Source organism: Nelumbo lutea, chromosome 2, assembly GCF_056320005.1.
Source record: "Nelumbo lutea isolate HS-2025 chromosome 2, American lotus-T2T, whole genome shotgun sequence".
Lineage (NCBI taxonomy): Eukaryota > Viridiplantae > Streptophyta > Magnoliopsida > Proteales > Nelumbonaceae > Nelumbo > Nelumbo lutea.
Window position 1 is genome coordinate 107,171,006 of NC_142685.1, and position 72,089 is coordinate 107,243,094.

At 35.2% G+C, this 72,089-nt stretch overlaps 2 protein-coding genes and 1 long non-coding RNA gene across 5 annotated transcripts; 2 read left to right on the plus strand and 1 right to left on the minus strand.

The window, feature by feature from the left end:
• Positions 1-1,262: 1,262 nt before the first annotated feature.
• Positions 1,263-8,194, plus strand: LOC148872572 (uncharacterized). The gene is made up of 3 exons (XR_016106588.1): positions 1,263-1,754; positions 1,861-2,097; positions 7,019-8,194. It is a non-coding gene; the product is annotated as an uncharacterized LOC148872572 (long non-coding RNA).
• Positions 8,195-11,986: 3,792 nt separating this feature from the next.
• Positions 11,987-31,550, plus strand: LOC148872573 (protein gamma response 1). Of its 3 annotated transcripts, none has more exons than XM_088967625.1 (4): positions 11,987-12,122; positions 12,414-14,108; positions 14,394-15,111; positions 31,200-31,550. In XM_088967625.1, the coding sequence occupies exons 2-4, from the start codon at positions 12,752-12,754 to the stop codon at positions 31,288-31,290; spliced, it is 2,166 nt and encodes a 721-aa protein (XP_088823751.1). In that variant the 5' UTR covers positions 11,987-12,122; positions 12,414-12,751; the 3' UTR covers positions 31,291-31,550. The 3 variants fall into 3 exon arrangements, with proteins under 3 accessions (XP_088823751.1, XP_088823753.1, XP_088823752.1); XM_088967627.1 differs by lacking the exon at positions 31,200-31,550 and adding an exon at positions 30,475-30,574; XM_088967626.1 differs by lacking the exon at positions 31,200-31,550 and having other exon boundaries at positions 12,063-12,122; positions 12,515-14,108; positions 14,394-15,314.
• Positions 31,551-46,243: 14,693 nt separating this feature from the next.
• Positions 46,244-51,199, minus strand: LOC148872574 (transcription factor bHLH48-like). The gene is made up of 7 exons (XM_088969273.1): positions 50,233-51,199; positions 49,976-50,119; positions 49,807-49,872; positions 48,117-48,185; positions 47,824-47,895; positions 46,783-46,969; positions 46,244-46,651 (listed from the first exon to the last, which is right to left on the minus strand). The coding sequence occupies exons 1-7, from the start codon at positions 50,764-50,766 to the stop codon at positions 46,614-46,616; spliced, it is 1,110 nt and encodes a 369-aa protein (XP_088825399.1). The 5' UTR covers positions 50,767-51,199; the 3' UTR covers positions 46,244-46,613.
• Positions 51,200-72,089: the final 20,890 nt, after the last annotated feature.

A 72,089-nucleotide genomic window follows, 5' to 3' on the forward strand; every position in this document is an offset into this window, starting at 1 on the left:
ACAATATGAAACGAAAATGATTTTTGTTCTTTATGTTCTAACTTTTACGGTTGTGTTTTTTGGTGAAACATTTCTTGGTTGAATAAAGAGACTTGGATGTTGTAAATTTAGGGTTTGAATGACAGTTGGAATGATTAGGATAAAGTGTTTCATGTATGGATGCGATTTTAAGTTTATAATATTTGTTTGTTGAATTGGGTTCAATCGTTGAACATTTATGATTTGAATGTGTAGTTCTAAGAGTGGGGCTCAACTTTTTGGGATGTGTAATGGGTTTTCATGTTTGGGTGTTTGCATTTAATGGTTCTAATAGTTGATGTGTTTAAATGTATACCATCTCCAATGATTTATTGGTTAATGTTTACAAGTTACAATGATATATTGGTTTATGTGAATCAATATTGTATGTTCTAATGACTAATTGGTTCTATTGATTTATTACTTCTAATGCTTTATCATTTATAGTGATTTTCAGTTCTAATGATGTATATCATTCACAATGATTTGTTAATTCCATAGCTGTATCAGCTCTGGTGAGATCACTTATAATTATTTATTAGTTCTAATGCCTAATTGGTTATATTTTATCGGTTCAAATGTTTTATCATTTATGGGGATTTTTCAGTTCCAATGATGTATCATGAACACTGGTTTTTCAATTACACAATGTAGGTACATAGTGGTCGTTAAGACCATCAAATTACAGAGTGTCAAATCAACGCTATATGGACGCCTGCAATGAATCTATAATCCATCGCACACATGTAATGAATTCATACCTGGGATAAGTCATGATGAACTTCGGGTAGTGCAAATTTGCGATAAAGCTAAAACATGCACGGATTTGCAATGAACCCCGAATATGCATGGATTTGCGATGAACCCCGAATATACATGGAATTGTGATGAACCTGACACCATTATAGAGGTGCAGAATCACAATAGACTGGGAATAAATGCCTGTTATATGTGCATCTTTAAATTACATATATAAATTTAATGATGATGTCACGCATGCTACGTCAATATAATAGGATCGCATACGAAAAGAATTCGGATAAGATAATTTTCTAATAATGAACCTAGACAAACAAAAGAAAATATCTCATTTCCTATGAAAAAAGATCATCTTTAATAAATAAAATTTTCTTGATAACCTTAACTTTATGTCTATAAAAAGGAGAGGGCAATTGTTACTCCGGCGAAAATAATTTTGACTTGGATTTTATTAAAAAGGTGACAAGGCCCTCTCCTTCTTCTCTATTCCTCACATCCTCTCTTTCGCCTCACCTTCTCCGCATTAACCACCTGCTAACAACCATAACCTCCCCAGTGGTAAAAGTGTTAGAATCTCTGGTTATGCCTCTGTTCTTCGGGGAAGAAGAAGGCATTAAAACGACATTTCAAATTCAGTCATCGGATTTGAGATCCCCGATTTCATATAAAATATCGAGCGGCTTTGCATCGATAAGAAGAGGCGCTATTCACTGAGTTTTTCTCCTTCGACCGAACGCAGTAACGAGGATTCACGGCAGCAGAACACCGCCCCACTACTAAAACTCTCCCCAGCGCCACTACAGTTCTCTTTTGCACCCTCTCTCCGTCTTTCCCTCTCTTCTCATTCCCTGTTCGTCCTTTTTTCTTGCCACCTAAGTCACAGTTCACCAGTGTTCACCGTTCGAACAGAGCAAATTGTTGCAACTACCGAAGGTTCATCAGTAGGGAAAACTTACAATCGGAAGTTCATTTTGCCTGTACGAATCATTTGATCGTGCTTCAATGAAGCTCTTGCTTCTTGAAGACATGCAATTGTAAATCTATTTTGTCTGAGATTTCTCCTGTTTCCTTCTTCCTTACTAGTCGAACAGGACCGAACGCATCTTGCTCGATGTGAAGCAAACCAGTTCGTAATGGATCGTTTCAGGCCACAATTCGATTTTGGTTCAGAAGGCATTGGATTCGCACCATGTGTTATCATAGTTAAAGCTGGAGAGGGTGGAAATGGCGAGCACAACAGTTGATAAAGACACACAGGCCGGAGCAAAAGAGGAGGTTGTTTCGGTAGAATTACCAGCACCTCCGGGTTGGAAGAAAAAGGTCTTTCTCTCGTTTTCTCTCTACTGTTACAAGGCTTTGCAACTTCAGTTCTGCTCGAATTACTTTGTTCTTGTGCTTTAATTTGTGTTTCAATACTATATTATCTATGCGTCTTTTGACTTCTTTAACTTTTCGGTGTTTTTGTTGTAGAACTTGCGCCAAGTAGTTGTAATTTCTAGTTAGGGCATATCGCATAATTCTTTTCTTGTTTATTTTTCCCTTATAGAACTTTTGCTCCTCATTTTTTTTTGTGTTTCCGGATTTTTCTGGTTATTTTGATTAAATGTATTATGGAAATACTCGAATGGTAATTGTTTGGTCGTTAGGGTTTCTGCAATTGTCTCAACTTTCTGGGAGGAAGTTGGATCTCTGTGAAACTTTGTTGTCTTCTTTTTTCCGGCTAATTATCTCCTCTGTTTGAAATGTGAATGTGGTGAAGAATTGGGAGAATTATGGTTTCTGGAGTTAGTCTTAGAGTCAAATTTACTATGTCGAAGGGAATTAATTATAGTTTCTGAAGTGATCAATTCTTAGTTTCTTTTCTATTTTCTTGGTTATGCGCATATTCCACCCTCCTGGTACAAATTTCTTGAATTAGGATGGCTATGATTGTCATATTATATAAAATGGTTCAACTTTAGTTTCTCTAGTTGCAAGCCTTCTTTTCCTTTTGACATTTGCTACTTATTTTATGATCCTAACAACAATGGTCTTGCTTTAGCTTTTCAGTTCATCTACTTCAATTTTTTGTAGTTCTGGTGCTGAGTTATTATGTGAATTTTGCTTATTTTTTTGTGTGGTTTTAGAGTATATTACACACCTTTGGCCTTCATTTAAGGGATGCTTGTTTATGTCTTTGATTGTTATAATTGTGTTGCTTACTTATATCATATTGGCTATCCGGGGATCTACTGCATAAGTGATACAAAAATGGGGTTTATGTAATTATTTTTGTTTTGTTGGTTTTCTTTAGGGTTGTCTAAATGTGATTGTGTGGGTACATCTTTGAGATCAATTTCTATCAATCTAATTTTGTTGATAATATTGTTTCGTTGTTTCAGTTCCTTCCCCCAGGCTAATTTGTGTTAGGATGGTATGCAAAAATGTGTGTAGACATGTCACATGTATCTTCAGAAAATAAAATGTTTGATTATGCCCTTTAGCAACCGAAGTGGAAACTGTATTTTTAGTGGACTGGATTCCTGGATCTGTATACCCGTATGGGAAACATTAAAAAATAAAGTGGACAACTTTGCAAGTGACTTCCCCTCTGGAGGTATACCTGTGTTCTCCTTGAAATTGCACTGCCACTTTATTGGTAATATGGTTCAATTTTCGACACTCAACATTTGATTAGTTCATGTGAATTAGTTTCCAATAATTCACTTGGCATTGATGCATTTTGGAGTGGGAAAATTTTGGCAATAAGGTAAAAGCAACCTTTAGCCAACACAGCACTACCACCATGATGAACCCTCAAGAAAATTGATTAAAAACTTACTTTTGATGGTCTGATGGCTTGATTTGCAATTTCTTTCAAATTTGTCAATATTTTCCATAAAATTCCCCTTTTAAGTTTGTATTGAAATATCTATCAAAGAGATCTTCGGAGTTACATAATTTCAATTCAACAATATATACATGTGATATTTTCTGCTAAAATGTTCCATATGTTAATAATTTGGGATGTATCATAGAAAAATTAATAACAGAGCTGAGGATTTACATTAGAATATTACTGAATTGTGTAGAGATGAGAGCTATTTTGAGCAATACTACAATTTTATGGATATTATATTTTATTTTGATATATCCTATTATTGGTCATTATTAACGAGTACTTTGTAATGTAAGACTTCCATACTCGTCAATATTTTAGATTTTAATATGTTCTTAACATTTTATAGAGTTATATAGAAAAAGTTTAACCATCCTTAATACCTTCTCCCCAAACTGAAAAGTTCTGCACCTTGGAGAAATTTTCTACAAAACTAAACTTTTGTAAGGATTGGGATTTCTCTCGAAAGTGGACTTTTGCACCTTTCTTGGTAGGTAGTTGAGGAAGCCTAAGGTTTGGGAGGGTTGACTTTAGTTGAGCACCCAAAGGGAAGGCATTCAAAAATTTGCTTCTTGGGTTAGAAATTTGATATTTGCTTCCTAGAAAACACGCTTAAGAATGTCTTATGAAATATAAAAGGTTGATGGTTGGTGCTTGTATTGGATGTTTTAGAGAAATTTGAATATCAAAGCTATCAAATGGTAGGAACCCAAAGAAATTTCGCCTCAGTATTTTATGAAGAATACAATGGGTATTAATAGGGTAACAGGTGTGTCTTGAACAAACATCAGAGAAACAAATCTAGGTTTAATAGTGTTCAATATATTGATATAATTTAAACATGCACAAATGAAGGTCGTTTACATTAGATTTGACCCCAGAAGACTTGTCCCTTGTTTTACCAATGAGTTGACCAAGTAATTAGCTGATCTATACACCCACTTGAAGGTCGTTTGCAATTATCCAGTCATACACTTTAATTCCTTTATGATGCTCCTAATCTTCCATGGCCCTTTTTGCCATAATGTCTACATTAACTTTTGCTATCATTTTGTATTACTCTTCTTTATTGGAGGTTGATGTTTTGAAATATCAGTGTTTTGTTATTTTAAAAGGTAATAGTTGTTAGATAAGGATCTTATACTACAAGAGCAATTTTTTAATTCTTACAGGTCAACTTTGGCTGGCTTATTGCTTCTCACTAAAGTTTAGTATATTGAACTACTCCTAAGGTAGTAGTAGCTCACCAGATTCCATAGCAAAAGGCTTCCTTGAAGGTTTGTTTTAAGCATGGTTTTCAAAACCGGACCGGACCAGAAAAATCGGGAACCAGTTACCTGATCGTTTCCGTTTTTCCCCAAAACCGTCGATCTTGGTCAGCAAACTGCTGAACCGGCCGATTAACCATTCAAACCGTTTGAACGGTTTTGACCATTTTTCAGCTTTTTAATTTTTTTTTATTTTTTTGTCAGAATGGGCCAGCCGTTCGGATCGAACAGTCAGACCATTCAAACCGATAATCGGACCCCTGACCGGTTCGGTTTTAAAAACCATGGTTTTACCTGCAGGATGAGGTCAAAGTTAAAGTCAACCGTTTAACCAGTTTGTTCCACATATTGGCTCACCACAGCCTATGGAGCTTAGGATTTAAATTTAATGTTGATTAAGCCAGTAGTTCGTGAGTTAAGGTCAATGCTTTGTTGAATTTAGAATTGGATAGTTTCTTAATTCTAGTAACTTTCTAATTCGTAGAGTTAGAAGGTCAATAAAAGTCTGTTAAGCTTGAGTCCATAGATTTTGTATCTTTTATTTTAGTGCCTTACTTTTATTAGGATTAGGATTATATATATTGCACCAATATACTCATTCTGTTCAGAGTTTACTGCTTTAGTAATGAGAAGCTTCTTTTTTCCTCAATAGCATATTGCTATTGTGTGGTTGTTCTACTCTTTTCTGCTTCATTTCTTGAAGACTTGATTACAAATACATATGTATCTATTTACATGGCATAAGGTCCAAACATCCAATTGAGGTATTATGAAGTTGATAAAATTAAGCATTGTTTAGGGGATGTTGTATTTTTTAAATGTTCAATAATGGCATTAATTCAAAATTCAGATCCAGATCCACTAGTGAATTAAGTTGAGTTTAGATCTTTGATGGTCCATTACTTTTAGAAAGGCAAATCCCTGGAGTGTTGAAGAATAAATAGTAAATCTTATTGACCAGTTTCAAGTATCCATTGGCAAGAAGTAGTTACAGTGGAAATTGTTTCCGGGTTAAAGGTGAACTTAGCAAAAAGTGAAATGACAGCAGTTGGGGAAGTTTCTAACATCCAGAATTTAGCTGATCTATTGGGCTGCAAAGTAGGACTTCTGCCCACAAGCTACTTGGGGACTGCCTTTCGGTGCCAAGTGCACATCAAAATCCATTTGGAACCCATTTTTGGAGAGAATGGATAAAAAACTGGCCACATGGAAGGCTAGGTATCTTTCCAAGGAGGGGAGGTAATTCTGATAAGGAGTGTTCTAGCCAGCCTGGCTACCTATTTTTTGTCTCTTTATCCAATCCCTTTGGAGGTGGTGAAGGCATTAGAATAAAAGATGAGAGATTTTCTGTGAATCGGTTGGAAAGACTCACATTAGTATCATCTATTGAAGTAGGGGCAAATATGTAAACCCCACTCAAAAGGGGGCTTGGGGATAAGAGATCTAAAATCCTTCATCAGATTGGACTGGACCTAGCCATTTGTAATGGACTCATACTGGACTAGGTTTGGTTGGACCAACATCCGGTCCATTGACAGCCCTAGACCCATTTATAATTGGATTGGTTTTGGATATAAATAATCTGATCCAATTTGACAGGGCATAGTTGAATATATTTGCTAATATGTATAGTAGATAAAGATTTACTAACACGATAGCGTCCATTCTTTGGGTGTTTTGTTTTGGAGGACACTTTTATTTAACCTTATTAAGGATATCTTTCTTTTACCATATTTGAAATGGATCTAATATATTAGATGCGTAACCAAATTGAACTTTAACATTACCCATTTCTAATCACTAGCTCTAGTTCTCTATTTAAATGTTTGAATTCATATGCCCACTAATGACCTAGCTGAACTGTGTTTTTTAGTTGGGTCAAAGCACGCTATTTGAAAACGGTATTTTAGGTTAAACAGCTAATTTTTAAAGCACGTTTTTATTACAAGACATTATTCCATCAAGGTTTTTCCATTTGAATAGTTATTTCCAGAAAACACGCTTTCAATGCCATTTTCAAAGATATGTAAAATATGTTCTCATCTAGCTTCGAAATTTTATCGTTGCTACTAAGAAAACATGGTTTTTCTTTCAGGTAAAAAAAGGTTATGATGCTGCATGCTCCATGCGAAGGCTTTGTTCTGACAGGTGCAATCTCACATACCCTGGTCTGTTAGGATGCTGCATGCTCTATGTGAAAGCCCTGTTCTGGTAGGTGTGCTCTCACATACCTTGGTCCGCTAGGATGTCATATGCTCCATGCGAAGGCCTTGTTCTGACAGATGCGCTCTCACATGCATTGGTCCGTCAGGATGCCACATGCTCCATGCGAAGGCCCTGTTCCGATAGGTGTGATCTTACATACCCTGGTTCGTTAGGATGCCGCATGCTCCATGCGAAAGTCCTATTCTGGCAGGTGCACTCTCACATACCCTAGTTTGCCAAGATGTCGCATGTTCCATGCGAAAGCCTTGTTCTGGCAGTTGTGATTTCACATACCTTGGTCCACTAGGATGCCACATGCTCCATGCGAAGGTCTTGCTTTGGTAGGTGTGATCTCACATACCCTGGTCCGCTAGGATGTCGCATGCTTCATGAGAAGGCCTTGTTTCGACTTGTGTGCTCTCACATACCCTAGTTCGCTAGGATGCTGCACCCTGTTCCGGCAGGTGCAATCTCACATACTTGGTCCGTTAGGATGCCGCATGCTCCATGCGAAGGCCCTGTTCCGGTAAGTGCACTCTCACATACCCTGGTCCGCCTTGGATGCCGCATGTTTCATGCGAAGGCCTTATTTCGACAGGTGCACTCTTACATACCTTGGTCCGCCTAGGATGCCGCATGCTCCATGCGAAGGCCCTATTTCGACAGGTGCGCTACTACATACCCTGGTCCACCCAGGATGTCGCGTGTTCTATGCGAAGGCCCTAGCAACCCTATGAAGGCCTTGACAACCCCAAGCGCACTTAGATTCTCCGGCAACCTCGAAAAGGCCTTGGCAACCCCTACGCATGCTCATATCACCTAACAACCTCAAGCTTGCGCTTAGATTCCCTAGCAACCCCAAGAAGGCCTTAGCAACCCAGGTGCACTCACACATTCCCTGACAACCCTAAGGAGGCTTTGGCAACATTAAGTATAATCTTTCTCCAACCTATAAATGCAAATTCTTTACCTACTTGTAAATGCAACGGTATAAGTAAGAACAAAGTCAAGCCATCTCACGTATATATATGATGCTTTGTTAAGAGCAAACGTCTTATTCTTACTATTGATATCTTACTTGCGCTAAAAAAGCTTAACTAGTTTTCTCAAGCAACGACCAAAACCTTATCGGAAAGGTAACTGGGTTCTAAAGCTCATAATTAACCCTTAGGGCTAGTTCACCCATGAAGGGCCTCACCTTCTTAAGGCACGATAACCCTCGATCCTTGTGCGGGTAGCAAAAGTGCATTTCCCTACAAAGTAATTCAATCTTCCCTTTCTATGAGTATGCTAATTATCTACTTATTTACATGACATTATTTGGGATGACTCTTTCGCACCTGATGGTATCTTAGATGTTGGAATGACACTATTTGTTTTTCTCTAACGATCTATGATAAAGTTCACTAAGCCTGTGCTAATACTTGATTGCGATTGAGTCCAATGGGTGCTTGACTCTAAAATACTTGAATTTTTGATGGGAAATCCCTTCCAATATCAGTGGACACTTCCAACTTTCTTTCTTCTCAAAGACGTTTAATACTTGTGCTAACCCTCCAAACTAAGAGGCACACAATTTCCTTTTTCTATAGAAGTTCACAATTAAAGGTTGATTATACTTGCAATGGTACTCGATTGTGATTAACCTCTAGAATAAGTACGAAAAGTACTTATTTGTGACAGACTGTACAAAATGACCAATTTTAAATGATTTGATTACCATTCGACATTTGCATTGATACAAGTTGCGATAAAAATTCACAGACCACGTGACTTCCAATCCGTATTACACAACTTTGATTTAGACTATTTCTTACAAGCTAATATGCGATAAAGTTTTATTACAAAATCGAGAACTCTTGACGAATAATGGAGTTCTCTTAGAAGTTGTTGCAAATGCTCTCTCATATGGAGCTCTAATGGAAAAGCTTTCCTCTACGTTTAAGTTCGCTATGCGTCAAGAACCCGAACATAATATGCCAAAGCTGATAGCCCATTGTTACTTCGATAAAGGCACTAGCGCAAAATAAATCAAAGCACTTGCACATTGGCATAAGACAAAAATTTCATTATTCTTTTTATAAATATGATTCACAAAAGGAGTAACTATGGGTGTCCATATAGAAGTTCAATCCTTCTTCATATCAATTATATTTTCTAAAGCCTTGTTCATGTTCCGAAGTCCATCAAATCCTTTGCCTTTGCTTTGTATCTGACCACCACCTTTTGTTGGCGACCACACTCCTTCATGAGGACTTCCAACTTCTTAGTAGCTTTTGAGAAATTGGCCTTTACCACTTTTAAGGCGAATGTCACACACCTAGCAAACCACACTCAAGTGTTTCTCGATAGAAGACATTCTATCAAAATATAAGGGGGTTGAACATTAAAGTAGCCAATTATTCATTTTCACTTATCTCTTGATACAAATGACTTTCATTAAGAAACAGAGGGGGGGGGGGTTAAATTAAAGAGAAGTATTGAGTTATACTTTACAAAATGCCCCTATTATGTTTCTGTCACTTACACTTTCAAAAAACTTCGATGACCCAGAAAGCAAGTACGAATCAACATGACACCTTGTCAAAAAGACAAGGGGGCTGAATCATAATGAAAACTCTCGATTCCCATCTAAGAACATTACTAAGTCGAATACCACAATGCTTATTGACATGTTCATACTTGTCAAGGCAGGGAGCTACCAAACATACCCAAATAAATTTTTTTCCACATGCAAAGCTTGTAAAGCATCTCATCAAGAATTGGAACGATCACTAAACCCAATAAGAAAACGTTGTGCCACAATATATACAAAATGGTTATTCATTGCCCCATCGTGAAACCCCGAAGCAAATACGATGATAAAAAAATGCTTATAAGCATGGGGGGCTAATGTAGGTACATAATGGTCGTTAAGACCATCAAAGTACTGAGGGTGTCAAACCAATGTTACATGGATGCCTGCAATGAATCCATAATCCATCGCACGTTTGCGATTGCGCTGAACTCGTACCCGAGATAGGTCGTGATGAACTTCGGCTAGTGCGAATCTGTGATAAATCTAAGAATGCACGGATTTGTGATGAACCCCGAACATGCATGGATTTGCGATGGGTCCTAAACATGCGTGGAGTTGCGATGAACCTGACATCATTATAGAACTGTTCACAATAGACCGGGAATAAATGCCAGTTACACGTGCACCTTTAAATTGCGCATGTGAGTTTAATGAAAGTATGCCCGCCAAACAATGACATCACCCACGGTACGTCAGTATAATAGGGTCACAAACAGAGAGAATTCAAAAGGGATAAGATTATCTAATAATGAACTTTTAATATAATCAAACAAAAGGAAAGATCTCATTTCCTAATAAAAAATATTATCTTTCCTAATAGGAAATAATTTCTTTCTTAATAACCTTAACTTTTTTCTATAAAAGGGAGAGTGCAATTCTTCCCAGGGGAGAACAATAATTTTGACATGGGGTTTCTCACAAAGGGGGCAACTCCATCATCTCTTCCTCACGTCTTCTCTCTTTCCTTATCACCTTCTCTAGACTTACTGAGACTAGACCATCTGCGAACCGCCATAACCTCTAAGTGGTAAAAACACACAATATCAATTCCAATGGTTTACCACTTCTAATGCTTTATTAGTTGTAGTATTTTATCAGGCCTAATACTTTATTAGTTTTAAATCTTCATTATTTCTAATGATTTATTAGTTATAATGAGATATCAACCCTAATGAATTATCAATCATAGTGCTGCTGTATCAATTGTACGGATTTATCAATTATGTTGCTTTATCAGTTCTATTGTTTGATGGGTTATCTTGCTTTACCGACTCTACTGATTTATCACTTTGAATGGAGCTTCATTATTTCCAATGAATTGTTAGTTATTATGATTATATCAGTCCTAATGAGTTATCAATCCTAATGCTGTATCAGTTATAGTATTTAATCAGTCCTCTTGCTTGATCATTTCTAGTGTTTAATCAGATCTAACGCTTTAACAGCTCTACTAATTTATCATCTCTAATGACGTATCAGTTTTTCTGCTTTATCGAGTAATGGGTTTATTATTTGTCATATTTGTTGTTTATATATATGCTTATCAATGATTCGTGGGTTTATATGTATATCAGTTGGGATGCTTTTTCCCCGGTATGTTGTATTGCTGTGATTGTTGTGGGAGAGAGAGGGAGAGGGTGAAGGAGATGGATAGCGGGAGGAAATAAAGATAGTGACAAACAGGTGGTCTTTTTATGTGAAAGCTCATAATGTTTTTTTGATTGTCAATCTTTGAGACGATCTTTCAAAAAAAGACTTGTCAAATGGCATTTTTAAGCTGTCTTTTGAACTATGGACAAAATCAATTCTTTACAATCACTAGTGATCGGTTGGTTTTAGATGACCAATTTTCCAATCTGATCATGGTTTCGTTGGCCAAAGAGCCTGAAATTGAAGAGTCTGAATTTGCTCCTCACACCAATCTCACAATGCATCCCGATGTACATTGAGAATATCTTCTATACTTTGCATTGTTATTCATAGATCGCAATACACGGAGGGATGGGACTGTAAATTCGGTGTATGGTGTGCTCAGTGAGGAGCAAATCCAGATTCGTAATTGAACGGATCTGCTCTACGTTAGACGGGAAAGCAAAATAAGTTGACTACTCCTGCCTCTTTGACACGTGGACGTGGAAGTAATGCGTGCGTATGGCTTACGAAGACGTCAAACACAAATGACAATATGTAAATAAGGGTGTTTTCGTCTTTAAATTTTTGTACTATCGTGTTTTGAAGCGTTCGCAAAAGATACGTACGTCTAACTAGCATTCCACTTCTGGAAATTGGAAAATATCCGCGCCGCGCGAATCAGGCGGGAAAAATAATAAGCAGAGTTTCTCCACTGCGAACTTTCAACTTCAAGTTTGTTAGAGAGAGAGAGAGGGTCGGATCGTATGAAAAAGCCACCATACAGGTAGGTTTCATTCTCAGAACTCAGTCTCAGACATGTATTTGTTATATTTTTCCTTTAGGTTTGAGTTGCACGTCTAAGCTTCGTCTTTAATTCATAGGATCCGCTAGTTTTCACTTCTTTAAATACTTAATCCAAATAAAGGTTTCAGTATTGTTCTACTTCTTTAGACTTCAACGTCATTTGTATTAGTCTCTCTGTTCTGATACTGTAGTTTCTATTGGAATGTCGCTGTTTACATGTTTTTTTTTTTATTTTTATTTTTTATTTATAAACTGACATAGATTTCTGCAGTTTCTGGTTCCATGTTTTCTTTCCATGATTTACAGAAAATATTTATGTTGATGATGATGGAAATTGAATGTATCTGCAATGCTATATGGGTGATTATTTAGGATTTCGGTTCTTGAGGTACCAGCAGGAGTTGCTAAAGTTCAAGATTTTACGCATACATAAAACCGAGTTAGTTTTTGAGGGATTTGAGCTCGCATATAAAATGATCTAGCTGGGCCGTGCAGGGATAACGTTAGAGGAGACTTGCTATACGTTATATTAGTAAACCTGGGCAATTTTACTCTGTTTTTGGATAATGCTGATGACGCATTTCTACTGTCATCTTAGTCATTAAAGAGATGGAAGGTGGCTTGAAGACATCTCCTCAGCTAGGGTTTTCTATTGACAATGATGAAGCAATTTACGTTTCTGGTCTCAGCACCATACTGGTGGCTACAATTCAGGAAGTGAAAGACAAGATTTCTCAAATGGAGTATATTTTCTGCAGCCAGCTCTATCCAAAGTTCCAGTCGAGATGTAAAAGTTTGCAGGGAAGTTTTGATCAAGGTAGGAGGGTTGCAGAAAATGAATGGAGAGATAAGGAAGACTGTCTGTTACGCCAGATAAAAGAGCTTTCTGAAAAGAACCAGGTGCTTGAACAAAACCAGCAGTTGATTGCTTCTCTCCAACAGCAATTGATGGATAGTGAAAAGCTATTAGAGGAGCACAAAACAGAGAGTAAACTGCTTATGGCCAAATTAAGCTTAGAGAAGAATGAGGAGGTCAATGAGCTCAGAAAAAAGACAGAGGAAAATGATGATGGGAGGAAGCTGCAAGAAAAAACATCTGAGATGGTGAATAATGAACAGATCTTGAATGAATATGAAAACAATGAGAAGCAGCTTCTGGCCAAAATTGGTAATCTAGAGGAGAAAATTGAAGAGCTCCAGTACAAGCTCAGTCATAAGACTGAAGAAGCAGCTGAGGGAGAGGAACTGCTACATAAGTTACTCAAAAAGATTGAATCTGATACTGCAGTGGCAGTGAACAGAAATAAGTCGTTGAGGGAACATGAAGAAAATAAAAAGGAGCTCCTGGCCAGAACACAAATTTTAGAAGGGAAGATTGATGAACTCCAATGCATGCTCAGACAAAAGACTGAAGAAATGGCTGAAGGAACAAAATTGCAAGAAAACTTACGTGCAATGGCTGAGTCAAAATCCAACGAGATGGTAAATCTCCAGACGCAACTAATAAATCTAGAGAAGAATGTTAAGGAGTTAACAGTGAAACTTGAACAGAAGACTGCAGAAGTAAGTGAAGGCAAGAAACTGCAAGAGAAGTTATTCCATCTGATTGAGTTAAAAACGTCCGAGGAATTAAATAATAAAAAATCATTAAGTGAGAATGAAAAAGAGAAGGAATTGCTACTGATCAAGATAAAGAGTGTTGAGAAGAACATCGATGAACTTCAAAATGAGCTCAAAGAGAAGACAGAAGAAATAGTTAAGGGAAAGAAATTACAGGATTCATTGCATGATGATGTTGCTCGGTACATGTACAATGCTTCAATAGAGGAGCGGAAAAGAAAACATTGGCTAAGTTCTTACAAACGTTTGAAGTCTCAATACAATTTTCTTTGTAGAAGGCTTGATCTAACTGTGGAAGAGGAGATTGATTCATCAAAACTTCAAAACAAGCCAAGAACTTCAGAAGGCAAGAATATCTTATACTTAATTTTCTTATTCTCCAACTGTGACTGAAAAATGAACCCTTGATTCTTGAAAATACACCAGGTACTTCATTAGAAAGTTCTTAAGTTAGTGGCTTTTTCAATTAAAGTTACATTCCATTTAAGGATGCTTGCCTTAAATATAGAGCATCTCTTCAGGAAATAAGACAAATATACCAAATTTTAATGAAGTAAAGCTATGCACAAACTCATTCTCGGTGTTACTGCAGAGACCATAGTAACAATTCTTGTTTTGTCTTGTTTCACAGATCCTGAGAAGAAGGATCCAGACATTTCCAACCTTTCCAAGACAGATGAAGAGAATGATTCCAATTTCCAAGAAAAGTTGGTGGATGATGGGACAGTTAAATTAAATCAATGCTTAAACTCCCATCCCCCTTCTACTTCTGTTTCCTCTAACCCCCCGAAATATCCCATCAGCGAGCAATCCAAGCCACTAGTTGGCACAAAACGACCAGTTTCCTATTGGAGAAATACAAGGTCTCATCAGGAACCAGGTGGGCCAGATCCACATGATGATTTTCTTGACACTCCCATGGAGAAAGCTAAAGAAAACCTGAACAAGGCTATGAAGGAAAAAATCACTGATTTTCCAGTTCCAACTTCAAAAGACCCAGATCCTAATGCCTCAGATGATGAAACACAAGACATAGCTGTGAATCCAATCCCAGCTTCAAACTGCCAAGATCCTGATGACTCAAATAATGAACCACCAGTCATAAGAGTGGATCCTGCTTCAAGAAGGCGGAAAATATCAATTGCAAGGACTGAGTTAAAAAGTGTCAAGTATGTGGAGCCAGCAAGGAAGAAAGCTGAGAGGGAGAATCTTAAAGGAATTGAATGCAGGCAGTGCAAGAAGTTTTATGATGCTGTTCTTCCTGATGATAGAGGTGCCTACAATGATAATAATAATAAACACAACTTTCGCTGTGAGCATCATGATGGTGTTTCAAGGCATCGGTACAGGTATCTTCCTCCTATGACCCCTGAAGGGTTTTGGAATATTGGATTTGATTCTGACATGTAAGCTTTTTTTAAATGCCTTGTTTTAGTGAATTGATCTGAATTCATTTTTAAATCCATTGCTATAGTCAGTCAATGTTTTAGAATCGACAAACACTTTTAGAATCTTATGGCTTGACTTGGAAATATAAAGATTTGATTCAAGTGAAGAGGCAAACTGAAGTTCTATCAAATCCAAAAGGAGCTTTTTCAAGTGAAAGTCCATTAAACTTAATTTGGAGGTCATACATAGGTTTTTCAGTTTCCTATCCAACAAAACCAAGATCTTGTCAATCAAATGCGTTTTGAAAAAGTTATGACCATTTTAGTAATAGGGAAAAAGCCTATGATGTTATTAGAAAGCTTCAAATTTTCTATCTCTTTTGGAGCTGCCCTTTGTTTGTTTATTTTTAGGACCTAGTGTGCAACTTGGGCAGGTTGGTTGGGGTTTATTGCCAACTCTGGCCCAAACCTAAGACCTAGACCTTGGGTTGGTTCCAAGCCCATTCTGAGTTCAAAGCCTGAGTTTACCAACCTAAGCCCAATTTAGTAAACCCACACAACTTTGGATGAGGTCAGGTAGGCTTTGTTAGTCCTGCATGGACTGAGAGAGAGTAAATGAAAATTTATTAAATGTAAAAAGAAAGATACAACCCAGAAGGTGACAAGATGGCACCAAACATGCAAAACAAAACAGCTCTGAGTTGAACATCACAGACTGATACAAAACTGAGACAAAATACAACAATCTCTTCATCTATCTTCCTGAATACCCTCATATCCCAGAATATGATTAGCCCCCCTGAAAACCCTATAGTGTCCAACACCATCTACTCCCCACCATTCCTTCCCCATATCTCCTCCTTCAGGCCACATTGCATGATTCCAGCTATCCTGTAACAGAACTACCTTTGGACGGTAATTCCTCATCATTCTCCCTGAAACCCCTCACAATCCAGCTTACCACCCTCATCCTTCCTCCTCTCATTCAGCTCCTCCTAATACAATTTGACCTTTGCCCTCATATATCCTCTTCAAGCACCTCCTCTTTGTCCCCTTCCTCGTCCTTAGTGTTTTAAAATCACAAGGGGCAATTTGTGCCTGAGGCGCAAGGTGCAAAGGTGAGGCACAAACCTTTTTGAACCAAGGCAAAAAAAAAAAAAACAAAAAAATGTCAGAAAATTAAAAAAAGCCAAACTATTAAAAATGCAAAAGAAAAAAAAATTTAAACATACTATTAGTAAATAATATAAACTTAAATGTTAAAATAAATGTTTTAAAAACCTATTATCTAAAATTAAAATACATAAACATAACATGTAAAGCGTATTCAAATGAAAAATTAAAACTAAAATCAAGCATATAGCATTTTCAAGCATGTAAAACCCACAATCTCTTTTTTTCCTCAATTGCATTACTTAAGTAGCTAATGTGATGTAAAACATATTACATTCCTGTTTCTACAAGCCACCTTTGTACCATGCCCCTCGAGGCACGTCCAAACAAGTCCATCTTACACAACAATCCAGTTCTTGTACTCCTAACATGGGTGTCTATTAGTTTGTTTACTACTAGAACCCCATCCACCAACTGCTTTCCCTCAATAGAAGCACCTTGGAACTCCAAAATAACATAACCCACAACTGATTTGAGTCTTTTGGCTAACACTTTGGATAATGTTTTATAAACACTACCAAATGAGATTGATCGGCCTTAAATCCTTAAGTTCTTCAGCCCCCTTTTTTTCTTAGGGATAAAAGAAATAAAAGTGGAGTTTAGGCTTCTTTCTAAAGCAGTAGAAGAATGAAACTCTGAGAAAACTGCCATTATATCCTCTTTTAGGAAACCCCAACACATTTTGAAAATCTTCATAGTGAAGCCGTCTGGGCCAGGAGCTTTATCACCTTCCATTTCATTTTTGCTTCCCATACCTCTTGTTTCGTAAACACCCTCTCTAAATTCCTCATCTGTTTTTCTAACAAACTACTGAACTCCAGCCCATCCACCTTAGGTTTTCTCTTCCATTCTTCCTTGTAAAGTTTAGCTGCATTTGTCATTCTTTATTTTAAGGACTTATCTCCTTTTTGCAGTAAAAATTCCCCTATGAACACCAAGTTTTTGATTTCAAAAAGGAGATAAGTCCTTAAAATAAGGAATGCCAAATGCAGCATGTGAATGATTTGATTAACACTAGTTCAGTCCTAGGTCTGGAGTAAGAAAGAAAGAAGAAGAGAAAGAAGAGAGGAGAGAAAGAAAGTGTTCGGCTAGAGAGAAAAGAAAGTCAATCACTCTCGGTCGACCCATCTTATATTTATACTTTGCATTAGAATACAAAAGACAACTCTGTCCCCCATTAAGTATGGGACACACAACTTAAACATAGACAAAATAGATAACTGATCTATAGGTTACTCATCTTTAATTAAAAGGAAAAATGACCAAACTACCCTTATATTGCCAACTCTTACACTCCCCCCTCAAGTTGGAGAGTATATATCATATAATCCCAGCTTGTTACATATGTAATCCACTCTTCCCCGACTCAACCCTTTTGTAAACAAATTAGCCCACTAGTTTCTTGAACTCACATGTGTTGTACTTACCACTCCACTAATTACCTTTTCTCGTACAGAGTGGTAGTCAACTTCAATATGCTTTGTTTTTTCATGAAAAACTGGATTAGAAGAGATGTGGATTGTGGTTTGGTTATCACAGTACAACTTCATAGGCCTGTCAATTAAGAACCCCATCTCTTGCAAAAGGTTTTTCAGCCACACTAGTTCACATGTAGTATGAGTAATGGTCCTGTATTCAGCTTCTTGCTACTACGTTTTGTTTCTTGTTCTTCCAAGTCACCAGATTGCCACCGAGGAAGGTACAATACCCTACCCAATCAGCATTTGTGTACCCCTTTATCTAAAGAGTTCCTTCACTCTTGTATAACAGTCCACAGCTTGGAGATCCCTTCAAGTATATAATAATCCTTAGAACTGCATCCAATGTACAACTTGGGGATGTTGCATAAATTGACTCACCATACTGCAAATGATATATCTGGTTGAGTAATAGTCAAGTAGTTCAAGTTACCCACCAACCTCTTGTACCTCCCAAGATCTTCAAATTTTTCACTTACATCAGTACTCAACATTTGGTTTTATAGGTATTTCATCCAGTTTGGCACCCAATAACCTTGTCTCTTCAAGCAAATCAAGGGCACACTTTCTTTGGCACAAGTTAATACCATGTCTTGATCTTGCAACTTCTATTCCCAAAAAATATTTCAGCTTACCAAGTCTTTCGTTTGGAAGTGATCATGTAGAACTGTCTTTAACTTATCAATCCCATTGCTATCACTACCAGTTATGACAATGTCATCCACATAAACCACTAACAAAATCTTTCTAGCCTCTGATTCATAGATGAACACAAAATGGTTTACTTGGCACTGTTTCATGCTAAAGTCCCTCACTACTTCATTGAATTTGTTAAACTACGTATGTGGAGATTATTTCAACCCATGAATTGCCTTCCTAAGTTTGCAAATTTTATCATCCTCCCCCTGAACAACAAACCTTGGTGGTTGCTCCATATATACCACCTCAAGAAGATCACCATGTAAGTAAGCATTTTTAATGTCAAGTTGAAAGAGGGGCCAATCATACATTATTGCAAAAGAAATTGATGTAACCGTTTCTGGTCGCGTACCAATGTTTTGTGATGTAAAATTTTTTTGGCTAAGTACCTCGTTATTTGACCCACTGGTGACGTGCCTTGGTGATGAGCTACTTGGTGGTGAACTGCCTGGTGGTAAATTGCCTGGTGGAGAACTGCCTGGGGGCGAACTGCCTGGTGGCGAACTGCTTGGGGGCGAACTGCTTGGTGGCGAACTGCCTGGTGGCGAACTCCCTACTAGGCCTGTGACTTAGAGTGGTGGAGCTCCCTGGTGCAGCGCAACTGACTGCCCTCTGCATGAGGTGGTCTTCTTTCCTTTGTAGGCAGTGGGAGCTGAGGGACCTACGAGAACTCCATCTTTTCCTCCTCTTTGTAGGTGGCGGGGGCTGAGGGACCTATGGGAATTCCATCTTTTCCCCTCTGCATGAGGTGGTCTTCTTTCCTTTGTAGGCAGTGGGAGCTAAGGGACTTGCAAGAACTCCATCTTTTCCTCCTCTTTGTAGGTGGCGGGAGCTGAGGGACCTGCGAGAACTGAATCAGAGGACCCGGGGGTATTTTTCCGGCGGGGGCTCTCCGACGCTTAAGTTAGCACTCTGATTGTAGAGAGCTTTGAAGATAATATTGGAGAAACGAGAGAGCTAGAGAGTAGGGATTACCTCCACATTTTTTCCCTCTCCTTCCCCTTTGGAGGGTGAGGTCTTTATATACCGGAGTCCTCACGGGTTAGGTGGGTGAAAAGCCTCCAAACGGCAAGACTCGTCACATCCCGTCAGAACTGGGGTATGGTGGTGAACTCCTTGAGTTCGTCAGGTTGGTGCTTGTGTCAGGCGGCCAGGTCGGTGCCTGGGCTAGGTTGTCAGGGCGACGCCTGCATCAGTCGGCGAGTCGGTGTCTAGGCCAAGTTGTCAGGTCGGCGCCTGTGTCAGTCGGCGGGTCAATGTCTAGGCCAGGTCGTCAGGCAGGAGATCTTCTTGCGATACGCCAAACTACTCCTGTACCGAGCTTCTCTACAAGTGACGAGCTGCCTATGGAGAGCTGTCTGTGGCAAGCTGCTTATGGTGAGCAGTGGCATGCTGCTTATGGCGAGTTGCCTGTGGCGAGCTGCCTATGGCGAGTTGCCTATGGCGAGCTGCCTGTGGCTAGTTGCTTATGGCGAGCTGCCTGTCGCGAGCTGCCTGTGGCGAGCTGCCTGTGGCGAGCTGCCTGTGGCGAGCTGCCTGTGGCGAGCTGCCTGTGGCGAGCTGCCTGTGGCGAGCTGCTTATGGCAAGCTGCCTGTGGCGAGCTGCCTATGGCGAGCTGTCTATGGCGAGCTGTCTATGGCAAGCTGTCTATGGCAAGCTGTCAGTGGCAAGCTGCTTATGGCGAGTAGTGGCGAGCTGCCTATGGCGAGCTGCCTGTGGCTAGCTGCTTATGGCGAGTAGTGGCATGCTGCTTATGGCGAGTTGCCTGTGGCGAGCTGCCTGTGGCGAGCTGCTTATGGTGAGTTGCCTGGAGGCCATACTTAGTTGGCATGATGTGCCACGTGTCACAATTTCACTAGAGGGCCAAATCTGCCCTCATCAGAAATCAACACCCGAACTAAGCCAATCTTAGCCATAGGAGAGAATGTCTCCATATAGTCAACACCATACAATTGAGAGTAGCCTTTTGCTACTAACCGAGCTTTCAACCATTCAACGCTATCATTTGGAAGATATTTTATTGTGTACCCACTTACATCCAACAACATGCTTACGAAGAGGGAGAGTGGTAAGCTCCCATGTGTGATTGTGTGGCAGTGCAGACAATTCCTTTTCCATTGCTTGTTGCCACCCTGGAGAGGCAATGGTTTGCTAGAGGACCTAGACATTCTTAGGAATGGAAACAGAGGATAACAGAGATATAAACTGTCGACGAAAAGCAGAAAGGTGAGTAATAGAAACATAATGGGAAATAGGATGAGATGTACAACTACGTTTACCTTTGCACAATGCAATGGTAAAATCAAAGTTAGAAGGAGGCACAACTACTGGATCCGTCGACGAGGAATGAATTGGAGGAGCCAATGCTCTTTTGTGAGTATACACTTGTGTGATTGGTGGCCTTTCAATATTAACCTGTACTGGAGAAGATGATGACTGGGACACAACATGAACTATAGGAATGGGGTCTTCAACTGGAATTGGAAGTGGAAACACAGGAGGAGGAACATCAGAACTAGAAAATAATGGAGCAAATTCAAAGAAAATGACATTAGAACACATAAATGCATGATGATAGTTGTGGTTGTAACACTTGTACCCTCTTTGGGTTTGAAATAGTCAAGAAAGATGCATTTTGTAGCACATGCAACTAACTTATTTAGCCTAGGCCCTAGATTATGAATAGACCTGTTCATGGGCCAGGCTCGGGCTTGGCTTTTGCCAAAATTTGAATGGGCCTGGCCTGAAGCCTGGACCCGATGCAGTGTAAAGTTAGGCCTGAAGCTCGGCTCGTGAACATGTCTAATTATGAACAAAACAGACAACCAAAAACTCTGGGAGTAAGAGGAAATGGAGATAGAGTAAGAAACAAATATGAGAAAGGTGATTGACTTCCAAGGATAGACATGGGCATCCGATTGATGAGAAAACATGATGCAAGAAGACTAAATTGCTACTTTTGTACCATCACCATCAAGGTAATACAATCCACTTGCTTTATGCCCTCCTCCGATCTTCATCATTGTTTTGATATCCTAAAACACAAGAAGAGGGGTAAAAGGTTATGGAATAATTAAGAGATTTAGTCAATCTACCAATAGACATGAGGTTAAAAGGAAATTTGGGTACTCATTAGACAAAGGATAAAGATAAAGATGTGATGTCAACATCATCAACACCACAATTGGGAGAAGTAGAACCATTAGCAAGGGTCACTGTTTATGATGTGGAAGATTGGGAGAGAAGAAAACACACAGAGTCCCAGTTATATGATCAGAGGCTCTAGAGTCAATAATCCAATGTGAAGGTTTGGATGCCAAACAAGCCATACTTGAATGAGCAAGAGTGGCTGTATTCTGTTAAGAGGATGTCTAAAGAAATTTCTCGTACTCATCACGTGGGACACTCACCATTTCCTTCCAGAAGCACCTGTAGATGTTGAGGGTGTCTGATCAGCCTATTGGTTCTCACCAACTGTGCCACCACCACTAGTCATAGCATTGAGCATTGATTGGCCCAAGTATTGGGTGGACCATGTAAGTCATAACAGAGGTTAACAATATGCATGGTTTTTGAACTGTTGTTGACCCGGATGGTTGGATTATTCGACCTGGGAACTGTCCTGGCAACCGGTTCTGTTTTACCCCAAACCCGATCCTGGGGAAAAACTGTTGAATGGTTCAATGACCTGTTGACCCAGGCGGTTGAATCATTGACCCGGAAACTAGTGGCCATGGTTCCGGTTCTGGGTCGTTTTTTAAAACATTGATAATATGTCCATTTAATCCACAATATGTGCACCTGAATGAGCCTAATATTTGCGCCAAAACAGGTCCATATTCAGATTTCAATCCCATTAAAAACCTTGTCACATCAAACTTTTCCCGTTGCTGCTGAATTTTAACATCTGAAGTCAAAGGGTGATACACATTAAGCTCATTAGGAAGATATTTCGTACTTGCATAATACTCCTCTAGACTCTGATTTCCCTACTTCAGGTTAAAGTACTCCCGATAAAGTTGGTATACTCTTGTGGTGTTATCTTGGCCAGAATAAAGTTTCTTAGCATGGTCTCAAATCTCTTTAGTTGTATCCAAGAACATAAAATTCACACTAATTTTAGGCTCCATGCTATTCTACAACCAAGTCATAACCTGTGTATCCTCTTGTTCTCACTCACTATACCTCGGAGAGTCAGAAGAGGGTTTTTCCTCCTTCACATGTTTTACCTTCTTCTTGGCTCTCAGAAACACTTCCACCAATTTAGCCCATGGCACATAGTTATCACCATTTAATTTGATGGAGGTCATTTGTACATTTAGGTAATTGGGGGAAATTATAACCAGTTTTATTATCACTACCCTCTCCGGTTGTTGCTATTGTAAATAAAAGGTCACCACACACCACAAAAGAAGGAATTCAACTACAAGAAACCCTACTGCTGTCATAGGGTTTAGCACCAAAAAAGAAACCCTACCACTGTCGCACACATGCAGATGTAAACAAAGAGAAAAGCAGTCCATATGCATACCTATCAATCAGCATTTCCACATAGTCGAAATCCAGTCAACTATATGGTTCTGTTCACACTTGTCCACAACCAGCGCTCTTCGAGTCATCAGTTAGAGGGTTTCTAGCAAACCACCGAGACGAACACCACCACAGCAACTGGAGGCATAGTTACCTCCTAGTAGGAAAAACGACCACTCTTTTTTGGCCTCTTATCGAACCTCCAATTGGTTTGTGACTTATTTCAAAAACCATGTCTGATATGGCGATCCAAGGAGAAGGAAAGGAGAAAAAGTGGATTCTAAACTGATTTTCTAGTGCTCTGATACCGTGTGAATGATTTGATTAACACTAGTTCAGTCCTAGGTCTGAAGTAAGAAAGAAAGAAAGAAAGAAAGAAAGAAGATAAAGAAGAGAGGAGAGAAAGAAAGGGTTCGGCTAGAGAGAAAAGAAAGTCAATCACTCTCAGCCAACCCATCTTATATTTTAGTCTTTGCAAATTGCATTAGAATGCAAAAACAACTCTATCCCCCATCAAGTATGGGACAGACAACTTAAACACAGACAAAATAGATAACTCATCTTTAATAAAAGGAAAATGACCAAACTACCCTTATGTTGCCGACTCTAACACAGCCTTAGTAACATTCTGCTGCCTTTTAATTCTTGCTTCATCCTCTACCTCTTCCCCATCTATGACCAGATTCTTTATTAGATTTTCTCGTCTTCTAGCATTTGCCATTTTGTTGAAAAATCTGTATTTTTTATCACCCTCCCTCTACCCTTATGTCTGCATTTTATTTCCTCTTGGAAAGCAAGTTTGTCAAAGTTCGCTTTGGCACTTCACCTCCTTTATCTTCCTGTGAGATTTGTCCATTCTCTTCAGCTTTATCCACCTCCATTATGATATCCACACTCTTTCCTTCTTATCTCCACTCCTTAAATACCAGCTTCCTCCTAACCTTTATCTTCTCCTTGAGGCATTTTAATTTCTTACCAACTATAAAGCTTGCTGAACCTTCAAAGTGAAATTGAGACCACCACAACTCTAATAGACTCACAAAGTTTGAGGGATCTAAATTTGTCCAATTGACTTGATTTGGTGCGTCATTATATAGGTTTCTCAATTACCTGCACAACAATGTTAAAATCTTGTGTATCCAGTTTATTTGGGAAGTTATGGTTATTTGAGTAAAAGGGTGTACTTTTGTGATGGGATTAGAAAGTTTCTATTTTGGAGCTATCTTTCGTTTGTCTAGTTCTAGTAATATTAGTAATAAGTATTTAAAGTTGTTTTAGAAGGCAGAGTGCATATTTTAGTGCTCTTATTATTTATTATATTTTGGTTTATTGTAGTTTTAAAGCAATGAGGAGTCTTTTTTTTTTTATCATTACCTGGAAAATCATTAAAGAGAGATGTGAGCCCTCGTGTCAATTCTATAAATAGAGCCATTGTAATTGAAAATTAGAAGAGTTAGTTTGATGAACAAAAGTCTTGTTTAGTGAATTCTGGTTATGACTGGGTCTCTGTGTGTGTGTGTACGTGTGTCTTCCCTTTGATTTCTTCTTCTAAAGTGATTTATCTCTCTGTTGTATGTTCTAACAGCAATATTTCTGTTTTTCTTCCTACTCTAAAGTGCTTCACTGCCGGAATATAGTTTCCTGCTCATTTTTTGGTGGTTAGCAAACTGCCAACTTGTTTTTCCAAATATATTCTTTTTCGTTAGTTGCCCAAATTACCTTTACCCTAGAAATCTAACCACCAGATCTGAAACTTGTAGGACCCCTACTTAGATCCCAGATCTCCTGCAAGCAAAATCTCTGTTCATATACCATCCAACCACATATTGGGAATATCTCCCATATATGTAGGCTAAATTCATTGGGAGATGATCCCAATGTGCGGCTGGATGTCCATGCTTTCAGAGTGTGTTCTGAGTTTTTGCTTGCAGGGAATCCCATTACCCCTATTCATCTCCACCCTCCCTTGTTACAACTGACTCTTCTCTAGCCTTTTTTGTGCATCACACTGCTTTAGGACTGTCATTGTCCATTACATGTACTGGAAAGTTTCTTGGTGCTAGGTGCTAAGATATCTTGGCAAAAGGTGTGACAATAGGACAGGATTGTGCAACTTCAACCATAAGAGGAATTGATACGGATACAGGTTTATTTATTATAATCATTGTTTAAAGTAGGATATTTTTTGGCCAATACATATTGTTTTTTCATATTACTAGCATGCAGCATGGATGGAATGGCCGAAACTCCTTTCCATTCTACCTGTATTCAGAGTATCGATTGATATGCTGCCTGTATCATCCATCCGTTTTGGGTTTGTGTTGGCTGATACGATGGTTCAAAGCAGTGTTTTAAAAGGTGTGGGAGGCGTATGCTTAGAGGCGTGCCTCTAGGCGAGGTGCCCCCAAAACGGCCTGAGGCATATGCCAGAGGTGCTAACACCTTTGAGGCGTACGCCTCATATGTTTTTTTCATGAGGCGTGCTAGAGGCGTACACCTCATGCGCCTCATGCACACCTCATGTAAAAAGACAAAAAAAAAAAAGAAAAAAAGAAAGAAAAAAAAGAGAAAAAGAAAGATAAGGAAAGGGAAGGGAAGATAAGGGGAAAGAAAGGCCCTCCCCTTTTAAGTAGTGCTACGCATCTTCATTTTTCTTAATATAAAAGATTTTTATTAAAAATAAAGAAAAATGAGATTTTTCTTCCTCTTCTTCTTCCTCCTTCCTCTTCATCCCCCCTCCTCTCTTGTGTTCAGGAGGCTTACGCCTCTTATGTTCTGAACTATGCCTCACACCTCTAGGTAGTGGAATGCCTTGTGTCATGCCTCTGTGTTTTAAAACGTTGGTTCAAAGTATCGATACACATGTGTATTGGCACTTTGAACCACATGCCTTTTATTTATTTATTTTTCTTCCTTTCAAATGGGTTCCCAAGAGCACTTGTAAACAGGTATATCGGGGGAACCTACCGATATGACATGATATGCCCGATATGGGGATTTCAGCAGACTGAAATGGACAATGTATCTGCTGATACCACATTGTTCAAATTTAAATTCAAATTCATCTCATTAACTTCTCTATTTAAGCCTTTCTCTCTCATCGTCTCTCTCATTAAATTCTTTCCATTCAAATCACACCATCAACTCTTCTCATTCTCTCTCACATCATTAACTCCTATATTTTAGCCATTGTTCTCTCATTATTTTTTTTCAAGCCATAATTTTTATAGCATAAAATTGCAATAGGAAGATTTGAGCCCACATCTATAAGTTGAAACAAGCCCACTACTACCCTATGCTTCTGCTTCTTGTCATGATTGTATGGGTTCTAAAGTTTAACCTGTACATAACAGATTTTCTCTTCCCAAGTGTCTGTCAATGAATTTTTTGGCAACAACCAGAATTCACTAAACCAAATTTTATTTCTTCAAATCAACTCCCTTTTTTCTTTGCAACTAGAATTCACAGTGCATTTCTATGGTCTATGCCATGCAGTTGGGTGCACATTCCTTGCAGTCAAAAATTCCAATCAGTGGCCACATAATGGGTTATGTTTCAGCCTTAATATCATTCTTCCCTAATTGGCTCATGAATAAATATAGTTATTTAGGCTCAGTTTGGGAGGAGTACAAATACAAATTTGTAGAGTGCAAAACCTTATATTTTGTATTATTTTGTATATATTTGTACTGTAGATATTTGCATTTGTACTCCTTCCAAACTGAGCCTTACAGAAAATTCCATTAACCTGATAATTAGTAAAACGGTTTCTTTTCAAATTTTCTTGAACAAACGTAGGGGTTTAAAGTGAATCCTTAAGGCTATGTTTGATTTGATAGAAAATAAGAGAAATAGAAAGATGATGGTCCATTCAGAGCCTAGTAGTTAAGGACTTGGGGCTAAGAAGTGGAGTTCAACTGTCTCGAGGAAATCCTTCCCCCCTGCAAAAGTTAAAGTTGAGGAATGGCAAGTTGGCAACATGAACGAGTGATCCGATGTGGATATGTATGAGAGGTCCAAAGCGTGTTGGTAGGACTGCGGGAGGACTATTTTATGGGAACAGATGAAGTAAAGACAGCCAAGAATCTGCAAAGCCAGAGGCTTGATAAGTTCAACATTTCACTTCACATGGTCCACAAATGGGGAGGGATTACTCTTATTTGTTAGTTATAAACATGAAAAGGACTTCCTACGTTTTTTTTTCTCACTAGTGAATAACTTATTTGTTTTATATATATATATATAAATTTTGAAGAGAATTAGTTTTCAATTTTGAACTATTTGATAATGCTAGTTATATAATTCCGTAGTCCTCGTTACAGAAATAATAACTTTATATACAATGTTGAATATTTTATACATAAAAGTCTAATGAAAGATATATTAAAAATAATAAAATCACAGTACATAAAAAAGAATAATAATTGTCATATAATGAAAGGAAATAAACATCATTTGCAGTATCCTATTTCTACTAACAATAAATATTTTTTAATTAGCACAAAATTTCATTTAATTAAAAAAATTAACAATGCATCATACAAAAAATTGTTGAAATTTCAGCATGAATAACAATTTTTATGACCAAATCACCTTTGAATGGCGAGTTAGAGGAAAATGGTCTTTTTTATTTTTCAATTATATTTTGTTTTTTACATTTTTAGTGGGGTGGAAATCCCAATATCTAATATGATGACAAAGTGATTTAATGGAAAAGTGAACCCTTATATCATTTGTTGAAGGGTAAAATTTCAACAACATTTATAATATTACAGACTAATAAAACTTATTACTGAAAGTTTAGATATATTTTCAGAACTATTATTGAAAAGTAATAATATTTTCAGTAATTCAAAATTTTTAAAAATTATATTGAATTTTTAGATTTTGATATTAGTTGTAATAACTTATAATAAGTATATTAAGTAATTATTAGTTATTTTAAAATATAATAAATATTCCAAAATATACTTGAAATGGTAATAAATATTTAGTAATTGTTTTGATTTTTATATTTTGATATTATTATTTTTATTTTCAATAATTTCAGATTTCAAAACAATAAAACCAATTATCATCAGAATTTTCAGGACTTAAAATTACTAATGTCACCAATTATTAGAACTATTCTAACGAATTCTCACAACAATTATTTTTTTTTTTGTATTTTGATATTAATATATATTTTTCAGATTTCAAAACAATATTTAAAATCAACCTATTCTGGTTTTATTAATTGGTAATTAATTAATGACATTAATTTTTGAAAATGTTAAAATTTGAAAATAATAATTACTCATGACATTAATTAAAATAAGTAATTTCAATAACCATTAACAAACTTTAGTAATTTTTTAGCAATAAGTATATATTAATCTGTTCAGTTATTTTCGTCAACTATTAGTGAAAAATTAATAAATAATTAAAATATTAATAAATATAAATTTCATAATTAAAAATTATTGATAGCCTTTCATTGGAAAATTTATTTCAGTAAAATTAAATTTATTTTTCTAACATTGACATTAATTTTTATATTTTCAGTAATTTTGGTCAATTTATTAAAAACACTTTTGCTAATTTATTGTTTTCAAATATTATTATTCCCATTATTGATATTACAATAGGTAATTTTAATATTATATTTATTTTTATTATTAATACTCAGATTTATTAATATTGTCAATTACGAATTTATAATTACGAACACTATCGATATATAATGAAGATTATTTAATATCAGTAATTATAATTAATAATATAATAATTTTTATCCATAATTTAATAAATTACTATAAATACAATTAAATTAATGTATTTATTAATTAACAGTAATTATTTTTAAATAAATAATATTATATTTAATAATTAACAGGAATTAACATTAAATTTAATAATTATAGTATTTTTAAATAATTAACAATATTGATTAAAACCCAGAATTATTTAACAGTAATTAAGAGTAAATAACTACTGTATTTAACAGTAAGAAACTAATTCAGATTAATTAGGAGTTCAACCAGAAAACCCGTTATCAGTAATTAAAAGCATTAACAGTAATTATATTTAAATTGGTTTTAAATTTAACAGTAATAAAATACTAGGTATTAATTAACAACAATTAACAGTAATTCAATTGTAAAGAAATTATTTTTAAATTGTAATTAGTGATTATAACTATAGTATTTTAATATGTAATTAACAGTATAATGAAAAATACATCTAATATTTATTACAGTATTTAATTATATTAATGTAAATACATTAAAAATAAAATATTTATTAATTAACAGTAATATAATTAACAGAAATTAATTATGAAAAGTAATAAATTACGTTTAACAGCATTTATTAACAGAAATAAATATTAATTATAGTAATTATAGTAATATTCATTTAATGAATTCACATTTGCTAGCCATGGTTACTTGTATTAATTATAATGAAATTATATTGATATAATAATAATTAATTATAGTAGTTATACTATTTTTTATAATATTTTAATCATAATATTAGAATTACTGTTATAAACAATTAATAATAAAAATGATAGTCGTAATAAATTGAGTAATTTTTAAAATATATTAATAATTAATAACTGATACTTATATTAGTAATTATCATTACTTTATAATTATGAATTAATATAAACATTAAATGGTTAAATTCAAATTAATGATTAGCATTATTACAATCATTATTAATGATCAGTAATTAATTAAACCGGGTTTGTTTTCAACACTTAATTAATTATCTATCCGAATTAAAAATTATCATTAATTTCATTGCTGTTACTTATCAGTAATTAATTACGTGTATTTAAGTAGTAGTAATTAATTAAATACCTTAAGTAATAAGCAACAATTGAATGATTTAAATACCTTAATTAATAAGCCACAATTGTTGGGAGTTGACTCAGTTTAAATACCTTAAAGGCTTAAACTGGCTCAAAATACCAGGGTCATTATTAAGGAACAGTTAAAGTGTTAGTTTAGATCAGACCCGACCTGATCCGATCCGCATAACATCTTAACGCGACTCCAAGGTTTTATTGGCTCAAATAACGGTGATTTATCACCCATTTTGAACTTATAAATGCATTAGATATTCGAAAATTAGAAGAAAATAACAATAGAATTTGAAAAAAAATAAAAAAATAATTGAAAACACAAATCAGTTGTGATAACGTTCATCGGTGAACAGAGTTAACCAATTTACTGATTTTACTGAACCCTAACTCTTGAACAGATCTAACCGATTTAACATTAAATAACTACTAAAAAAAAAAAAATAAAGCATATAGTAGACCAACCGATTGAAGTATTCTTGAAGTTCAAACTTCTCTAAATTGCATACTTGTATAAGTTGCAGAGTTCTCTGGGTTGTAGATTTCTCTGATTTGCAGACTTCTCAGAGATGCAAACCTCTCAAAATGTGCAGAAAGATGGCTAGTTCGGTTGGATGAAGTTGCATATTGTTCAGAGATGAAAATTGAAATGTTGCATATTCTCCTTTTTTTTTTAGGAAACGATAGAGAGTGGGAGCTTCCCACTCCTCACTTTTTGTCAAAAAGAGTTCGAATGACATGTGACTTTGCATGGAAGTGGGCTGTGTTCTTAAATGGCCACTTCTCAGATTGTTGACATGTCTACTTTTTCTAATAAAATTCGGAAGACCATTACTCAGATTGTTCTTTATTTTGCAAATTACTGGGAGGACAGTTGTCTTACAAAAGGGTTGCCACGTATTTGATTGGGAAGGAGTTTGGCCTGATTTTATTACTTTAATATATATATTCGACTATGATATGAAAAAGATATGATATCTGAAAATTTTCTGACCAATCACCTAGAATCATAAATATGGTAGCCAATTAGATGTTATTTATCAAAATTCATGAATGTGTTTTGATTGGTCAAAACGCTTCCCATACCATATATTTTCCGCATCATAGATTTTCTCATATATATATTAGGTGTGCTTGGGATGATCCAAATTTGATCTGTTTACAATTGGATTGAATATGAACCCACTCCTATCTGATCCGATTTAGACAATATATAATATTTTGATCAATTTTGGTTTAATTTGTTAATGACTATTCAATATACGATTGTAATTTGACTTCAAACTTTTTTTTTTTTTTCAAACTGTTGCTTTTGCAGTAGAGCAATAGGAAAGGCCAATTCGAGGAGCTACATTCTTCAAATAAACAAAACATGGAATCACTTGAATTCTCTCGATCTTTTGCTCTAATTATTCAAATAAACAAAGCTCACAAGTTTTTTTTTTTCCCTCATGTGAAGTTAACTTATCAGGATAACATTTGCCACACGGAACTTGGGAGATATAGATCTCATTGCTTATATTGATAGTTTGATACGTATCGTTCAGTTTGGCCGATTTCATGCCATTTAGGTGTCGGACATCATTTTATATTTCATCTGTACCCCCAACAACTTGCTCTAATCAGAAAAGAAATTTGAGTTGTCCTCACTCAATCAATTTTGAGTAGACATTTTCGTACATTAAAAGGTGCCATAATTGGGTCTATGAAGGATCATTCCATATTTGAAGATCTTTATTTTTGCCATGTAGAAGGATCTTATGGTCAATTTAGACTATCAGATGGGGGACCCAGTGGACTGGTCACATGCTCAACTCAACAGTTTATTAGAGCTGTTTCCCTACATTATATTGGTTGTTTCCACAACTAATAATAATCATTCATTTAAGCTTATAGTGTAAAACTTAGCTATAAAACTGAACTTATTTTCGACATGCGGTGAGGTGTTTTGGGGCAAGTAGTTTTTCATGGATACAATACATGGTGTAGAGGAACTTGGAGAATGGAGATTTCTTTTTAAATTCTAAATTAATTTGCCTTGTGTAAGACTCTTTAGGCGTTTAAATAGGACTGACATTTGGATAGGAATCTCAATAGAGTAGGGACAATGCTCCTTGTCTCCCACCTGACTTTGAAACAAACATCTATTCCCAACTCTGATCCCCACCAGGTATAAAAATGACCATCCATCGTTGATCCCTGATGGGGGTGAATTCCCTGCTAGGGATTCAAATCCTTGAAGTTTTTAAATTAAAATTATTTTTAGAAAATAAATTTACTTAAAAATAAGAATTTTTAAAATATAAAAATATTTTAAATATATTTTGATATATATATATATATATATATATATAATACCATAATTCAAAGTATCGATATTGTATTGGACAATTTGGATATGAATACAGATATACTTGCAAAGTGCATGGATATGAACGAAAAAACATGAAAATGCTTGAATACGCTAAGAAAATGTGCACAGATTTCATAAATATATTAATAGCATTAAGTTTAATGTCAAAACAACTATAAATAATATATAAATATATATGAATTGTATATTTAAATGATATATATAAAGAAGTATATTATAATTAATATAACAGGACATGTAGATATTATACAATTTTATTAATAATGCACCAATCAAGAGTCCAAGGCATAAAGCTAATATTATTTTATAATCCATTAAAGTGTAAGGCATAAAGCATATCCAACTATTATATTTGAATTATTATATCATTTTTTCTATTTTTATTTTTTAACATTAACAAAAAAATTCAGCTAAAAATTAATTCTTAAATGTTTGATAAATAATATTTATATTTTTGTAAACAATAAATATGTTATTATAAAATGTAAATTAAAATATAAATTAGTAATTTATAAAAATATGTAATCTTAACTTAAAATATATCAAATCTATTAAAATTTTGAAAATGCATGTTATATGAAAATTCATAAATTTTAATTACTAAAATAATTATTCCATTAAAATTTTGAAGTTAAAAAATACATTTTATATAAAATTTAGATTAATGGATTTGATAGATTCAATTTATATAATATTTTTAAATAGTTTGTTATTTAATTGATAGCCTTTGTGTATTGGAACTTTAACTGATATGCCTTCGCCTTCTATTTTTTTAGTTTTTTCTTTTTTGAATTTTAATTTTAAATATATCATATATAAATTATTTAATATAAAAAGGATTTTGTAAAAGAACTTTATCGGAGTTGGGGAAAGGTAGGGAATTCACTCCTCATCCCCATCTCTGACCCAATGGGTTGGGGAAGTTGGATGCCCGACAGGGACGAGAAAAATTACCATCCCTACACTTGGACGAACCTAACCAAAGCCCTACTGGTTGAGTTCTCAGGCCCCAAGCTGAGCCTAGGGTAGAAAACTCAGGCTTTACCTAAAAGTCAGGTTGGGTTTCGGTTGGGGCTTTTGGTGTCTAAAGTCGGGTTTACTTTGAGTCCAACTGACATTATATAAAATAAATAGGTGTGGGATGCGTACACATATAATATATATATATTATGTATTTCTCAAATTATATATAGCTATTTAAAAGTGATGCTAAAATCAAGGTTCAAAATTTTGTTACGTATCGGCCCGTATTGGTTGATATGTATCGTTCTGGCAGGTTTTCGGCATGGTACATGGTACCACATTGAATGTGTCATATCTATTCATTGTATCGAAGATGTATCATAGAGTATCGACCGATATAGTATGATTTAATTGTGGCAGAAATGCAAATAGAACCTTCTTCGAAAAAGGGCTTTTAAGCCCATTTCAAAAGCCCTCTTTCTTCCCTAAACTCTTCAGAAACGTTCATACCATTACAAGAGACTAAAGTCTACTGAAAATCCACCAAAACATCTACAAGTTTGCAAGATCCAACAACTTTTTCAAGGTTGTTAAAAAAGGAGCGAAAATAGGTATGTTTTCTCATTTTTTTTTGCAGTTTCAACCAATCTTTTTGTGTTTTTTTTTTTTTTTTTTTTTTTTAGCTTGGATGCTTGAAAACATATTTATATGTGTTGATCTACTATTTTTGTGCAAAACATCCCATGTATTTTGATGCTATATGTAGATTTTTGTCAATATTTAAAGAAATTCCAGAATAGTAAAAAATAAAAAAAATTAGTTTTTTCTTGTGATCTACCTCTAGAAATTGATTATATTGTAGATCTATTTATGATCTACCATGTCCATGGATCAATTTAATTTTTTCTAAATAATTGATTATTTAATTTTTATTTCAATTTTTGGAATAATATATATATATATATATATATATAATTTCTTCAATTTTATGTGATCAAAGTATCTAACCCTATATGTTGAGACTTGAGTATGTTGTACATATAAAATTGATCTAACATGGTCTATAATTCCATAAGATTGATCTATCATATGAAAAATTTAGTTTGTTTTTTTTTTTTCTAATTTTTTATTTTTAGATTATAAATATTTATTTATTTCTCTAATTTTTTTTTCTATGATATAAATTTTAATAATAAATATTTACAGATTACAGTAAATATATGGATGATCTATTATGTGATTTTGTCCAAAAATCCATTTAATTTCTCTGTTATATATTTAATTTTTCAAATTTAATTTAATTTTTAGAATAAAATGTGCAAAATAATTATTTGAGTAAAAATAAATAATTATTTAGTTTTTAGAATGAAACATGTAAAATAATTATTTGATGTATTATGTCCATAAATCCATTCAAAATTTCTGTTACATAATTTTTTTTTTCATATTTTAATTTAATTTTAGGACAAAAATGCAAAATAATTATTTGAAAAAAATAAATAATTATTTAGTTTTTAGAATGAAACATTCAAAAATAATTATTTGATCTATTATGTCCATAAATCCATTCAATTGTTCTGTTATATATTATATTTTTCAAAATTTAATTTAATTTTTAGAATAAAATGTGCGAAAAATTATTTTAATAAAAATAAATAATTATTTAGTTTTTAGAATGAAACATGTAAAATAATTATTTGATGTATTATGTTCATAAATCCATTCAATTTTTTGTTATATATTTAATTTTTAAAATAAAATGTGCAAAATAATTATTTAGTTTTTAGAAAGAAACATGTAAAATAATTATCTGATGTATTATGTTCATAAATCCATTCAATTTTTTTTGTTATATATTTAATTTTTTAAAATTTAATTTAATTTTTAAAATAAAATGTGCAAAATAATTATTTAGTTTTTAGAAAGAAACATGCAAAATAATTATTTGATGTATTATGTCCATAAATCCATTCAATTTTTCTGTTATATATTTAATTTTTCAAAATTTAATTTAATTTTTAGAATAAAATGTGCAAAATAATTATATAAATAAAAACAAATAATTATTTAGTTTTTAGAATGAAACATGAAAAATAATTATTAATTTTAGAATAAAAGTAATATATGTCCATAAAGCCATTTAGAAAAAAATATTTGTTTAATTTTTAGAAATTAGAATAAAACATGCAAAATAATTATTTGAATAAAAATAAATAATTATTTAAAATATAATAAGATATAAAAAAGTGTTTGATTAAATAATTACAAAATTTACATAATTATTTGATTCAATAATTGTTAATTTTTTAATTATATTAGATAACATTTGTTTACTAACACATTACTACTTAAAATTGGATAATTTATATAATAATTGAATTTTTATGTGATTCATGGTGGATATTTGTGATTAAATACATATATATGATGGATAATTGGTTATTTGGTAATTAATGATTTTTATTTTTAAATTATATAATTTATTTAACTACTTTTTATATACTTAAATTTATGATTAATTGTTGCTTCTAAATTCCAATTAACTTTTGTGCATATGCATTATGATAGTGTAACATCGTGAATATGTGATACACTAATACTTGGGAGTTGGGATCTAGAACTTGACCATTTAATCTTTCGACATGGCACCCAAAAAATGGAAGAAGATATTGGTTGGAAATGTCACTATAGTTGATGGGAATGAATTCCATACAAAATGCAACTTTTGTGAGCAAGTTATGAAATATGGTGGTGTGGCCCGTTTGAAACATCACTTAGTAAGAGGATATTCTAATGTTGTTAATTGCCTTGAATGCCCGCAAAAAATTTGTAATGCGATGCAGAAACATCTCAAAGAACAAGAGATGTTGAGAAAGTAACAAGAAAAGGATAAAAAAATGATTACAAGAACATTGGGGTTTAGAGATGATGATGATGGAGAGGAGGACATAGAATCAATGCCTCAATATTTTAACACAGATGATGATGATGTAGAACAAACAACATATAACTTGGGATGGGAAGACATGCATCACGAGCTACACAGTGGGAAGAGGAGCAAGTACAACGATTTTAGAGAACTAAGTCTGTATTTGCAGATTCAGAGTATTAGGGGGTGGTGAGTCATCACAAGCATCTTTGTCAAGGAGTAAAAGTAAACTATTCCATACACCGAGTATGAAAAGAGTATTTTCAAAGCTAAATCCCTTTAAAAAATTGTCATCAAGTAGGGACACTCCTACTATTGAAGAGATGGATAGATATTTATATAGAGATAGGGATGCTACACAGAGAATATTTAAGGAGTGCTATGAGAAAAGCTTTGGACATAATATAAAAAGAGCAATTGCAAAGTTTTTATTGTACAATCACATTCCTGCAAATGTAACAACCTCCCCATATTATCAAGTTATTATAGATAAAAAATCCAATGTAGGAAAGTGTTTGAAGGGGCCTACAACTTATGAGGTGATGGGAAAGTTTTTAGATGAAGTGCTGAGTTACAAGACCATTTCAAAGCATTCTATTAAAAGGCTGACACTTATGGGCTTACCATCATGTGTAATGGTTGGACAGGGCCGACCAGATTGTCCATTACAAATTTTATGATGTATTGCAATGGACAAACAGTATTTCACAAATATATTGACGCATCAAATAAGTGCCATAATACACAATATTTGTATAAACTGATGAATTCAATGATTAATGAAATTGGTCATAAAAATGTTATTCAAATCATAACTGACAATGGAAGTGCTTATAAAGCAGATAGGAAAATGTTAAAAGGAAATAAAAAAACACATATATTGGACACCATGTGCAGCCCATTGTATTGCATTGATGTTAGAAGATATTCAAAATTAACTAAGGTGTCTAGTCTTATTGCAAAAGGGCGAAAAATTATAACCGTTATCTATAATCATGCCCTAGTTCTCAACTTGATGAGGAAATTTATAAAAGACAGAGAACTAATTTTTCTAGGGCCCACCAGATTTGCCACTCATTATATTGCACTGTAAAATCTTGTTTCTCAAAAAGCATCATTGAGAACCATGATTGATTTAAATGACTGAAGATTGTTGCAACAAAGTAAAACATCAATTGGGCAAGAAGTTGAAAAAATAATTAGTAACCTCAATTTTTGGAGAGTGACTTCTCTATATTGTAATATGATTGAGCCCGTCATTGAAGTGCTTCGAATAGTTGATGGTGAAAAACGAGCAATAATGGAAATTATATATAAAGCAATGCAAAAAAATTGTTTTATAAATTAAAGAAGCTAGCCCAAATTCCCATAAGAAGATTATAAACATCATAAATAAGAAATGGAATTCACAACTCGTCCATAATATTCACAAAGCAGGTATGTTCTTTCTTAAATTTATATTATTTACATTCAATCTTTTATGTTGATTAAATATTTAAAATAATCATCAATATTATTATATTTTTTGAATTTCAACATATTATTTGAATCCAACATTTTAATATTCTATGGAACTCAATGTTGATGAAGATTTGTTAAGTTATTTGAAAAATGTAGTTGCAAAGTTGGAGCTTGATGAAGATAATATTGTCATTGCAATGCAGGATGTGTAAATTTTTATATAATTATTAGTTATTATTTGTTTATTTATTGTTCATTAGTTTTTACAAATTTATAAATTAGATAATATGTTTTGATGATGATTTGATCATATAATATTAATACTTGTTATTTCAAATAACAATAAGGTCAAATTATTCTGTGAAGCACTAGGAGGATTTGGAGATAGTTTGGCACAGAGAGCACGAGATAAAACTAAACCTAGGTATGATGGAGTTATAAATTTCTAATATATTTTAGAATTATTAATATTTTATTAAGTAATCTTTTATTTTAATGATATATGATACTGAAATATTTTATTTTATATTTTTCAGTTGAATAGTGGTTGATGTATGGTTAAGATGCCCCACATCTTCGAAAGATTGCAATAAATGTATTATCACAAACTGCTTCATTTGGTGGCTGCGAACGCAATTGGAGTACCTTTGGCATCATCCATACGAAACAGAAGAACCGTCTATCCTATGAGACTCTTGAAAGTTGGTTTATGTGCATTACAATATAAGACTAATGGTTAGACATTTATTAAAATTGGTTTGTCCATGTCAACATGTCTCTCCTTTGAGAGAAGCTATTTATTTATTTTCTCCATTTTTTGTGTTTTTTCTTATTTTCTTTTGTTTTAAAATATAACAATAATAAGTATGTGGCAATTTCAAATAACCCACTTTTATCATAACCCATGTTTTAGACAAGAACCAATATTAGGAAGACATACAAGGGCCGGAGGTCAGCCAGTTCTTCTTTCTAATCTCTCTCTGTTCTTTACGTTCAGAACCCAATTCATATTTCTCTATTTTGGACGAATAGCAGGGTTGTTTCTCTAATTGGTTCAATAAAAAATCAGAATAAAGCGAGGGGCGTTAGGTTCTTCCTCTTGGATCATTTTGAAAGGTATGTATTTCAACCCTCTTTGTTTGACACGAAAGCATTAATCACTTTCTCATATGAAAGTCCAAAGCTTAAAGATTGGACGACGGCCAAATCTAGCTTTTCTTAGTCAGTTTTGATGCAAAGATTGGATGATGACGATGATTTTTCCTTGGTTTCATGCAAAGATTGGCCAATACTACATGTTGGTTTGTCAAAGAAGAAAGCCTCCGAATGGGTATGGGTCGGGTTTGAATATGTTAACCCAGTCCATTTAACTAATGTGACGTGGAGGCTTTACTAAATGGATTGGGTTCTAATCAGATAACAATCCATATCAGGTCCATTCTCGATTTAATAGAGTTTTTATTTAATTACAGTTTTTTTATTTAACGATAATTACAATATTTATTAAATCAACATATATTTTTTTAGTAAATAAAATCACGGTTTTCATTACATAAAAAGTATTGTATTTATTTAACCAAAATACATTACGTAAAAATTAGGGGCAGAGCTAGCGGGTCCCAGGGGAGCCATGGCCTCTCCTATGGTCCAAAAATTTGCACACTCAATACATTTTTATATGTAATTTTGTTCCCTTCCCTCACTTTTCACCCAATGGTTGGCCCCCCCTATGGCCCATCCGTAAGTCTTGGCCCCCCTCATAAAAATTCCTGGCTCCGCCCTTGATAAAAATGTTGTATTTATTGAATAAAATACGATTTTTACATAAAAAATACTGTACGTAAAAATACGGTTTTTATTAAATAAAGATACAATATTTACTAAATCAAAATACAATATATGTTAAATAAAAAACGGTTTTATTATGTATAAATAATTTATTTATTAAATATAACATTTTAATTAACATTATATTGTTAACATTTTTTTTATTAATTACAATGTTTAATAAAATATAGTATTTAATTCATTATTTTAATTAATAGTATTTTCTATTATTATCTTTGGATTTTATAATGGGGGTAAGGGTAGTTTGTAATTTTAGGATTTGTATGGGGTATTTAGTAATTTCTTTAAGCTCAAGGGGTATTTTGGTCAATTTGGGCCTAAGGAGTTCAAAACTAAAATTCTAATATAATGGTGGGTATTTTGGGTAAAAAAATGTGGGTAGGTTGGTTTGAGTATACATAGTGGTTTTGCATGTGCGGGCAATGAGATTGACTAAAATAGAATATTTTTTTATATGGAGGTGCAAATAAGGGTATTTTTGTTAAAATTTTATAAGGTCAAGTTTTTAAGCATTTTGAATTTGATTGGTGGGTTCAAATTGGCCCAAATATGCCTGGATTAGGCAGATCCTGAGGGTAGTGATTTAGTCAATTTAGAGCATTCTGGATTGATTGGTAGAGTTAGATTGGTCTAACCTTGCTTGGACCGAGTAGATCTGAAAAGGACTTGATTCAGTCAATCTGAAGCTTTGAAACAAAATCTTGGTGCAATGAAGAGGCAAACAAAGGTATTTTAGGCTGAATTTTTGTGAGTAGGGTTTTTAAGGTGTCTTGGGTTTGATGGAAACATCTGATTGGTTTTAGAGGGCCAAAATATAATCTTTATTTGATGAAGGGGCAAGTGGGAGAATTGTGGGTTGAAAATTTTTGAGTAGATGTTTTGGTGTGTCTAGGGTTCAATCATATGGTCTAATTGGTTCAAAGGTGTTAGGATCAAAGAGATATTGGGATGCTTTAGATTAACAAGAGGGTTCAAAAGGGAATCTTGATTTGATTAAAGAGTAAGTGGAGGAATCTTGGGTTGTAATTTCATGGATAGGTATTTTAGGAGGTTCTGGGCCTGATGGTAGGGTTTGGGATTTTTAGGCGCTTCAGAGGGATCATAGTGATCTAATTGGGTGTTTGGGGGTAAATTTTAGCGACGACTAAGCAAAAATCGGGTGTTAACAATGAAGTTTCTAAAGGTATTTATCTACTGGATCATTTGGTGGGGTTTGATTGATCTATAAATGGTATGATCAATGGCATTTAAAAAATGGATATATTGGCTAATGAGATAGCCCAGATCAAGGGCTAAATGGGGGATATCTGTGATGAACTTTTGTGGTTAGGTGTTTATAGGTATCTAGGTCTCTTTAAAATCCCATTATCTCTAATTTGAAATTTGGTTTTAAAAATTCCTGTGCATCACATGGGTATCGACTAGTTTTCAAATAAAATAGGTTGATGATATATGGATATATATTATAAAATTTTGGGCAAACTTAAATTGTATCGGATCAGTACCCGAGGTCTCAACGTAAGCCTAATCTAAGTTTAGTTTAGGCCTGAGTTTTTTTTTTTTTTTTTTGGCTTCAGCCCTTTTTAAAGTTCAAAAACCCAAACCCAACCTGTGCAAAAGCTTTGATTGAATCAGGTCAGGCTTGAATTGAATACACCTAACTTGCACCCCTAGCTCTATTGCTTGAATTTGTTTTAACAAAGCCCGTGCATCGCACTGGTTCCGCTAGTTACATTTAAATGACTACAAAACTTACATATTACAAAATTTGCAAAAGAATATGTAATGTGCACTTCAAGTACTATAAAAACAGGCTATTTCATAATGGTTACATATTACAAATTTCTCTCCTAAGAAGAAAATCACCTTCCGACATAATTTCTAGTGAGTTGCAGTTGGGGACTTTCTGTGGTCTTAATTGTTACAAGAGGGTTCATACATAAAAAATGGCAATAGCGCGACAGATGCTCTCTGCCAAACTGCCTTTGTCAAAAGAATAACACGAACATATCTCTTTTATGTTCTTGTTCCCTACAGTTGGTGGAGAGTGGAGACCTGAATGACCAATCAACCTATTCCAGTAATTTGTATCTTCTTCTGGGTAAGATTCATGTTGATGAATTTCAAGTTGCTTTGAAGGCTGTGATTAGAAGATAGGTTCCCATCGATGAATTTCAATTAAACAAGGGCTCAATGCTTAGTTGAGGTGTAAAATGGGCTGTTCCACCCTCGGGTTGGCACAACCCGGCACGGCCCACCAATCCCGGCATGGCTTGGGCCGTGCCGGGCACAAGGTTCATCAATGCGACTTTGTAGTTTTATTTGTAATTTGTAAATTTGTAAGTTATATATATATATATATATATATATATATATATATATATATATATTAATTTTATTATGATATTTTTTAATTTCATTGTATTTTTTTCAATTGAATTATTCATATGAAATAAAATCTTATGTTTTTTTCCAATTTGTTCTTTTCTTATTTTAATTTTATTATAAATTTGTAATTTTTTACTTTCATTGTTTTTTTTTTTCAATTTCTTCCTAAAAAAAAAAATCATGCTGGCCCACAACTTGAAACACAGCCCAGCCCAATTAGGTCCGCTGGACCTGGGCCATTGGTCATGCCCGGCTCCCCTTTAGGGAATTTGTGCCAGGCAGGACCGGCCCATTACAGTGTGAATGGCCTGCAAAAGGCCCAGCCCATATTACACCTCTATTGCTTAGTGTAATGGTAGAATCTCAAGCTGACAACTGAGAAAGTGACAATCCGTCTGAGAGCAGCCGCTTTGTTTAAAGGTTATTTACCCGTATCCCGTCCACCCCTCCTAAGACCCCCCAAATGACTGAGACCAACATTGGGCAATGATGCATTGTAGAAAGGATGTGTTTTGAATCTCATAAATCTCATTCCTAGAAACAACAGATATGTAAATGAGAAGTAGATTGGTTATGTCACCCTTTGTTGAATTTGGGATTCGATGGCATCTGGTCAATTAGATAGGCTCTGATCTGGCCACCCCCTTGCTTTTTCTACCAAGGGGATCAATACTAAGCCCAGTTCACTTTTCGGTAAATTATTTATCTAGGGATAAGTGTATTTATTTATGTTTTTTTTTTAAATTTTCCAGGTAAATAAGACAATAACCATTTTAGTTATAAAAATTCATTATTAAAAGGGGCATTTTTGTTGCATCAAATGTATTTTTCTTTAAGTGGAAAAGTTATTTACCCACCTGAGAGATAGGTTTCCTTGAACCCCACATAAATCTGAAAAAAGAATATGAGATTTTTACTCAACGGAAACCAAAATTCCATTGACCAACTTTTCTCTTTCTCAAAATTCAAAAAACGAATGCCCTAAAGATCGTGCTTTTAGTAATGGTTCAAAGTATCCATAGACCTATGTATCAACAGGGATATATTGGTATTTTAACTTTTAAGCCAGCATGCCTTTCTTTTTATTTTTATTTTTTTCTGTTAAATTTTAGTTTATAAATCATGGGTGGGTATATGTGTGTAGCACCTGTAAACAAGTGTATTGGATACGGAAAAATATGATACAATACGCTATATATAGTTGAAACCTTGCTTACATTGGAATACTTGGAGCATGTTGTCTCTATCATGTATGGATGTATCTTGAGTTCAAGTTCTCTGTGAGAATCCACAGTGGTGATATCATCAAATAGTAGATCCTTGAAAAATAAAGCAAAAAGCAAAAAAGCAGAAAGCAATGGAACCTAGTCTACCAATCTTGGTTGTAGAAGATTTTATTTGAATTCAGGAGTTAGTCCCTGTCAAGTAGAAGATATTATTTGAATCCTGGAGTCCGTTACTGTCAGCTAGAAGATAAGTAGACTGCATTCTACCTCAGAATTCTGAATTTCATTGTAAACCTTTAACAATTCAAAATTTTAAATACCTCCACCTAAACACGAATACCCATTAATGTATTGGCATTAATTCCGAGTTGGCACTTACCCCAATTGTATGGTGGAGTTAAGATTTATGAGGGTGGATTGAACAGTAAAAACCCCAAGATTTTATTAATTGTCAGTCCTAGGATACATAAATAGTAAAACGCTGAAAATATCTGCTGTGAGGTCCATTACAAGGCTATTTAGAGTTGTTTTGAGATTTCTGGGTGAAGCTCCATAATGGGTCGGTTTCTCTACCTAATAATCCATGGATTATTACATACATAAAAAAATCTGTCTCTAGCTTATTTGGATTGGACAACTTTAGTTACTAGTTGATTTTAAGCACATGGACTAGTGTCCATATGCTCAATATTCACCAAACAGACCATTATTTCATACCATATCTATATTATATATAAAAGTGTGAATGCAATGTGATTTTTTTTTCAACTAAAATTTTCCTCTAATTCTTTGTTTGATAAAAGGTATAAAAGTAATTTTATTATAATTTTAATGCCAACTTAGCTTTAATGGCTATTAAAATGCTCATAATTGTGTATTTAGTCCATCTCTAATGATAATATTGAAAATGTATTTTCAATTATTACTTCTCACCTCATTTAATCCCCTCTTACTATGTCTTATAGTAAAATTATTAATCCCCATATTCTCTTATTAAATTAGATATGTGTCAATATTTTTAACAATATAAACCCATATATTTTAAAATTGACTTAAAAAAATCCAATTTTAATCCAAGTTGTGACTAAGCAATTCAACCATCGGAATCAAATTGATCAACCTATGAGTCATAGTTAGGTAATAAAATTTTTAAAATAGAAACAATTACAAAACTTACAAAAAATGCAGAAAAATTGCACATTTATGATATATTTATTAATCAAATTAAAAAAATGAGTGTAATAAACAATTACTTTTATTGATAATGAAAATGAAATACATAATTTAGAACTGACCAAGATGAAATTATTTTACTGTTTGGCAAAGATTAATAGTTCAAAATTTGGGTGAAACATGTTAACCTTTAACGTCATAAATAAATAATAAAAGTTAATAAAATATAAATATAAAAAAATATATAAAGTTTTCAAAAAACATTTAGACACATGTATAATATCATATATTTATCATATTAAACAAAAGTGTAACATATTAGAATTATTTTTACACACAAAAATACAAAAAAAAAAGTATAGAAAAAAAAACTGAATACATCTATAATTTTATATTTATATACTACTACTAAGAATATGAATAAGATTGTGAATTTTTTTTGACTAAAATACTCAATTTTAAAGTTGGTTCCTATTTAATTGTGAGGTTTAAATTGTAATTTGAAATAATACTTTTAAATCCATTCAATTCTCTCCATTTAAATCTTACATTTCTTTTATAAGTGAGCAAAAAAAAAAAAAGATACACAAAAAATATTAAATATTATAAAAAGAAAAATCTAACCAACTAAGTAGGTCTATTAATAATTTTTAAAACTTCACAACTGGATCTGATTATCACGTATTTGAAAAGATGTTTACATGAGATTTGAATTTTCAACCTGCATCTAATTAATAATAAAAATAAGAAATAAAAATATATAAAAAATTTTAAATATAATGTTAATATCATTATCATTATCTAGAATTATTATGTAACAAGCCCAAGCTCACTTTTAAATATCTAAAGATATCTTACTTAAATTCGGGCTTTCCTGAAAAATCAAAAACAGCAGGCCTAGCCGGCAATATGTAAATATCTCACGATGACGTCCTTCTGATCATTGATTTACATGGAATTTGGCAAAACTTCAGTCACTTACCGTCGATCACACGGCCGCCGGTGGTGCTCCACATTCGTCGCGTTCACCGTCGACACTACGTACTCTATTTACCTTCTCCAACTCCAAGAGGATGGTCAGGACTCCGTGGGACGGTCCATCAACCGCATCCCACCCAAAACCCGAGCTCCCTCGATTTCCAACACCCCCACCCCCCCAATCTCAAGAACATCGTCGCCGTCAGGTGGCCTTCCGGTAGTCTTCTGACTCGTCCACCTCCCGCATCCGTAGCCAACGGCACCGCAGTCGGTGGCGGGGAGCGTAGATTGGGTCGACTCAGTGACTGTAACACACGTGATGTGGATGACGTAAATTCGGGTTGTAATTGTAGTGTTCTAAAGCAAATGAAAGAGCAATGCCATGTCATACGTGAATCTGTCTGTGTTCGGTTCGTCGTGTGACTCGTTTCATTCATACATGAAACTTCGAAAGTCAAAGCACCACCTAATCAACTTATCAACCTACGGCCTTTACTCCCTCTCTTCATTCTTTATTTATTTTTACTATTTCTTGATTTCTTCTTTCTTTCGTTCTTCAAGCTTAAGGCGTAGACTTTAGAGATCTCAGTTTCCATTTTCCAATGATATGACCGCCCGCGAATTTAACAAGCATTCAATCCAATGATATACGTAATGAGCCTTGCAATTTCGAAGAATCAAAGCTCATGGATTGAAGAAGGAAGCCCAACCATCCACAGAGCTTTTGTGTGATGTAAATAACTTATTCAGATAAAAAAGAGAAACGTAAATTACTTATCCACCCTCTAAAACGATATCAGACAGATAATTGATACATCGTAAATTATAAAAATACAGGAATTATCGTCAGTTAGGGCTATAGTATTAATTTCGGCCTTTTTTATAGAGACAGCTGGAGCCGTGGAGCGCATACAGATTCATTCATATTTATCATACATGCATCCAAATCCTCATCTTAACATGAGAGAATGGATATATGCAAGGGTTCGTTGGAGCAGACATACATGAGAAATGAAAATAAATAGGAGGAAAGAGAGGCGATTTTAATAATATTCAAGCAACAACTTGTTCCAAATTATACAATGAATCAATCAATCATCTCACAAATGAAATTTAAGTAGAAGATTGAATGACCCAGTTAGTAATTAGATTTAGACATATATATAAAATTTATGGAATCGAATTATCTATTCTCTTCTATTTCTTTAGCTCCCCTACATGATGAAAAATTAGGGTTTTCTGGATGTCTCTGCCAAAACCGCATAGACATCGAAACCCCAAGGAATGCTGAGTTGCTGACTGCTCCTCTTCACTACCCTGCTACCTGCTGCTAATAATATATCCATTATGTACACTACCGATACCAAGCAGCCACCAGGCTCTATCCCGGCTTCATAGTTCCATTTTCAGGTGGTTCGAGCTCAGAGGCACTGCAAAAATAAGAATTTGGAACCAAGTTAATCATTTATGACTTTTTATTGTATATGATTACATGTTATACTGTGTTTTGTGTTCGTGATCATTTATTTATATAATAATGGGTTACGGTTTAAAATTTTACCTGAATTTGCTGAGTTGTAACTGAAAAGGAAGTTCTCCGGTGCAAGGAAGCTATGGCTGTCATCTCTTTCCCACATCTGTCGTTGGAGGACGTCACCCTCCCATAGAGGCTGATTCTGTTGTTGCTGCCACATCAATGGCTCAAACGTCACTGTGCTGGGGCAGCTACTGGGCGTTACACATCCACTCTGCAAGAAACCAACAAGTAATAGACAAGTTATGTCATGTCACCATGAAAGGAGATGAGTGAGAACCAGACGAGATTCAAATATCACGGGTGTTTCAATCGGAGACTTTTGTAACACAAGGACCCTTGCATGTCTGCCCTTGTTAAGGAAATATGGGACCCATGAAGAGAAGGGAAAGCTAAAGTAGGATCGACCACCCTTCCAACAACCCTAAGTGGACTGAACCACCACATATATCAAAGCACTTGTTCAAGAGACTCTTTGACAAAAACTAACCATGGTCGATAACCATCGCCATAGGATCCTGGACATTCTTTTTGAAGCGCTGCAGATCTCAGGCTAATAATGGGTACTGGGTTGGCACTAATATCTCTTTCATTCTCACTGGAGTGCTGTAGCAGAAATATTGCATGCACTAATAGAACTGTAAACTGTCGCTCAGGCCTACTTAAGAAGTGCTGTCCCCACCCCCCAAACAGAATTATTGAACCCAGACAAGAGTTTCGGGCATATTCGGTAAAGTTACAAAAACAGGTTTCGTGTTGTCCTGGGAAGAAATTTTAGGCGCCATTAACTTCGAATTTTTATTTCTTAATGGAAGGTGGCAGGTACCCATTAACTCATTGGCAAGTGGGTTAACCATTTCTGTCTGCGTTCATACTAGATATTTCTAGTCTGTTTTTTTGCTAATCCTACTCCAGTACTTCTAATCTTCGGAGAGAAAAAAACACGATGTGGTACAAAGTCAATAAGTTTTTAAAAACGATGAATTAACAGTCAATAAACTTTTAAGAAATTAACTTTTGCCTGCAAGAAGAAAAAAGAGAGCCATAAATATAGTGGGCAGTGCGTACTTCTGCGGCGAAAAAGCTGTCGAGGCTGAAGTCGATCCTCGGGGTAACCGCAGCGAGTCTCATTGATAAGAACTGAAACCCAAAATATAAAAAAATAAAAATAAAAAAACCTCGAATCAGATCTAAGTGCAAGAAAATAATGATTCAAAATGACCAAAACGCCCACGCAGCATCCGGCTATTATTACTGCTATAGCTTTATGCCTTTATCGGGCAGAAAGTTGAAAACGAACTCGAAACGAAAATAAATGAGGGAAGGAGGGGTTGGGTTCTGTTCTGAATTCGGACACTGACCTCCACTTGGCGCTGTAGAGACTGTACGTGGTTGATTATCTCGTCCAGCACCAACGCCGTACCAGAAATCTGCAAAAGCATTTTTTTTCGTAAAAGAGCGCCAATGAAACAAAAAAAAAAAAAGGAGAAAACGCTTAAGATGGTGATACATTTTCCCGTTTCTAAGAAGGTTGAGTAATTAAGAGAGGGCTTGTTGATTAATATTGGTGTACAATGACTAAAATGCCCTATAACGAAGAAGTACCGAAAGCCTGCAAATTCTCCGAGATGATATTTGGCTGATCTACACCGTACATCTCTATAATAAAAGCGAAACAGGAAAGAGATATATAATGGTGATTACAGGTCGTACCAGGTTACTGGTAGCCCAAACCTTTGATGGACCACATTTGAAATAACAATCAATCCTATCCTATTAAGTCCCTATCGATTAAGTTTTTACTCCCCCATCCAGAATTACGGTCCAACCCATGTCATCTTATGGCCACCCCAAGTCTTTACCCAAAGATCCAATGGTCAGGAAATACACACTGAATGGCGATTTTCAACAGGCCATACCAGTACCAGATGCTACATGGAATCAGGACTGGTGATCCTGATGTGATGGCGCATGTTTGTCCATCATCAGGGGGCTCCTAAAAGCTTCGGATTTGATGTGGTCCTGAGTCTGACTCGGACGGATATCAAAACAAAACAAATCGATATTTGGAATTTGGTACTCTCCGTTTCCAAACAACCTTTTCCGTTTTCCGTTTCCCGTTATTTGGCGGCTCAGATAATAGTAACTACCATTCTACTAACTAGGAAAGTCCCCCCTCCCTCTGCAACTAGATAATATGTGCTCTGGAGCACATAAAGTAGATTGGCCGCATCCGAGACCGCTACAGACAACCATCGGATTAGAATATAACTGTCATTGTGGTCCACCGGTCCTCCCACTAGCTCCAACCCTATGGCCATCAAATCGTGATTCGTTGAAAGATCTGTGGTCCTCGTATCATAGAAGACAACAAATGTGACGAACACACATGGACTGGACCACCAAAGAGCACTATGGCTCTCAAAGAGGGGACTCAATCAGGTGATTCTAATCGTTGGATGAGAAGTCAAAAGATCAGACACGCTAACGTTCACATCACTACGGCCAGAGTTGGTTTCGGTGCTATCGGTCTCTGTATCCATACACGGAGATCATCCCCCCTCCCCCGCCCCAGCCTCAGACTCGTCTCTGTGGACGAACAAGCTCAACGTACTTCCTAGGGCCCACTGACCACCGTTGGATGGTCATCGAAAATCGTGCGGGTGTGAATTTCGAGGGACCATCCATAGGTAAAAGAGCTAATGAGTACGTACTCCTGAAGAGGACGCCATCACGGAAATAGTGACTCATGGTCCATCTCTATCACGTCGCGTCTCCTCTATCATTCGCAGTTGGGTGGGGGAGGGGGAGGCTCTTGTTTTTGTCGCTTTTACCCCTTCCCACCAGAGATTCCTAACTAATTTACCAGGCCAGACAGACGCCCCCCCGTCTGCTTCAAAGTTTCAAAGGGTATTATCGTTATTCCACTAGCATAAATGGCCAATTTATTTTCAAAAAACAAAAGTCTACGACGAAGGAGATTATAATACGATTTAAAATTACGATAATGACCCTGGATTCCTTCAAAATGACAAAGAAGAGAGAACTAACCTTACTGCAGCCTGGGACCAGTTCCTGGAGGAGCTTCATCCGAGCATTTATCTTCTCTCTCCTCGCCTGGAAATCGAAAAATTAATTGAGGTTTAATATTTAAGTAAGTAATTATTATTAATCATTACGTGGAATAGACTTGTGTGATAAGTTAATGAAGTGAGATTACCCTTTCTGCTAAACTGTGGCTGTCAGTTGCTTGGCCACGACGAGCTCGAACGTGAACGTAAGGAAGCTTCTCGCCGTCTTTCGCTTCGCCTGCTTTCGAACTCCCATTCTCCACGTTTTTGCTCCTTTTAGCAGGGACCTTAACCTGATTTCCGGAAATGGAAAAAGTGAACAGTCTGAGAGCTTTACACTGAGCAGAGAGAGAGAGAACCAGTTACCAGAAAGGGAAACCCTAGAGCGCTGATTTCGAATGTTTACCTTCTTTTCTAGCTCTTTCCGCTTCGTCGACGCCTGGTTCTCGCTCGGCGTTGCGGGATCGGAGGAAACCAGGCAGGAGCTCGGGTTTGACTCGGAATCGGCGGGCTCGCTCTTCGGTTTGAGCGAATTCTCGTTTGAATTCGAAGGAACAGGGCACTTGTCAGTCGAGTTCTGTGCGGCAGCGAAGACTGAGAACTTGCTCGCTCGTTCGACCAGAGCGGCGTCGGTAGGAAAGGTGGGAGAGCAGTTGAATGTGTAGCGCATCTCCTCCTGTCCACTCTGGCTATATCTCCACATCTCCGGGGCGGTAACCGTCTGAGGTTTGCCGGAAAGAGGATCTTGGAGGAGTTCCATAGCTTGATTCGCCGGGAGTCCGAGAAGAGCGGTGAAAGAGCTCCCTGGAACGGTTGCTTCTTGTAGAAGATTTTCCGACATTAATATTCCGTCACCGAATTCAAAGCTATCTTCCGCCATTTCCTGCTTATCATCCTTGCAACCTTCAGATCTGCTATCGAAACACGAAATCCGCTCCATGAATGATCAAATTCACTCAAAATCCTAGACTGATTGGTTAACAAACCAAACGGAAACGGAACTGAGCTTCCGGTTTCCCTCACAGAGACAAACAGAACCTTATCTACTTCGCATTCCCTCAATTCAACACCAATGACCAACCAACACAAGCTCAAGCTCCTTGGTGGGCGTTACAACGGAATCCGAACTTCGGAGTCGCTTCGAGCAGAAGAATTCAGAGCTCGGATTCGACAGAACAAACCAGAAATCACCCCAGAAGAAAAATCGATCGCCTTACGTTTGAGGAAGGATCACTGTCGATAGCTCATACGGTTTCTCGAGAGAAGGTGGAAGTGAAAGGAGATGAGAGGACTATGTATTCGACAATGAGAAAAAAAGAGAAAAATCTGAGAGAGGAAAGGGAGAGAAGCGGAGGGCTATAAATGCGGATTGCGGAGGGGATCGGGGAGGGTGTCCTCACAAGACGGACCGTATTGTCGCGTCCAGCGTACGTGTCCCTTCGGGGCATTCTACGCGTATCCGTATCTTCCCTTCAGTCTTTCACTATTACATCCGTGTCGTAGGGCGGGGACCGAAAAAAGCCCCCCCGACAGGATTTTTAATCGTGAGGGCGACGCGTCATTTTCTTGCATTTATACAAAAGAATGGTTATGGCTTCAAAATTGACATGAGAGAGGGAGAGAGAGAGGGTCCTCACAACTTAAGTTCCCTGAGCTTGTCACGTGCCGACACATTTCTCTTCTTTGTCTCAGCACGTGTGAAGGTTTTACCATACAAGAAGACACGTACTTTGCAAGGGGTAATGTGTTAATTGACGGAAATATCCACTAGTCACTATTTCTTTACTTATAACTTACCGGATTGGGAACCGTCGGATTCGAATAAACTGAGATGTCAGCTCTCTTAATCCAAATATGTATGCCACATTCCACAAATAGCTGGACACGTCCGGACAAGCTGATCTTCTATTTGCCTGCCCATGGTTAACAGAGATATTTTCCGTTGTATAATACACCATTGGATATGCGCAGTGGAACCAATTATACCAATCAGACGGTCATGTGGATCTGTGACTGATGCTGTAGTTAGTTACGCACATGATTCCTGTTTCGATTAACGCTCCGGGCATTAGGTAAAAGTCTACGGTCTACCCACTGTTTAGGCCCAACTTTTGCTCCAGCCACACGTCCATTTTAGGCCCAGTGGCCCAACCTAACTTTAAGTCTTGGGTCCACATAACCAGACACCCCGTCCAAATAGAATTTGAATCCGGATCTCCTATTAATAAAATACCTTCCAAAACCCTTTCAATATGATCTGATACCACACATCTCAATCAGGTGATGTTTGGCATCGGTGCTGAGACCATATTGATTTTTTTAAAAATCGGTGAATTTTATTGTTTCGTATAAAAAAATTCTGTCATGTAAGTCATTTTTTTGATAAATCAGTTTTGGATATGTTTGGTATTGATTTTTAAGGGCTGATTATTTTTATATTGGAGTTATTATTCAATGTTCTCAAAAAATCGGAATCAATTGGGAATTAGGAAATCATCGAAAATAACGATTCCTGAAAAACGGCCGATTTTAAGATTTGATTTCTGACCAAATTCCTGAAAATTTCAGCGCCGATTCTTCAAGCACTAACATGGCTCTAACATTGTAGTGTTTCGCAAAGAGTCCGAAACTCCTGCCTACAAGAATTTCTGCCATATTTATCCACATAACATTGTAATTACATATAAGGAATATCTTATCCGCCTATATAATATTATGCACGATATTCTCAATATAGGGAGGTAGTGTATTGTAGGTAAACGTGTAGGCAGGAAATTCGAAGTGTGCCAAAAATCCCCCTTAATACGGGTACCAGTCTCATGTGAAATATACAGTGTCAGATTATGTTGGGAAGGTGTTGGAACGTGTTTTATTAGCAGGAGATTCCAACTCATTTCTGAAGGTTACTGAGCCGTTTGAGCGTTGCGGTAGCACGTGGATCCCCACCGTACTTCTGGGTTGTAGGTTGCAGTGCTCCGGAGGTGCTGTCGCCTTATGGAGCAGTGTGGAGTGGTGGGCCTAGAGCTTTGCATATAATTCGTAATTCTGTGGGAGCTGGGAAGCAAAGATGCAGATGAAGCTGAGTAATTGAGTTCGGTTCAGTGTACGACTGGATGGGCTGTTTGGCATCTGGCCCAGGCCCGATCTATGGCCCAGATCAAAAGCCCTTCTTTTCATCCTTAACACCGGGCCCATTGGGCAGCAGACGGACAACAAGTTGCATCCCAAGGTTTTTCTAGAATGCACTGCCAAGCCAACTCTACCTAACTCGCCCACTGGTAGCCAGTGGTCCTAATTAAGGAACCCAGGTGTTGTGCATTTATACAGAGATTAGGTCGCTGCCTTGCTGGACTGTTGATTTTTCTGCATTGAGAACAAGTATTAAACTATATCCATCCATGATACAGACCCATTGTATTACTTAACCTCTGTTGGGCTAATGCGAACTTCATTTCTTGGGCCTCAAAATTATCTAGGCCCAAATTGTTCGAAATGAATGCATGGTGGACTCCACTGTAGGGCCCATCTGGACACCCTACTTACGGTATGACATTTACACAGCTACCTTCCTGGTTAGGTAGATATGGCCTATGGGTATCTCCAACAGATCTGGCCGTGGGAAGAGAATATTATCTCCAAATCTAGAGACCCTGAGATCAATCTCTTGGTGGTCCGGTCACCGGTGTTATTGAAGGGTCAACATCAGAGTTTTACAATTTTTATTTTTTATTTTTATAATTTCATTTCGTACGAGCCATGCTTTGCACTTAAGCAAAGTCCTCAGTCCCTAGTAATAGTAGCCATGGTGTGAAAGGATCTCCTCTTCTGACTGAAGGACCTATAGAGAGGAGACAATGGTCACTATCCGAATGATAGGCCATATGTACATTTATATATACCAATAATAAAATAAAAAAAGGTGGAGTAATTATATTACAACCACACACAAATAAATTCTTGTAGACTGATTAAGGGTAGATCATATATGAGAAAACATTTTGTCAAGGAAATATAATATAGAAAATATAAAATAAAAAAAATCGATGGGTATTATTATTATTATTATTATTATTTGGGGGAACTTGGTTTGATTGGAAGATGAATTTTCTGTTTAATTAACCTGCATTGTTTGGAGATTTTAATTTGTAATTAATTAATGGGGTAAATTACTGATAGCCACTTTCGTACTTAGGTAATGGTAACACTTGGCCCACCGACCCCTAACCCTTTCCCCGCCCATGAACTTTTAAGGCTATGTTTGGTTTGAAGGAAAATGCAGGAAAAGGTAGAAAAGTCTTTACAAGTATAGGTTCCTGTATTTTCCTTATTTTCCCTATCTTTTCCTTCAAACCAAACATAGTCTTAGATTCCAACACTTTACCCCCGCCTCTCCGGTGTATTAAATTGCCCATTCAAAATTCTTTCTCAAGACAATATCATTGAAAGAAAATTGAGAGAAACATGTAAAGTTTAGAATTTAGAAAAATTAAGTTAAAAGGGCAAAATGGTCTGTTACCTCTTCGTCGCAAAATAATGTCAGGAGAGCTAACTGTCACTACCCCTAAGTATAATTTCCCTAACTAATGTCATTGTGATTTAGGGACTGGATATGGTTGATTATTATACAATAAAGTATAAGTTTAGAAGCCAAAGAATGACTTCAGCCTCAGTAATCAGGAGACATCAACTGTCGGAAAAGTAGGAAGTTGCTTGTAATTTTATGAGACATAATTTGGATTCAGGTTCAGAAAACAAAAGATCTCACTATTTATCAGTCAACCCAAGTAAACTAAAATCTCACCATCAACCCTCTATTGATCTTGATCTGACGTCTCCTTGATTAATTAATATCGAATTCAAATTTATATAGCTGTAAACTAATTAACTCAATGAATTCATGGATATATAAGCATTTGTTTGACCATAAATTTAGGTCCAGATTAAGAGTTCTTCCCTGATTTCAGTATTGGAGGGTGAGACGTCTCTCCCAAGAGCAATATAGTATTTGTATAGTCAAATGTGGCAATTTTTCCAAGGCAAAATGTGTCTTACTCAACCCGATTCTTAGCAAATCAAGATGATATTGATTATTCTTCTCTAACTTCAATTAATTCTCTCCCCCCTTATATGGGTGATGGGGGGAGAGAATTAACCGACTGTTAAACTGTAAAAACCACCATGACCCATTGAGCTTTCTTTCTGGGTTTTGTTGTCCAGTATGATCCTGACAATATTGTCCGAGGCTGCTGAAAATAAACGGAAGAGTTCAGAAAAATAAAAAGAGAGGTAGAGAAAAGTTGACGCGTTCAAAACCGAATCTCAGTGGATGATTTCATCTTTGAAATTGTACGCCCCTGAAGGGTCCAGTTCTGAGCTAATTATTTGGTATCGTATGACTGTATGAGTGGGTCTACCCAATTCAGAAATCAAAACCACTTAATCTCTCAACTGGGTTCAGAAGAAATCCAAACCAGAAACGGGGCCCAATTAAGCGATTATCAACTTGGCCAATTGACTATGCCAAATGTACTTTGTATTGGCTTGGAATTGACACTTTCGAGGTTATTCAATTCATTTTCTGGTCTGATCAGTAGGATTCTGCTTCCTTTGCATGTTGTTGGTGATGGAAGTCTAAACTGGCGGTTGGTTTGTTGGTTGGTCGAGAGTTGGTGCTCGACGAGGAGTCTGAAAATTGATCATTGACAGTTGGCAACATTGTTGGTACACATACTCTATGTGTGGCACACATTTTAGGTTGAAATTCAATGTCAAGTTTTTCTTTATGGGGCTGAAAGCTGAAATTAAGGATGCAAATTGGGCAAATTTAGGTTGAGATTTTGTTAAAATTTTAATGGACCAGGGCCCGGCCTGAAAGCACGGGCCCGATGCAGTATAAATTCTTTAAATCGGGTGTCCTACTTATACCTCTGAGTGTTTGCCACATCATCACTAACCTTATCTGTCAGGCTTTTCGCCTGATGAGGCGAGGCCCCTACATGGAAAAGTTGAACGAATTCGGGTTGGAATTTTGTTAAAATTTGAATCGACCCAGGCTTGCCTAGAAACACGGGCCAATGCAGTGTAAATTCTTTAAATCGGGTATTTGACTTGTGCCAATGAGTATTTGCCACATCATCACTAACCTCACTTGTCAGGCTTTTTGCCTGGTGAGACGAGGCCCTACATGGAAATCAGAAGCAAGGTGATAAAGAGAAGGCCAGAAATCAGCAAACTAATGAACCAAAAGCATTATCAAGTGGGCAACTTGATGGCCGGGCCAAGGCACCTTTGTTGGGACTTCAGGTGACAATTTTAAGGTTGTTTCACATAAGTTTTGTGGCTTGTCCAGTTGTGATCCCATTTGCCTTACAGGATTAGAAGTCTGAAGTAGGGATTTCCACAAGTTTAAGTGTTAGCACATCAAGGCTCAGGCTTTGCTTTGGCTCAGCTCTCCCGACCCAAGCCTTTGAGTTACTTGTGGGTAGCAGACTGGCAGTATTGTCAAACTGTATTTCTGACCCTTTGGTTATTCATACATCTAATTAAATAAAAATCAGAAAAAATAGTATATGGTTTCGCATTATATTGTGAAGGTTTGTTTCTTCTTACATTAAAATCAGTTTAAAATATATAAGTTATAGTATTATCATCATCGTCATCTAAGCCTTATCCCAATTATATGTCATTGGCTACACGAATCCTATTTCTCCATTCCATTCCATTTTATACAATGTTCATTTTTATGTATTGCATCATTTATGGGAAAAGTATTGGCGTGAATGTGAAAAAGACAATCCAAAATCAATACGTTTATTTGAGGAAAAAAAAATACCCTCTCCTTTCAAAAAGGAGAAAACTTTGAACACTCTTGGACATGATACATTAACCCATTTAATCCCATATTTGCTTGTCTATTTGGTCAAAAGAATTTTGGATGTAGTTATTATTTTACCCACAATCATGGTAACGTGTCATGCCCAAGAATGTTTTCATTCAAAAACATTGCGAAAAACATAACTATATCTACCCACATGCCCAATCATGGTAAGAGTGCCACTTGTCCATATCTTCCCACATGGCATTGCAATCATGCATTTGAAACATCTCCTGTCCTTACATATAATTAAAATTGTTTATAGGTCAGGTTTGAACTTAGCTTTTGCTAAAATTTGAATGAAGCTCAACTTAAAACCCAAGCCGAACACAATATAAATCAGGCCCTAAACCCGGCCCATAAATAGGTATATATATTATCATTCATGGGGTGTGTATCTGATGTGCAGCTGCAATATGGGTAGGATTTAACAATCTTTAACTTTTTCCTCTGTTTTGGGTGTTTAATTTCAAGCCAAGAATATTGGACATGGCGTCTTAAGCCATGGTCTAAACAGGCAAGCTCCTCCCACCACAAGTTACAGCTCAATGATCCTCACAGGATGGAAAGTCATGAGAAGGAAAAAGATAGAGAGAACTGACGAAGGAACCCAAAACTTGTCAAGTTGGGCAACTTGAGCAAGTTAATGCAGTTTTGTTGATACATGAATTGACACGTTTTTAAGATTCCACTCCATCTTTATATCCTTCCTTCCACCTACTAGGATCCTATTAATCAATCTGATTGTGGCGAAATGATCACTGACAGTTGGCCTTTGCTACTTGCTAGTACAGGGGTTGAACGTCAATACTGGAGAGACTCTTGGGTCTGGGAATAGGGGACATGCGGGGTCTAGGGCTCTTCCAACTTGCCACGTGGTGTGGTGCTACCGGATTGGAACAGCTCACCAAACCGGTCTCTGTCCACAGATTTCCCGGCCTCCGCCAAAATTCAATTTGATTAGATAGCTTTTAACACAATTTGCAGAATATTCTGACTATTTCTTTAGCTTCAATTGGCCTTTTTATTATCCTTTGAAATAATGGATTAAGTTCACGTGTAAAGCACGTGCAGTGCCTTCACTCTTGTGAATTGTGATGGAATAAAGAAAGAACCAAATTGGCTGTCAAACTAAGTGGCAGTGGTCGATCCAGAAATTTTTTCTTGGGTTAAGTACTCTGCAATCCAATGCAGAATTAGCCCCCATAATTTAATAGTAGTCCCATTACAAATCGCATCCTGTTTGTAAATTTAGCATTAATTCATCATCAGATTTATCTTCCCTATATGGTTGGATTACAAAATTCTGATCTGGAGTGATCAGTCATTCTTCCATTTTTTCTTTGGAATGATCGGTTTATGTATGGATGCTGTATCTAAAACAAATAGTGTGAATAGACACAAAATAACACGTATTGGGTATTGGGTTTATCCAATTGCCCCAACCTTGGCTTCCCTGTAATTAAAGTTAAAAAAATACATATCGAGGGGAGTAGAAATTGCAACGTGGCGGAGAGGGCTTGGGTTTTAGCTGCCCTGTACCTGATCCTAAATTCAAATTCCCCGCCTGGAACCTTGGTGGGAATCCATCCCTTTCTTCACGAGTAACAGGGATCCCTAACTTTGCCCCACCCCACCCTGGCCATTTTTATTTGTATACTTATTAATATATATATATATATATATATTTGTATTAATTTATATGTATTTATATGTATTAAGGCTCAGTTTGTGTTATTTTATATGTATTTGTACTGTATATATTTACATTTGTACTCTTTCCAAATTGAGCATGAAGAGTACAAATACAAACATATAGAATGTAAAATCTTATATTTTATATTAATTTATATGTATTTATATTGTACATATTTGTATTTATACTATTTCTAAGTTGAGCCTAAAACAAAAACATAGAAAACATGTAATGGGTTGTATATGTATTTTTTCCCCAAACTAAAACAAAACATATTCTTGAATTTCTGGTCTAAAGAATGTGTTTTCATTTGGTTAGTTAATTTTATGTTCCATATCATATAATATTTATACTGCAAAATTGTTTTTCTTTTAAAATCTATGGTTTCAACAAGAATTATTTTTTGGAACAAGAACAATTTGTTGTCGTGCAATTTCATTTTAATTAATAAGTTAAGAACAACAAAATTTTGGTTCACTTTTAGTATGTGTTTAAGGTGATTTTTCTTTAGGTTTTATTTTATTTCATTTGCAATGCAAACAAACAAAGTAAGGCAAAAACCTAAACAAAAATAAATAAAAAATTGGTATCAAATTACATGCACTCCCATGCTTTGCATTAGTAGTGCAAATGAAAGGAAAAAAAACTTTCATATCGTAGAATACTCCTTAATCAGACAAAACCGTAAAAGACCCAAAACCCAATTAATGTTTGCATCATCGGTTCAACCGTCTAACAGTTTGAGAAGCACAAAACCGCAAGCTAAGTTGAATTTGGATAAGCCTCAAAATTTTGTGTTTCTAGATCCCAAAAACACAAAGCCAAACAACTGAAGAACTAACTTCCCATCCGAACGGGAAAATGGTTTCTTTTTTAGTTGGCTTTAAATTTTGTATTTTATTTCCATTATTACAAGTTGAATATAAAATATAGAAATGTGTGTTTTTTCACAAATTTTTTTGTATACTTTTTTGCATTTTTATCTATTTTTTTATTTAATTATGACATCATGGGGTAAACCATTTAGTACAAATGATTGAACCACTAACCCGCTACCTAGATGAAAAATTGGTTTCATTTCTAGGTTGGTTTTAAAAACATTGATTTTTATATCCTTATAATTATTGTTTATAGATTTGATTAACGATTTTTATAGAAATTAATAAAATTTAATGGTGAGACTAAAAAACAAATTCGATATAAGATTCAATGAGAAAAAAATGGTATTTAATACCTTAAATATAGATCTTAGTGAGAGGTAATAAGATAAACTAAAAAATAACAGCACTATTTTTTTACCAAAAAAATAACAACCCTAATTTTGTTTCTTGCCCTCATAATAAAAAGGTGCGAATTAAAAAATAAAGGTAATCCAGTTAAAAAAAAATCTGAAAATTTGAGACCCCATTTGTACCACACATGTATGTACCTCTCTCTCTCTCTCTTTCTCTCATTGTGCCCGACATCACCTTCATCTAGTCATACAATATTCAATCCACTAATCTTCATCATGCGGAAAAAGGAATGCCCTCTTTTATGGGCTTTCCTTATAATTAGAACAAACAACAATTTCAACTTCTATCACATGTAAAAAGTATAGCTTGTGACTCGGTGTTAAGTTTTCAAAAGAGACTCAAACCTACCAAATTTGACATGATTTGTATGAATGCAACTTGGGTTTGGGCAGGTTAGCCAAACCGAAAAAAGGGTGATGGTTAAGAATATAAATACAATTTGGCTCGAGGTTTAGTTAGGGTTCATGCCTTCATATACTTGACCCAAGCCAAACCTAACATGATCATTCACATTATATAACTAGGGCGGCAATTTCTCACGCAACCTGTTGAACCCACGCAATCCATCTAGTATCTAACTCAGCCAACCCGTCTACTTACTTGGTGGGTTGGAAATGGGTTAATCACCCATTGAGTTAACTTAAATGGATTGGGTAATAGATAAAATTGAATTAATCACTAAGGCTATGTTTGGATTGAAGGAAAATATAGAGAAAGGAAGGGAAAGTCAGAGAAACTAATACAAGGATTGTAAAGGTTTTCATACCTTTCCCTTCTTTCCTTATATTTTCCTTCAAACCAAACATAGCCTAATGGTACAAGTGTGAATTCCTTAGCCATTTTTCTTTCATTTTTTTTTCATTTGAGTAAAATAATTTATAATTAATGCATTAATTTTTATTAGTTATTAATTATAATTAGTTTTGACTCGAATCAACATAGTTCACCCAAATTGACATAAATCCAAATCAACCCGACCCTAGTCTGGGCTGATCCAATTCAATTTAGCCTGTTTTGAATATGAACAAACCTGATCACCTTAGTTTGATCTGTTTGGGCTGGCCAAATTTGGACTTGTCTGGCCCAACCCTGAATTCGAGCCACCTAGGCTTGTTACTTGACTCAATTCAGACCGATTGGCTCCATCGAGGCACTTACATAACACAAAATAGACAAGACCGGTCTAGACTACCTACCTTGACCCGGTTTGGATTGGTCGGCTCAGTTCCAAACCTTTGCACAACCCGATATGGATTTATCCAAGTCAACCCATCATATGCTGAACCAGTTTGGATTGGTACGACCGATTTGAACCTAAGTGGTTCCGTCAAACTTGAAACCCGAACATACTCAAATGGCTTCAAGTGATCAATTGCTTTTTATTTTTCCTATAAAAATAATATTCATGTAATGTGATTTGAACATTTACTACTTGTGTAAGAAAGTAGGGGTGTCAATTGGACAGGATTTGGTCCAATTTGATTCAGTCCAATGTGAGTCAATTATTAATGGACCAAATCCAATCTAATCCAATGAATATTTTGGACCAATTTGGATCAGCCCAATTGAATGTCTGGACCATCCAATATGTTCAAATTCATTTTGATTTAGATTGGTTTCAACCAAAACCCGGTCCATTGACACATATATTCTTATCTTATATCAGTGGACCAGATATTGGCTTAATCCAGCCCAATCCAATATAAATTTGTTATGGATGGACTAGGTCCAATCAAATCTAAAAAATATTTTGGACCGGATTGGTCCAATTCAATGTCTTGTTGGTCCATCCAATCCGTCCAAATTGATTTTGGACTGGATGGGGTCCAATTTAAAATCGGTTCATTGACACCCTTATAAGCAATAGCTTCATTGAATTGAATCAAGACAGGTTTAGATTGAACCCAACCCATTTAATTTTATATAACTGCATCATTAATGGATTATTAGGTTAGATGAGTTGAATTATGGATAATTGGTCTAAAGGGCAAGATTTTTTAAAGGTGCAATTTCATGAATTTGGAACCACTTTGATCACCGGTTTTCAGGTAAACAAATCAATTATCCAATTTAAACATACAGTCCATTGCAATTTTAAAGGTTAAACGAGTCGATGGTTCGACTATGCGAAGCAATGAATCGGTGATCAAATCAACGGTTTTTGATAAAAGAATAATTCAACTAGTGGTGAAAGGAATGAGTTACCTGAACGGTTTATAAGTCAAACAATGCAACCATTTGGGTCAATGACGGTTTTTGAAAATCTTGCTCGGCTCAACCCAAATTTCCCTGTAACTTAAAAATACTGAATTAAGTATACAATTCCCAAATTAACCACCATAACTTTGTCTTCACATATAGCCAATCTTAAGACCAGGAATTAGGAATGACAACATTCTACATGGTGGGCCGGAACGAAATCATTTCATTTCAACTCATGCCATTTTTAAGATGTGTGGTGTATTGTAGTAATTGCTTCCTTTCCTTTCTTATTTGATTCGTCAAAGCAATCGGTTTTCTCATTACTACAGCACTGCTGTGGCGATATGACTCATGAAAACCATTTTCTTTGTCAATCCTCACTGGCAGAGCTGCAGGGATGGCGATTTATTTTTTCCTTTTAGTTTTTAATGTTGATAGAGATGGAAATTTGAATTTGTTGAGAGAGAGAGAAAAGAGTTAGCCAAATCCATGAAAGACTCTGGATCTTCTAGTCACAAGAATTTCATCCATGGCTACTCACAAAACACTATCTAACATGTAAGAGGAAAATAGGTTTCTTATGTGATTGTAATGTTTTGTAAGCAGGAAACCCAGACTCTTCATGAAAGGAGTTAAATTAGCCAGTTGGCACGGACGACAAACGTTAATGGAATTCTCTTCTAAGGATTAGACAAGGCGATCCAACCACTAACCACTTGATTAACGGACAGAACCGTGACCAAATTAGCTTTCCGTTTTTATATCCGGTTCGAGTCTCACAACATTGCTTTTCCCCAAACAGAACAAATCATCAAATACCACTCAGGGAGGCTTTGCCAATTATGGGACCTAGGAACAGCATATACGCCATAGTGGGTCAATTCTCTTGAAACCGATGCCAATTGTGGGGCTATGATCGCCTTACGTCGTGGCTTGTCAAATCAATCCTAGACCCTTAGATACTCTGACTACGACTTGCTTGATTTTGCCCACAATTTCGTATGCTATCCGTAGACTGAGAATTCCTATTTGCTAGTGGGCCCAGCTCGCACCACGCGCACTCACGAAACGCGCAACTGGGTCGAGTGATGACGAAACGAACTGTCATGACTCATGAGAGCGCGCCCCACCACTCTGAGTCTGTCTGTGTTCATCGCTTACCGGACGGAAGTTTCAGAAAACCAAACCCAACGAGAGGGGAGAGCGTTCACCGGCTATATTGTTTTGATTTGACCGGTCGGAAATCCATCATTCAATCTGTCAACCAATGGCTAAATGCCGGCTATATGTGTTTTCAGGTCTGTTTAATTTGTCAAATCCCTGTTTTTATTGCCACCGAATGGAAATCAATTCCACTGATTTTTATTTCCACCGTCAGAGAGAAAGATTTCCAAGTAACCACTCACTAACCACTACTGGTTTGATTCAAAAAATTTGAATGAAAGGGGTAAGTTACAGATTACCACCTTTTGGGTTGTGTGATTTAGCTAAGATCCTCCTGAACTTTCAGAATTAATACTTTGTCCTTTGTCCTTTAAATTGGGAAAAAGATTTTCATGTGAACCATTTTCTTAATTTGTAGAACTATTTTTCCTCTTCTCATATATTTGTAGAAACCGTTGCTTATATTTCTTTTTCTTTATCTCCCACAATGGGCGAGAAAGAGATAATATTCTTTAGGCTGCAGTTGGAAATGAGGTAAATACTGGTTCAGTGCATTATTGCATTCCGGTCTATAATTTCATGATAAATACTGGTTCAGTGCATTATTGCATAAATGCAAGGTCTATGGCCAATAAAAAAACTCTCGTGAATTTTGATAAATACTACTTAATTGGTTATCCCTTTTATGATATCAATTCATTGGTCACAAATTTTTCTCATATCATATATTTTTAGTAACATAGTCGAACATGTGCTTGCGTTGGCCATTTTTCTCATTTTAAAATATTGTCCTCTTGACCATGCAAATTTTGAAAGGGAATTTTAATAAATTAATTTCTTGATCAATCTAACAAATGGGTATGGTGTATGAAAGTTAGGGGATTACGGCCCCGTTTTATTTGTAGGAATAGGGTTTTGGAATCGGAATTGAAATTCCAACTATTTGGTCCCTTGAAAATGAAATTTTATTCTTGTTGATTTTGATTTCGATTTTTATTCTTGTCTGAACCAATCATACTATAAAAATAGACCATTCTGATTCTAATTCTAAAGAATTTCAATTCCAATTCCGGTTCCAACTAAGAACCAAAGGATCCTAAAATAGCATTACGCGCCATGGTTCCCCCTATTGCTTAAAATTCTCACTTCTCACAATACCCATTGAAATATCAGTAATATTTTGACCCCTCTAATCCTTGTATGTTAGCTTTTGGTCCCCTCTAAGAAATAATCCTGGCTCCGTCCTGATCCGCATACAAAGGGTGGTAACATGTTATCTACCCTTGGTAAAACATGATTTGGCCCGAACCAAGCTGACCCGATGCAACTCCAATTATTGGATGGTCCTACCCTGACCTGAACATAACCCTGGATCCAAACACGATTGCTTGGGTAGTTGGATTAGTCCAGCTGGAGGAAAGCCCAAATGGATTGGAACCCCATAGAGGAGGTGGGCCACAGATCAAACAACCCAGCAAACCTGATGGCGACGGACGACTCAACCCAAGCCCTCTCAGAGGGGGGAGAGTCGTCTACTCCCCCCAGTCAAGTACGCAGACAGGCTGCTGATAGGTAAGTTGAGAGGCCAATCATGTATGAGAGATTAGATAATATCGGGCGGTTAAAAGCGTCCTATCGGTGTCACATTTAATGAGGGTCTTTGGGCCCACATACGAGTTGGGCCGGGCCCATAGGGCTCCATCAAGATGCATTAAACGTCTCATCGTCAATTATTGCCACTCCTGGTGTACAGAGAAGGCAACGCTGCTGTCTACCTGCCTATCGTATGTCGGACTGGTACTCTGTCTGATGTTGGATACTTCGCATATATAGTGGCCCCACGCCAGTAAATTTTACCCCTTCGATCGTCGTTTTAAAACCGTCCTTGATGCGGACGGTCGAACCATTCGACCCGTGAATCGATTATTTTTATACTTGATTTGGAATTTTGAATTTTCTAAAAAATTATTGACTTGATCAATGAACTCTTGATCTCGACAGTTGAACCGTTAAATAGGGGTGTTCATTATATAGTTTAAATTACAAGATCGAACCAAAATAAACCAAATTTATGGTTTGGTTTGATTTGATTTGTACTTAAAAATGATTTAGTTTGGTTCGATGTTTTGCTAAATTGCGGTTTATGTTTTTAGTTTGATTTATTGGATTTTAAAAACTGAATCAAACCATAAAGAGTAAATCAAAATTATATATAACATAAATGTATAAATATGCAATATATAATTATAAAAATATATGATGTATAAATATTATATATAATATATCTAAATCGAGTGTATAAAATTATAAATATATAATACATTCTTTTGTTTTATAATAAAATAATAAAGTAATAAAAATTTTAAGTTTTGATTTTAAGGATGATATTGAACTTTTTAATTATAAATCTTACCAAACTATAATAATTTAATCTGATTTGATTTCAATACCAAAATGGCTGGGTTTGATTTAAAAATTTGTCAAACCATAATATAATTTATTGATTTGGTCTGATATCTTCTCTAACTAAACTGCACCGGACAAGACTGTGATTACCCTACCGTTTAACCATTCAATTTGATGAACGGTTTTCGGATTCCTTTTTGGCATCAAATAATGGGACCTTCATACCCGTTGGATCCGTAAAAATCGTGGGATCCACCAATCCAATGGTATTTGTTAAAAGAAAATATGGTTGTTATTATTGTGTGTGGCTTTCTATTTCCGGTAGAGATTGAATTAGGGGGCCCTCACAAAAGGGGGCACGCTTAATTAGTGGATGGTGTTACAGGGGATCTATGCTAATTGCCGAGACAATTCAATATGGGGCGTGGCCGCGTGGGCGTTAAGTACATTTCAATATAACGCAATAGTGGCGCCCTTACCCAGATGACCCCATTCAACTAGTACATGTCCTGATGTTTATGTACAGTTTATGGGGGCCCACCGACACACTTGGTATAGCCGTATAGGGCATAAGGCCCAACATGTACGGGCCTGGGCCCCCATAATTTGTCACCAGTCCCCTGAGAATTTTTTATTTATTGAAAATAATTTGGCTAGCCGGATTTGTCATTGAGATAGCCCAAAACCCTATTCCGTAGGTTTCTTATCAATCCTAACATAGGTTTCTGTTCACCCAGTCAGGTGATTTGCTTAGTCATCATAGTTGGATGTTTTTTGCTGGGTATGGGCTTTGCTAAGGTTGTCCAAGCCCAGCCCAGTTGTTGCAATGGGTTTGGGCATAGATCCATGACGCATGTAACTATTATTTTCATGTATACTACCGGTCTGAAATCCCTCTGGGCCATTTGGGGAGGACCTATTTGAAGTTGGGGTGCTGGACTGGCCTGACCATGGCACCAAGTTTCTCCCCCAATATATAAATCCCTTTGGGTCCTATTATGGAGCAAAGAGAGGCATGGTGAAGGGGACCCGTATTTTGTTAAACGAAAATTAAACGATAAAAATACATAAGAGTATATAATTATTTTATATTTTAACTTTTTAAGAAATAATTCGATCAAATTCAACTTGAGTTGGTCGATTTTCTAGTATTTTAGATTGGCTTTGGTTTAATAAATATATATAAATATTTTATATTTTAAATTTAATTTGTTATTATGGGAAAGTAGAAAATTTCCATATTTGTTAGTCTAAAATATTTTATATAATAGATTTAATTTTTGTAATTTATTTTTAATAATATCATTGTAATTTATGAAATTTAAAGTTAATTTTTAAATTTAAATCTTTTGAACAGATAAACTAAACAAAAAATAGACCCAAATTGATACAACCTGAGTTGGTGGGTTTTCACTAATGGTCAATCACTTTTGAGTGACAAACTACGAACTTGACCAGATCAATTTGGTTGGCGAAACAACCTACAACTAAGCTGAACCAGTCATTGAACACTCCTAATTTCAACTAAATTTATAGTCTAATCTCTAATAAATAACAATAGTTTAATCTCCAATAATTATTTAAAATTTAGAGCAAATGTACACAATCGTTGAAGATAAGTTTATAATGAAAATATAATAGATATATAATAAAAATACAATAATTACAAAATATAATAAATATTGAAAATATAGTCAATAAATAGTGTAATCTCAAATAATAGTTTAATCTATAATAATTATTAATCTATAAATTATAAAAAATATATATAATTACTAAAATTAAATCTATAAATAAAATACAATAAATATGATAAATTAAATTTCAAAAGTTAAATAATAGTTGTTTAATCTACAATAGTTATTGATAATTTTTTATTAAATAACAAAATAAAAGTAGGTTTATAAATAATTATTCAAAGCAAATTTATATAAAACAATAAATAATTACTGAAAATAAATAAATATTAATTATAGTATATATAAATATATAATGAATATACACTATTATTGTAAAATTATTACTAATAAATATAATTTTGTTGATAGTTATTTTCTATAATTATTAGTTGATATAAGTGAAATTAGTTATTTACAATATTATTTAGTTATTGAAATAATATTCTTATTTAAATTCTTAAAATATTAATCATTTATTGAATTTAATAATCCATAAAATTATAATAGTACTTATTACATAATTCATTATTAATTTTGAAAAATATTAAATTATTATTTATATGAATATTGTAAATAATATTATAAATATTTTCATACTTTTAAGAATTTTTATTTTAAATTTATTACTTAATTTGGTTATTTTAACTATTTAAAATTTTGTCATTTTAAATATTTTGTTATTTAAGTATTTAAATAATATATAAAATACTTAAAAATTTTCATTATTTGAATTTTATTTGTTTTAATGTTATTACGTAATATTAAATATTTTGTTATATTATTTAGGTATTTTTTAATGTCTTTATTTATGATTTTTAGTTATTAAAATATTTTAAATAAAGTTTAATTTTTAATTTTTATTATTTGAGTAACATTTAAATTTAATAATTCGTAAAATTATAAATAATATTGTTACTACATAATTTCATGATTAATTTTGTAAAAATGTCGAATTATTAAATCTATTATTAATAATATTGAATTATTAAATCTATTAATTTTTTTTTGTGTTTTGAATAAATATTTTAAATTTAGTATATAATTTCGTTATAACATTTAAATAGTTCTAAATTTTTTTAATTGAAACTTTCTTTAGATAAATATAGATAAAAAGTGGGTGATACGGTAAATAGGAATTAGAGATAGTTTAGGAGAGAATCTCTCTATTAAATTAGAGATAATTTAAGAGATAAATACGAGTTAGAGATAATTTAGGAGATAAATAGAAATTAGAGATAATTTAGAATGAATGGGGGAAAGTAGTGCCACTTGGCTAAACATTAGAAAAGTAAATCCCTCTTTCTTTAGGAAAATCTTTAGCTGTTGGGTGCCAACAACCTATGCTCTTGAAAGAATTTTTGGGAATGCCATGTTACTATTAGAATGGGTAAAATAGTAATCACATCTTAATTTATTTTGATTAAAAACACAAGCATGTGCGTGAATAGCAGAATGTGTCCAGCCCAGAAACTGTCTTAACAGCCTCTGTTGTTGGGCCCCGACAACCAAAGCTAACCCGTTTCTTTGTGGTTGTTAGAAATAGTTAAGCATATGTGATTTTCTTATTGGTTTAAAGGGTAATTGTGTGGAATTAAAAAATAAAAATAAATAAATAAAAAAAAAACAGAAAATTAGGAATGGGGTTTGAAGCAAAGAGAGGTATAATTTGCTTGAGGACATACAACAGAACAAGAGATTAAAACTTGTAATTTGTATCGGTGTTGTTAAACTAAGACCATTGACAAAACTTATAATTTGCTTATTATAATCAGCTCCATCAGGTTAGACCTGATTGTCCCAAGGACCGATCAGTTCGGTTGTAGGTCCAAAATTATAGACTTTATAAGAGGTCTGGTTTGGTTGTGGGTCCATGATTTTTCTTGTTGGTTTGGAACTGATTGTATCAGGTTTTGACCTAAAAATGACCCGTTGATAGCCCTAATTGCACAGATCTCAAAATGTTACAAAAAAAAAAAAATCGGACATTGAGTGTATAGTTAGGACCTTAGGAAATTTTGACATACATTTATTATGCAATTCGTTATGAAAGATTTTTAGGTCTTATGAGACCCGGACCTGAAATTATAACCGAGTGATGGTTCAAACAATTTTACCATATGGGTCAATGGTACGTTGAAAACACTAATAAAGGAGACTTTCATCACCATCTTTTTTGTTCGTTTATTTGGCCTCCCAATTATGTGATCTATAAAAAAAAAATAATTTCACATGCGGAAGCCAATACACAGGGGCGGGTATGGGACATGCTACGTATACCAGATATGCTATTTGAAATCTGAATTTCAAATTTTGTGCCATGAATCTCTTTATTGAAAAATGAATTCCAGCGCTAGATTAACTTACCATCTCATCCTAATACTTGAAATAAAATAACTTTTATTTGATTTAATGTTACAAATGCAAATAAATAATACTAGATAATTATGTTTAACTAAAAATTAAAAAGAATAATATTCAAAATTATCATTTTATAGATGTTAATGAAATGAATATATTAAATCCACATTGATTTCAATAAATCAAAGAAATTAAATACTAATAAGAATCATTATTTTAGTAATTAAAATTTATGAAATCGCATATGATATGTATATTTGAAAGTGATTAATTAATATTTTTTAAATGATTAATTGATAATATAATTTACACTAAATATCAACATGTTTATAATTTCCATAAAAAATAAAATAGTTTATAAAAATTGAATCATTAAAATATGCATTTCTTATGTATTTATACCTTATTTTGTAGTTGTTTTAATCTCAAATTTAGTGTAATTAATGTATTTGTGCGATTTATGACGATTTTCCTAATACATTAAGCATATCTATATCTTACCACCATATCCATGTGTTTCGAATGCATATCCGTATCAAAATTTACTGATACAATACTTAATACTGATACTTTAATCCTTAACTGTTATAGGCTACATCAAATTAATAGGACTAGTGGGTTAGTAGTGGCAAGGATGCATGCAAGGGCCCACTAGCAGTCACGACATAGATAGCCTGCTGCAGGTTTCAATCCATGCCAGTATGCCTCCTCAATAGAGACATGCCAAGTGACCAACTGAACTACAGGGTCGTGTGTAATTATTTGATTCTTTATAATAAAAAAATTGCTCTAAGAGGTTAGGCTGCATATGGTTTTGTTGAAAAAACATAAAATCTCCTTCCCTTTGCAGATAGAAAAAGGAAAAGAGAAAAATCTATTTATTGTCGTTTGTAAAGTATAATTTCTTGTCCAAATATGTGGGCCATGTTGGGCCCAAACCACTCTAAGGCCCCGTTCGTTTTTGGTAAGTTATTTATTCGGCTAAATGCATTTTTCCAGGTAAGTGTTTTTCAGGAAAGACTTACCCGGGTAAGTGCATTTACCCATTTTAGCTATAAAAGTCCATTATTATAAGAGGCATTTTTGTCCCATTCAAGTATTGGCAACTTTCCCATCTTAGAGAAAAGTTATTTACCTACCTAGGAGATGGGTATCACTTACCTGGTCCCCACATAAATCTGAAAAAAAAAAAACAAAAAAAAAACATGAGATTTTGAGATTTTTGGTTTAGACTTAGCCCCCTAAATGGAATTACCACTTTATAAAAGCCCGTCTAGTACTGGCCTATGGTCATCCCTGCAATACAGTAATCATTATTATCTATTTAAGGCAAGCCAACTTTACACATGAAATCCAAAGCTACACAAAATGCACAAGGATGCAACGTGGATTGATAGAATGATAGCCTGAACCCAACCTGAAACCACCGGGTTGGTTGAAGTTTGGTTTAGAGTTAGCCCCAGTGTTTTCAAAACCGGATCAGGAAAACTGGGAAATGGTCACTTGATCAGTTTGGTTTCACTTCAAAACCATTTTTTGATAAAAATTTGTTGATTTGGTCAGCAAACCATTGATCTGGGTGGTCGAATCATTGATCCAAACAACGGTTTTTGGCTTTTTTTTTTTAATATTTTTATCAGAGCGGGACATCCATTCAAATCAGACGGTTGGACCATTCAATTAGAGAAGCGGTCTCCAGAATAGTTCCCTGTCTGATCCAGTTTTAAAAACCTTAGTTAGCCCGAACCAACTCGCACCTTACCTTGACATGTTTTCATATTTATATGTATAAATATTAAATAAATATGTGTGCATGTAAATATTTGTGCATTCACGAATAGATGTACCAATATTTTTAAGTTTAGAGGCAAAAATTTTATAGTGTCATAAAATCTAATATGGTACCCCTAAAATACCATAACTTTGTCCTTATACATATGATAATGCTATGATAAGGGAACCTTAACCCACCAAACTTAAATCCAAGAAATAAGATCATTTTAACAAAATGAAGTGAAGAAATTTGGCTAATCTGAATGCAACTCAATCTCAGGGGGCGTTTAGATTTTGAGGGGGGGAGGGGAAGTTGGTCAATGGAATTTTGATTTATATTGACCAAGAAACCCATGGTCATTTTTCAGATTTATGTGGGGACCAACGAAAGTTTATTTTCCTGGGTACCACTTACCCATGTAAGTGATATCTATCTCCTAGATGGGTAAATTAATTTTCGCATCTAAGAGAAAGTTGTTAATACTTGGATGGGACAAAAATACTGACATTTTTATGACTAAAATGGTCATTTCCTTATTTACATGGGAAATAAAAGAATATGGATAAATACACTTTACCCAGGTAAGCCTTTTCTAGGAAACACATACCCAGATGAGTACATTTACCCAGGTAAATGACTTACTGAAAAGAGAACAGGGCATCAATCCAACCTGAAAAAAGTCAGGTTAGGGGTTCAACAATTCGGATTGGAAATTTCAGCTAGCCCATGGATAAAGCGTGTAGAGATAGTTCATTTGGGCCCAAAGCAAGTTGCCCTGCCCAGTTAATGGACCTAATCTCTCAGCCCAAAAGTAA

What these genes read in the sequence shown, in the direction of transcription:
- LOC148872574 (XM_088969273.1), bottom strand. Translation starts at nt 50,766, where the DNA reads ATGGAGCGGATTTCGTGTTTCGATAGCAGATCTGAAGGTTGCAAGGAT. An exon ending in GCCACAGTTTAGCAGAAAGG is followed by an intron (nt 49,873 to 49,975) that starts GTAATCTCACTT and finishes TTCGATTTCCAG; the next exon opens with GCGAGGAGAGAGAAGATAAA. An exon ending in CTCTACAGCGCCAAGTGGAG is followed by an intron (nt 47,896 to 48,116) that starts GTCAGTGTCCGA and finishes TTTGGGTTTCAG; the next exon opens with TTCTTATCAATGAGACTCGC.
- LOC148872573 (XM_088967625.1), top strand. Translation starts at nt 12,752, where the DNA reads ATGGAAGGTGGCTTGAAGACATCTCCTCAGCTAGGGTTTTCTATTGAC. An exon ending in CAAGCCAAGAACTTCAGAAG is followed by an intron (nt 14,109 to 14,393) that starts GCAAGAATATCT and finishes CTTGTTTCACAG; the next exon opens with ATCCTGAGAAGAAGGATCCA. An exon ending in GTTTCAAGGCATCGGTACAG is followed by an intron (nt 15,112 to 31,199) that starts GTATCTTCCTCC and finishes TTGCTTTTGCAG; the next exon opens with TAGAGCAATAGGAAAGGCCA.